Consider the following 72,089-nt stretch of genomic DNA (forward strand, 5'->3'; position numbering starts at 1 on the left):
GGATCAATTTACTTTACCAAGTTGGATCTTTGTTCAGGATATCATCAAATCAGAATGAAGATTGGAGACATTCCGAAAACAACATTTAGAACTCATGAGGGTCATTATGAATTTTTGGTCATGCCTTTTGGCCTTACCAATGCACCTTCAACATTTCAAGGTTTGATGAATTCCATTTTCAAACCATTCCTTAGAAAATTTGTGTTAGTATTTTTTGATGATATACTAATCTACAGCAAGTCTTGGAAGGATCATGTTGAACATGTTGATAGGGTGCTACAACTATTGGAGGAAAAACAATTATATGCAAAAAGATCCAAATGCTTCTTTGGAGTACAAGAGGTGGAATATCTGGGTCATATTGTATCTCATGAAGGAGTTAAGGTAGACCCTAGCAAAATTAAAGCCATTAAGGAATGGAAAATCCCCACATCCATAAAGCATCTACGAGGATTTCTCGGGTTGACAGGGTATTATCGCAAATTTGTTAAGAATTATGGGAGAATAGCAACACCTCTAACAACATTATTGAAGAAAGATGCATTTTCATGGACTTCAGAAGCAACAAAGGCCTTCGAACATCTTAAAGAGGCAATGTGCCAAGCATCGGTCTTAGCTACACCGGACTTCACAAAAACCTTTATTGTGGAATGTGATGCTTTAGGAAATGGAATTGGTGCTGTTTTAATGCAAGATGAAAGACCCATTGCTTTTGAAAGCCGTCCAATCAAGGGAAAGTTTTTACACAAAGCTATTTATGAGAAGGAAATGTTGGCAATACTCCATGCACTTAATAAATGGCAACCCTACCTAATGGGAAGACACTTCAAGGTAAAAAAGGATCATGATAGCCTTAAATACTTTTTAGAACAAATATTATCCTCTAAAGAGCAACAAAAGTGGGTCACAAAGATGTTGGGTTATGACTTTGAAATCATCTACAAAAAATGGAAGCAAAATGTGGTGGCAGATGCACTCTCAAGAAAAGATGAGGATGTGGAGGCATTGTTGTGCACTATTTATATTATCCAACCAGATTGGATAAACGAAGCAAGGGAGGAATGGAAGAATGACAAAGAAGTGTGGGCACTTATTCGAAAGTTACAACAAGATTCCAGTACGTCTGATACATTTAGCTGGAAAAATGATTCGTTATGGTACAAAGATCGCTTATACCTTTGTAAGAATTCGCAGCTAAAACAAAAAATTCTTATGGAATTGCACACTTCTCCCTTAGGCGGGCCCTCAGGATTTTTAAAAACTTACCACAGGGTTAAGAAGGAATTTTTTTGGGATAGCCTTAAATCAGATATTCAAAAGTTTGTGGCGGAATGTTTGGTTTTCCAACAAAATAAAGTTGAAACAATTAAGACACCGGGTCTATTACAACCTGTATCCATTCCAAGCCAACGTTGGGAGGAGGTTTCAATGGATTTTATCACAGGTTTACCCAAGTCTAAGGGAAAGAGTGTCATCATGGTGATAGTTGACAGACTTACAAAGTATGCACACTTTTGTGCATTATCACATCCATTTAAAGCCAGTACAGTTTCTACTGCATTTATGGAAACAATTCAAAAGCTACATGGAAACCCAAAGATTATTGTAAGTGACAGAGATCCCATTTTCACTGGAAATTTTTGGACAAAATTATTTTCTTGTCTTGGTACTCAGTTAGCTCATAGCTCATCTTATCATCCTCAATTTGATGGGCAAACTGAGATAGTAAACAAATGTTTGGAAGGGTATCTTTTTTGCTTTGTATCTGATAAACAGACACAATGGGTCAAATGGTTGTCTCTGGCTCAATGGTGGTATAACACTTCCTTCCATACAGCAACAAAAATGACCCCATTTATGGCACTTTATGGATATCAGCCACCATCCATCACATCATATTTAAGAGAAAATTCTAAGGTTCAAGCAGTGGAACATCACATCGAACATCAACAAGAAGTCCTCCAACTCTTAAAGGATAACCTCGTGTTGGCATAGAATAGAATGAAACAACAGGCAAATCAACATCGCAAGGAAAGAGGTTTTGATGTAGGTGATTGGGTATTCCTACGGCTACAACCATATAAGCAAATGTCCCTCAAGCAAGCTAAGAAGGATAATAAATTATCACCAAAGTATTATGGTTTGTACAAGGTGTTGCAAAAGATTGGTACTATGGCATACAAATTGGAGCTTCCTGCAGCTTCTCGATTGCACCCAGTTTTCCATGTTTTATGTTTAAAGAAGGTTATTGGCGACAAGCTTCCAGTTCAAACAATATTGCCAGAACTTGACGAAGAAGGAAAAATTATATTGGAACCAGAAGCAGTCACAGAAACAAGAACTCGACAGCTACGAAATCGATCAATTTCGGAGTATCTTATCAAGTGGAAGAACTTATCCGTTGAAGATTCCACATGGGAGGATAAGAATTTTATACAAAAGCATCCAAAACTACTCAAGTGTTGAGGACAACACTTTTTTGAAGGAGAGGGGCATGTTGGATCCCTATAATACTAGTGATTACCCCATTACTATTGTAGTTGTATCCTTTATTAATATTTTGTGCCCCTATTATCCCCATATTGTTATTACTGTGCCCCATAGAATCCCTCTATTGTTATTTTTGTAGCTTTATATTATTATTGTTAGGTCAACTGGGTTATATTGTGACTCCTTAGACTCCTATATATAGAAAGGAGGTTTTGTCATTTGAATCATCCAAGAATTGTTCATTTATGTAAAGGAGGTTTCCCCCTAGAAGAGGCTGAATTCTAAGGCGTTGATCTATCTTTTCTATCTTTTTCTTGAGCTGGTTTCATAACAAAATTATAATTAATTTTTTTAAATATGAAAAATAGTAAATTTATTAATAATATAATTTTTTTTATAATGAAAGAAAAGTACGTTGAATAACAAATTGACTATGAAAAGTTCTAAGTCTTATTATTATTATTATTAAATGAGTGTACAATGATCATCCAACGATGAGAAATTTGGATAAAATTTTGATGGCTTTTTATCTTATTATTAGTCCCTGCCATCTGGTAATGGCATGGGACTATAGTAATCGGTTTGATGGCACTTAACATTAGTTGTTCATTAGTTTTCAAAGTTTTTTCTTTTCATATTTCTTATTTCCCTTCCTATTCAACTTCACCATTTTATTTGGCCTATTCCCAAGGCCGAAGAGGTTGGAAAATATGTTATTCTAGTTTAGACAATTCATTTTTTTTAATTTTTTGTACCAGGGAACTAATGTTAACATTAATTTATGGTTGTAGGCAATTGCATGAATTGGAATTGGCTATGTCACAGGTACCTGCATAGGATTATAGGTGTATGAATTGGCTATGTCGTAGGTACCTGCATAGGATTACGGGTGTATGTCTGCATGCAGAGGATTACATGTGTATGTTTGCATGCAAATCTAGGTGGATGGATGGATGCTCTGCAACTCTTCCTAGAACTGAATCGAAGAACTGACTTGTAGGTGTAGGTGAAACTATGCTACAGGATAGGAGATAGATTTCCTTTTCTGACTGGCTTTCCAATCAATAATGTCTTTTACTCCACCGCTGATCTACTGAAATTCTTGGTGATGCTACCCCTCGACAGAGAGTCAGGAGGATCCGTTACTACTTTCTTCCGATACCCGAAGTAGTGGTGTCTAGAGGTGAAGATTATGTCGATTAAGCCCCTTGAAATGGTTAAGTCTTTGATGAAGCAACATACCTTCTAGCTAGAGCATAGCCAGTTTCAAATCCTCCTGTCGATTCAGTAGTTTATTCTGAATGAGCATCCCTTCCATCCCTAGATCTAGTTACATTTACAGATAAAGGCCCAAACACATGACAAGCATAGATAGAAGCACTTGAGCTATAAGCACCACCTATACCGCCAGTGGCTAAGATAGAAGCATCATTAGCAGTAGCGAAGAAGGCAAATCCATTTCTGGATACTACAACATATCAATAGCCCCCAACTATGAAGCAATTTGACTAGGGTAAACTCTCAAACTCCCATCCCCTACTGCTTGGAAGGTCGTGGATGTTTAACAGGATGGACAACGTTAATGACTGGAGCCAATGGCTGAGGAAATGGTAGTAGTGACCGACAATAGTGGTAGTGGAAATAGTGACATTAGTAGCAACCGAATTTATTATTAGAACTGAATAGAGAGAAAATATGACATATGTTTGAGAACCTATGACATTTGTGCTGGTTAACCTGGTTAGCCTGAGTTAGGTGCTTAGCTATTGCATGGTAAATTCAACACTCGTTATTCGCATTTTAGAAGATGAACACCTTTTGGGTAGGTTTCAATCAGCTTGGAACAATTTTCTTAAACAGAAATGCCTTTTTAGGGGGGAGGAATAAAGGCATGAAACTAGATTCCCTCTCGACTTAAAAGAAATAGGAATGATGCGACACTTCAATAGTAATCTTAGAAACCCCTTACTACTCAAATGTTTCCCATGTACATGTGTAGATTGACAATGTCAATGGGGAAGTTCGATGTGGGAATTCCTTGTCTGCACTTCTGTGGATCATCATCTTTTGTGTGTATGATGTCTTCCTTAGGGCCAGGAGTGTTCATCACTGTGTGTTGTTCCTCATATGCTGCTTCAAAAAACTGCTAAGTGTCGATGGTGTTGGTGGATGGGGCATTAGAATCTTCTGTTGAGTGTCGATGGCGCCATTGGATGGGGCATTAGAGTCTTGTAGAATGATGTAGTCACCTTCTGTAGGGAATCAAACTCTATCTAGGTCTAGAACAGGGTTAACATTGACTGATCAGTGCACTATAGAATGCTTAGGATTTCTTTAGATGATGATATCCCTCAACTTGTTCTAAAGGTCCCATACTTATCTTACTATCTCGGGAATGATCTGCATAATCTTGTGAAGCATGTTTCTGGTAATCCTGCTCTCAAGCAGTGTCTCGATAAATTGAGTCGCCATTTCTTTAGAACTACCTGCTTTAATTGCCAAAGGAGTGACATTCAATGGCAATGAGGATTGGGCACTACTGAAAAGATCTAGCCAACCCTTCTCTGATCTAGCATGAAAGCTGGAAGCACAATGGATACAAGATACCCTTATACTACTAGTAATATACGGGGTAATTACTCATAACGAGTACTTGTAATACAAGATGCTTACATTATTTCAATACCGTTGATTACTAGTATAAGCATGGTTTAAATTGATACATGGTTGTTACTATCTAGCTTTTGTATATGGAATTAAGACCATACCCTATAAGCTGAATAGTATGAGCACACTAATGGTTGTATCTTTCATCATATTAAGCCATAATCAAGCTTAGTTACCTTAATATGGTTACCTTATATGACCAGATTTGAACACTAGCTTATTTCCCCTTTATTTTAAGTATCAGCGTAGCTCTATATGTTATAAAACATATAAGTGCAATACTTTTATATGTATCAAACACAGGAAAGCTTACTAGTTCAAGTTGGTAACACAAGCACTTCTATAAATAGCTTACACCCATTGATGAGGTTGAATTACTAGCATGCCTCGTGAGCAAGCAACACTGTAACCATATATGATGTTTCTATCATGAATACGATGTCATATCTATTAGTACTTGTTCAATAAGTAATGCTTAGTAGAGTCACAATAGGTAAGTATACTACATTACATCTTAGTATAGATGTTGTATGTAAGCAACTAGAATACTAGCACTAACTTAGTGTAATCAAGTAACCAAAGCTATTGAGATTATAATATATTGTTCAAAGATGAGTCTCTAGTCTACTATGGAACTCATACTTTGATTACGGTATCCTGTTTATAAAGTACTACTATATAAGATGGATTCGATCTCTATGTTAGTTGATTGACACTGCTATAATATGGATATCTCTTATATAAAGTACATCTCTATGAACACCATGGTTACTCATACCAATATAAGTTGTGGTTATAAGCTTTATCCCTAAGATAGTACAGTTCTATGTTCATGCTTTACTCCTTATGATTTCATAACCTGTTAAATATGGAGAAGCAATGAGTTATAGTTAGCCTTGATTACGAGCATACTTGTAGTGACAGATTAGCTTATCTCTTCTTACTTCCATTTCATTGGGTTCTATATGAATAAGGTGTTTTATTCCAATACTTTTTGACTTTTTATACATAACATCATAGCTATTGGTTCATGTGTAATCGTAATATAATAATTTTCATCAGTTATGCTGAGCTTTACTGTAACAAATAGGTTACATGTTGTACTCATTATGATAAGGATTGACTCATCTTTATCCATAAGTCACATTGCTCTATTCCATTCTGTTTACTTGAGCATGTTATCATATCCTACACACTCTATAGTATTGCTCATCCATGGGTATACTTCTAAGGTATCATGTTTATCCAGCTACAAAGGTGACAAAATCTTATATCATGTACAAAGAGATAAGGTTCAATAGTTGTATGTTCACTATAGCAATAACTATGAGAACACTAAGCTTGATTCCAATACTTCTAATTATTACATTTATTTGTTATGGAAACACAATACAGAGTAATGAACAGTGTAATTGAAAGATATTTCTTTAATGATAGCTAATAAAGCAGTGTCTTCCTAAGGTTGAGTGGGTTGAAATTTTTATTGGATGAGTTTTTAAAGACCCAGTGGTTGAAGTTGAACCCGCTCCTGGCATTCATGGAGTGATTAAATCAAACCCAACTCTTTTTCGTACCGCATGCCTCTAAATCATAACTGCACATCTGCTAATGCCTTCAATTCCTCATCTTCCTATGGATTTCTACAGAGTAGTTTCCCTCCGTCCACGTCCACCTACTCCTGCACCTTGCAATCAGTTCTCATTGTATGAGTAGAAGTAAGGAATCACTTGCAACAGTCATGGCCAAATTCATCTTTATCCCCTGTACTAGAAAATAAACAATCGGTATAAGATGAACATAGGGGCCTTCTGCATGGTGACTTTGGTAACATGAGATTAGAAGAGTGACATACCATCCAAGGTAGAAATGAAAGCATGGAAACCTTGCACTCAGGTTCGGCAACTTTATCATTTTTCTATATAGGTTGAGTTATATCATGCATAGAACTTTTAAGACTTGAAGCCTTTATTACTTGTCCATCTAGTTTTTGGAATGAAACTGCATTAAGTCTTGGAGCATTCCAAAAGCTGAATGGACAACACGAGTAGACTATAGTAATCAGTTTGATGACATTTAACATTAGTTGCTCATTGGTTTTTGAAGTTTTTTCTTTTCATATTTCTTATTTCCCTTCTTATTCAACTTTACTATCTTATTTGGCCTCCTCCCAAGGCCAAAGAGGTTGGACTATATGTTATTCTGGTTTAGACAGTTCATTTTATTTTAATTTTTTGTACTAGGGAACTAATGTTAACATTAAATTATGGTTGCAGGCAGTTGCATGAATTGGCATTGGCTATGTCGTAGGTACGTGCATAGGATTACAAGAGTATGTATGCATGCAGATCCAGGTGTATGGATGGATACTCTGCACTCTTCCTAGAACTAAATCAAAGGACTAACTTGTAGGCATAGGTTAAACTATGCTACAGGATAGTAGATAGATTTCCTTTTCTGACTAGCTTTCCAATCGACAATGTCTTTTACTCCACCGCTAATCTACCGAAATTCTTGGTGCTGCTACCCCCTTGACAGAGAGTCAGGAGGATCCCTCACTACTTTCTTCGAATACCTAGAATAGAGGTGTCTAGAGGAGAATATTATGTCGACGAAGCCCCTTGAAATGGTTAAGTCTTTGATGAAGCAACATACCTTCCAGCTAAAGCATAGCTAGTTTCAGATCCTTCTGTCGATTTAGTAGTTTATTCTGAACGAGCATCCTTTCCTTCCCTAGATCCAGTTATAGTTACAGATAAAGGCCCAAACACATGAGAAGCATAGATAGAAGCACTTTAGCTATAAGCACCACCTATACCTCTAGTGGCTAAGATAGAAACATCATTAGCAGTAGAGAAGAAGGAAGATCCATTTTCGGGTACTACAACATATCAATAGCCTCCAACTATGAAGTAGTTTGACTAGGGTAAACTCTCAAACTCCCATCCCCTACTGCTTGGAAGGTCATGGATGTTTGACAAGATGGGCAACGTTACAGACTAGAGCCAGTAGCTAAGGAAATGGTCATAGCGACAGACAACTGTGACAGCAGAAACAGTGACATCAGTAGCAACCAACTTTATTATCAGAATTGAACAGTGAGGAAATGTGACATCTGTTTGGGAACTTATGACATCTGTGATGGTTAGCCTGGTTAGCTTGAGTTAGGTTCTTAGCAATTGCATGGTAAATTCAACACCCGTTACTCACATTTGAGAACATGAACACCTTTTTGGGTAGGTGTCAATCAGCTTGGAACAATTTTCTTAAATAGAAATGCCCTTTTAGGGGGGAGGAATAAAGGCATGAAACTAGATGCCCTCTCAACTTAAAAAAATAGGAACGATGGGGCACTTCAATAGTAATCTTAGAAACCCCTTACTGTTCAAAAGTTTCCCATGTACATGTGCAGATTGACAGTGTCAATGGAGAATTTTGATGCGGGAATTCCCTATCTGCACTTCTATGGATCATCATCTTTTATGTGTATGATGTCTTACTTAGGCCAGGAATGTGCTTCACTATGTGTTGTTCCTCATATGATGCTTCAAAAAACCACTGAGTGTCGATGGCACCAGTGGATGGGGCATTAGAATCTTCTAATAAGTGTCGATGGCGCCGGTGGATTGGGCATTAGAGTCTTGTAGAATGATGCAATCACCTTCTGTAGGGAATCAAACTCTATCTGGGTCTAGAACAGGCTTAACATTGATTGATCAGTGCACTATAGAATGCTTAGGATTTCTTTAGATGATGATATCCCTGAGCTTGCTTTAAAGATCCCATACTTATCCTACTATCTCAGGAATGACCCGCATAATCTTCTGAAGCGTTTTTCTGGTAATCCTGCTCTCGAGCAGTGTCTCTGTAAATTGAGATGCCATTTCTTTAGAACTACCTACTTTCATTGCCAAAGGAGTGACATTCAATGGAGATGAGGAATGGGCACTGTTGAAAAGATCTAGCCAAGCCTTCTCTGATCTAGCATGAAAGCTGCAACCACAATGGATACAAGATACCCTTATACTACTAGTTGTAATATGCGGGGTAATTACTCATAACGAGTACATGTAATACAAGTTGCTTACATTATTTCAATATCGTTGATTACTAGTATAAGCATGGTTTAAGTTGATACATGGTTGTTACTATCTAGCTATTGTATATGGAATTAATACTATACCCTATAAGTTGAATAGTATGAGCACACTAATGGTCGAAGCTTTCATCATATTAAGCTATAATCAATCTTAGTTACCTTAATATCGTTACCTTATATGACCATATTTTAACACTAGATTATTTAACCGTTATTCTAAGTATCATCATAGCTCTATACGTTATAAAACATATAAGTGCAATACTTTAATATGTATCAAATACAGGAAAGCTTACTGGTTCAAGCTGGTAACACAAGCACTTCTATAAACAGCTTACACCCATTGATGAGATTGAATTACTAGCATGCCTCGTGAACAAGCAACACCATAACCATATATGATGTTTATATCATGAATACGATGTTGTATCTATTAGTACTTGTTCAATAAGTAATTCTTAGTAGAGTCACAATAGGTAAGTATACTACATTACATCTTAGTATAGATGTCGTATGTAAGCAGCTAGAATACTAGTACTAACTTAGTAATCAAGTAATCAAAGCTATTGAGATTATAATATACTGTTCAGAGTTGAGTCTCTAGTTTGCTATCGAACTCATACTTTGATTAGGGTATCCTATTTATAAAGTACTACAATATAATATGGATTGGGTCTCTATGTTAGTTGATTGACACTACTATAATATGGATATCTCTTATACAAAGTACATCTCTATGAACACCATGATTACTTATACCAATATAAGTTGTGGTTATAAGCTTTATCCCTAATATAGTACAGTTCTATGTTCATGCTTTAATCCTTATGATTTCATAACTTGTTAAATATGGAGAACCAACGAGTTATAGTTAGCCTTGCTTATGAGCGTACTTGTAGTGACAGATTAGCTTATCTATTCTTACTTCCATTTCATTGGGTTTTATATGAATATGGTGTTTTATTCCAATACTTTTTGATTTTTTATACATAACATGATAACTATTGGTTCATGTGTAATCGTAATATAATAATTTTCATCAGTTATGTTGAGCTTTACCTATAAAAAACAAGTTACATATCGTACTCATTATGATAAGTATTGACTCATCTTTATCCATAAGTCACACTTCTTTATTCCATTATGTTTACTTGAGCTTGTTATCATATCCTACACACTCTATAGTATTTCTCATCCATGGGTATACTTCTAAGGTATCATGTTTATCCAGCTACAAGGGTGACAAAAGCTTATATCATGTAGAAAGAGCTAAGGTTCAACAGTTGTATGTTCACTATAGAAATAACTATGAGAACACTAAGCCTGATTCCAATACTTCTAATTATTACTTTTATTAGTTATGGAAACACAATACAGAGTAATGAACAGTGTAATTGAAAGATATTTCTTTAATGACAGCTAATAAAATAGTTTCTTCCTATGGTTGAGTGGGTTGAAACTGTTATTGGATGAGTTGCTAAAGACCCAGTGGTAGAAGTTGAACCTGCTCCTGGCATTCATGGAGTGATTAAATCAAACCCAACTCTTTTTCGTACCACATGCCTCTAAATCATAACTACACATCTACTAATGCCTTCAATTCTTCATCTTCCTATGGATTTCTACAGAGTAGTTTCCCTCCATCCACATCCACCTACTCCTGCACCTTGCAATCAATTCTCATTGTACGAGTAGAAGTAAGGAATCACTTGCAACAGTCATGGCCAGATTCATCTTTATCCCCTGTACTAGAAAATAAACAACCGGTACAAGATGAACATAGGGGCCTTCTACATGGTGACTTTGGTAACATGAGATTAGAAGAGCGACATACCATCCAAGGTAGAAATGAAAGCATGGAAATATTGCACTCAGGTTCGACAACTTTATCATTTTTCTATATAGGTTGAGTTATGTCATGCATAGAACTTTTAAGACTTGAAGCCTTTATTACTTGTCTATCTAGTTTTTGGAATGAAACTGCATTAAGTCTTGGAGCATTCCAAAAACTGAATGGACAACACGAGTAGCTATGAAAGTCCACACAACACAATCTTTATCATTTTCTCAGTGGTTGTATTTCCACCCCAATATTTACTTTCCATGACTCCCATAGTTAACTACATGAAATGCTCCTTCTCATTTGGGCCTAGGCTCTGTGTACGAAAACTAAGCATCTGATGTTCATATTTCTCATTATGTATCTTCAAATCCTATGGTGTGGCAGAACCAAGGGATGCTCTTGTCTCCAACAGGAACAAATAATCCTTGTGGTATCAAACCCATCCCTCATAGAAGTAACCCAAAGTAGCAAAACTGGCCTTTCCATAAACAAATGATGAAATCCCACTACTACCAAATGCAATTGATTACTTAGGCTATATTCTTTAGATCCACGTTGAGCAATCACATTCGTAATTTGCAGTGCTATAAGGATAAACCTGCAACATCCATTATTGGTCCCTCTGGCCTAAACTCTGATTCCTAATAGACGCCTAGCAACCATAGATCCTCTGGCCTAGCCTAGCAACAAATCTATGCCCCCTACTCCATGTGGTAAACCTTCCATTGGTCCACTTTCTTGTTAAGGAGATAGTACCTTCGATAGTCAATGTTCCTTGAAAAGTGCAATTTGATTAGGCAATAATGGTGAATTAGACTGTTTTCTAGAACCACTAGGCTTACCAAGCATTTAATCTCGAGTAACAAAACCTAGAAACCCATATACAATTAATAGTGTTTATAGTCCATTAATTACATCTTTAAAGCAATTCAATATTTCATTAATCTAGCACACTAATCATCAATACCTTTTTTCTTGAAAGTCCTTTACTGAACCTGTTCACTAGATGTCCACACTGGTGGTCTGAACAAGCTAGTACACATTTCGACTTCCAAAGGTACACAACAATCACTTACTGTTCTCAGCATGTTAGTAACTATCTATCCTATGGACCAACTAATTTACCTTCTTGACCAACTAATCTTTGTAGATGTTGTATCATTGATCACTAGATCCTGCAAATAATAAATATTCATTTATTGTCTTAGCTTAATGCTTTGGGACATACTGATGATAATTTCATATTGGCCTTTATACTTGGAAATTCAATTTGTAGGACAATAATCATGCTCAACTATGCCTCTATGTTAGCAATGTGCTATCTGTAGTTATGATCTTTGATTTCCAATATTCAGGAGAGGATTGTTCAGTGTCAAATCTATAGCAATAATAGATTGTTGATAGCCTCAATAGACACTATGTATAAGCTATAAAAAATTGTTGCTATATATAGATAGATAGCCACACGTCTAACAAAAATAAATAAATAGAGAGGTGTATTCCTAGTTTTCACTTGGGATATCATATATCTACTCTATTTGGTCTACTTGCTATGCTAGGGGCTGCTCTCCACAGAGCTCCTCCAAACCAATCCACTATGTATGGGCTACTACTTGACTAGGACTAATACATAACTGGGCTCCTGGTATCAGCTTGGATCATTGTGATCCTCTATATACATGACATTAATTACATTTGACATTTCATCTGCCGAATCAAAAAACAAGCTAAACCCTTGATACTTGTCTCTAAATCCATACATAAATGCCCAATCAAAAAAAATCTAAACCCCTGATACTTGTCTATAAATACCTAAATAAATTCCCAATCTAAAAGCAATATAAACCCTGATACTTGTCTCTAAATCCTCAAATATTTACATAGGGAAGAAAAACAATTTTTTTTCCTCGACGAGAAAAAGTTAGTCTTCAATTTACTTGCCTACGTGGTCAATATATGATGTTGGCATAGATAAGTTTACCTTGTAGTTGCAGTTGATGCACTTGGATCTACTAAACAACAATTCAACAGAAAACAACAATTCAAAGAGGCATTTTCTATCTGTTGCTTGTGCATTAAGTTTGTCCTAATAACTTTAAGACCATGCTAGTGCAATAAGATTGTTGGTACCCTCAAGCCAATTGATCTCTATGATTGAATAGAACTATCAGTTACAACACATTGTCGATTTGAATTTTTGTCCCTCTGAATTCATCAAGTTATTTTTGTTCATCATGCATCATGAATAGACCCAAGCAAAATAGTATGCACTGGTGCAGATATTCACTAAACACCATCTATGTTATATGGACTCAGTTTGTCATTGGCTCTACCTTCACCTCTGTGCCTTTACCTAAATCTACAATGAAAGAACCTGGAGCTGATTGCTCAAATGTTTCCTTTACTACGGGTGCTTGAGGGTCTCTAGAAGTCCATAGCATGGAACCTCATATCGATAAACCAAATAAAGTGTACGGCACAACATCCATTGACCTTTAATCCATTAACCTTGTTTTAGTGAATTATGCTAGTAACTCATTAGTTTCACTAGTACCTTAGCACCAACCTGTGTAGGTGCAATCAATTTTGTTACCTCTGAGAATCCAAAACTGTGAATTAACTAGATGAGCCTTACCTTGCCTCACTCTTCACTATTACCAAACTAACTGTTAACTATTTATTTTGACATTATGAAATTCACCAATAAACCTTTCATCTTTTGAGGATGCATCGTGAAATAAGATTGCTATACTTTTTCTCTCTGTGAAGTTAGGGATCTGTAGCAATGTAATCATATGGTGCTTGCTTTTGTCATCTTAGCTCAGAATCATGGTTTAGTTAAGTTGAGTTTTCATGTGTTAACACCCTAGCAAGGAGGAATACAAGTATTTTTGTACTTGCTGCTCTTTACTACAAGACTGAAAAACCATCTTATGGTTGCTAGTGTTTTGAATTAAACCATTACTTGCTAAACCAATAGCTGCTACTTCACATGGCCTCTTGTTCATAGCAATGCAACCCTTTACTATGGGTGTAAACACCCCATAGAAAAAACACATAGAAATCTCAAAACCTAGGCTTTGCCCTCATGTTTTTGAAATGTCTATAAATTTTACTTAAAAAGTGAAAGCATAAACACTACAAGAAGCCACCGTAGGTCACTAAACATCAAACCGGGTTGGCTATTTGAAAGGCAAGATAAAATCCATGACGTTCATTGGATGAGCGTCTTAAGCCCTAAACAACTATGAACTAATTGCATACATGTTCCACTAGTGCTCAAGTAGCTTAAACCCTGTATGGAAATGGGGTTTAATAGGTTCTTTTGTCTGCTAGATAAGAGTGCATCATCACCGTATTGCAGAGGAGGAAGCATATCACCATTGCTTTCCCATAAGACATCCTTCTACTCCTACAGCGCCATAATACCTCGCACTGTTTTTTCTAGCAACACAGATATAGAGACTGCAACAGCCATCGATCCCAAGTTGGGTTTTGTTGGAAATCACATCCAGAACCTCTAGTCTGACAAGATGAAACACATAGCTTCCAAGCATCTTGAGGAGGAGGAGAGTGCTCTGGAATGGGTCTTGCAATAGGTACTACAACCCTCGTCTCTTACTCTGTTGTTAGTTGTGATTCCATTGGTTCAATTGGCACATATGTTGACTTTGTTTCTTACTCAGATGCTTATAGATTAACAGATGCAATTCCAACTATTGAGTAAACTCAATCAATTGGTTCAATAAGTGCACTTGGGTCAATTAGGTAGGTCTACTTCTTGATCTTGATATGATGGAACTAGATCTGTAGGGTGGGTGGATGGAATAGGATATAGTTCAAGCTATCGAATTTTCTTTGACTCTAAATATGGTTCTTGGCCTGGAGGAAGCAATGCTGGTAGGCAAAGTGATGCCTGTCATGGTTCATAAATGAAAAATTACTTGGTCATCAATGTCATAAACTATTTCAATATAAGTTGGTAGTGCTTGCTTTTCTTTTTACTCGTATGCTTTTTCTATTGAAATTGGTTCTGAAACTACAATTTTCCGAAAACAGACATCAGAACAACCTGCAATGGAACAGACATCACGAACCTGCAAGTATGCCTAAAACATACATCAGAACGACCTCCAGTGGAACATACATCACAAACCTGCAAGTATAAAAGCTATCTAGCTATCAAATATTTGCATGATCTGATAAACATTTGCACGTTGTGATTAGTCTCAACAGGTTTTCACCCTGCACTGGAACAGACCTTAGAACGAGACCTCCATATGCTTATTACTATCTACAAATTCTACATTTGTACAATCTTATCTTCATATTCATGTTTTGTTTTTGCCTTCTATGCTACTTGTGCTATCATGCTACTAGTTCAATAAGTGCATCTTGAACCAACAACATCTTACGGCAAGGACTTCACCGTCTCATTTGGCCTCTTCCTGAGGCTGAAGAGGTTGGACTATATGTTATTTTGGTTTAGATAGTTCATTTTTTTTTTAATTTTTTGTACTAGGGAACTAATGTTAGCATTAATTTATGGTTGCAGGTAGTTGCATGAATTGGCATTGGCTATGTCGCAGGTAATTATATGAATTGCTATGTCACAGGTACCTGCATAGGATTACAGGTGTATGAATTGGATATGTCGTAGGTACCTGCATAGGATTGCAGGTGTATGAATTGGATATGTCATAGGTACCTACATAGGATTACATGTCTACATGCAGAGGATTATAGGTGTATGTTTACATGCAGATCCATCTGCGACTCTTCCTAGAACTAAATCGAATGACTGACTTGTAGGCGTAGGTGAAACTATGCTACAGGATAGGAGATAGATTTCATTTTCTGACTGGCTTTCCAATCGGCAATGTCTTTTACTCCACCACTGATCTACTAAAATTCTTGGTGCTGCTACCCCCTCGACAGAGAGTCAGGACAATCCCTCACTACTTTCTTCCAATACCCAGAGCAGAGGTGTCTAGAGGTGAAGATTATGTCGATGAAGCCCATTGAAATGGTTAAGTTGTTGATGAAGCAACATACCTTCTAGATAGAGCATAGCTAGTTTTAGATCCTCCTATCGATTCAGTAGTTTAGTATGAATGAGCATCCATTCCATCCCTAGATCCAGTTACAGTTACAGATAAACACCCAAACACATGAGAAGCATAGATATAAGCACCTGATCTATAATCACCACCTATACCACCAGTGGCTAAGATAGAAGCATCATTAGCAGCAACAAAGAAGACAAATCCATTTCCAGGTACTACAACATATCAATAGCCCCCAGCTACGAAGCAATTTGACTAGGGTAAACTCTCAAACTCCCATCACCTACTTCTTGGAAGGTCGTGGATATTTGGCAGGATGGCCAACATTACAGACTGGAGCCGATGGTTGAGGAAGAGGTAGTAATGACCAATAGTAGTGGCAGCAGAAAAAATGACATCAATAGCAACCGACTTTATTTTCAAAACTGAACAGTGAGGAAATATGACATCTGTTTGGGAACCTATGACATTTGTGCTGGTTAACCTGATTAGCCTGAGTTAGGTGCTTAGAAATTGCATGGTAAATTCAACACCCATTACTTGCATTTTAGAACATGAACACCTTTTTGGGTAGGTTTCAACTAGCTTGGAACAATTTTCTTAAATAGAAATTCCTTTTTAGGGGGGAGGAATAAAGGCATGAAACTAGATGCCCTCTCGACTTAAAAAAAATAGGAACGATGGGACACTTCAATAATAATCTTAGAAACCCCTTACTGCTCAAATGTTTCCCATGTACATGTGTAGATTGACAGTGTCAATGGGGAAGTTCAATGCAGGAATTCCTTGTATGCACTTCACTGGATCATCATCTTTTGTGTGTATGATGTATTACTTAAGGCCAAGAGTGTGCTTCATTGTGTGTTGTTCCTCATATGCTGCTTCAAAAAACTGCTAAGTGTCAATGGCACCATTGGATGGGGCATTAGAATCTTCTACTGAGTATCGATGGCGCCAGTGGATGGGGCATTAGAATCTTTTAGAATGATGCAATCACTTTCTATAGGGAATCAACCTCTATCTGGGTCTAGAATAGGGTTAACATTGACTGATCAGTGTACTATAGAATGCTTAGGATTGCTTTAGATGACAATATCCCTAAGCTTGTTCTAAAGATCCCATACTTATCCTGCTATCTCAGGAATGACCTACATAATCTTGTGAAGCATGTTTCTGGTAATCCTGTTCTCGAGTAGTGTTTGGGTAAATTGAGTCGCCATTTCTTTAGAACTACCTGCTTTCATTGCCAAAGGAGTGACATTCAATGGAGATGAGGATTGGGCACTATTGAAAAGATCTAGCCAAGCCTTCTCTAATCTAGCATGAAAGCTAGAAACACAATGGATACAAGATACCCTTATACTACTAGTTGTAATATGTAGGGTAATTACTCATAACAAGTACCTGTAATACAAGTTGTTTACATTATTTCAGTATCGTTGATTACTAGTATAGGCATAGTTTAAGTTGATACATTGGTTGTTACTATCTAGCTTCTGTATATGGAATTAAGACTATACCATATAAGCTGAATAGTATGAGCACACTAATGGTTGAATCTTTCATCATATTAAGCCGTAATCAATCTTAGTTACATTAGTATCGTTACCTTATATGACCAGATTTGAACACTAGCTTATTTTCCCATTATTCTAAGTATCATCATAGCTCTATACGTTATAAAACATATAAGTGCAATACTTTTGTATGTATCAAATACAGGAAAGCTTACTGGTTCAAGCTAGTAACACAAGCACTTCTATAAATAGCTTACACCCATTGATGAGGTTGAATTACTAGCATGCCTCATGAGCAAGCAACACTGTAACCATGAATGATTTTTCTATCATGAATACATTATTGTATCTATTAGTACTTGTTCAATAAGTAATGCTTAGTAGAGTCACAATAGGTAAGTATACTACATTACATCTTAGTATAGATTTCGTATGTAAGCAGCTAGAATACTAGTACTAACTTAGTGTAATCAAGTAATCAAAGCTATTGAGATTATAGTATACTATTCAGAGTTGAGTCTCTAGTATGATATGGAACTCATACTTTGATTAGGGTATCCTGTTTATAAAGTACTTCTATATAAGATGGATTGGGTCTCTATGTTAGTTGATTAACACTGCCATAATATGGATATCTCTTATATAAAGTGCATCTCTATGAACACCATTGTTACTTATACCAATATAAGTTGCGGTTATAAGCTTTATCCCTAAGATAGTATAGTTCTATGTTCATGCTTTACTCATGATTTCATAACCTGTTAGATATCGGGAAGCAATGAGTTATAGCTAGCCTTGATTGCGAGCATACTTGTAGTGACAAATTAGCTTATCTCTTCTTACTTCCATTTCATTAGGTTTTATATGAATAAGGTGTTTTATTCCAATACTTTTTGATTTTTTATACATAACATCATAGCTATTGGTTCATGTGTAATCGTAATTTTATAATAATTTTCATTAGTTATGCTAAGATTTACCTATAAAAAACAGGTTACATATCGTACTCATTATGATAAGTATTGACTCATCTTTATCCATAAGTCACACTGCTCTATTCCATTCTGTTTACTTGAGCTTGTTATCATATCCTACACACTCTATAGTATTGCTCATCCATGGGTATACTTCTAAGGTATCATGTTTATCCAGCTACAAGGGTGACAAAAGCTTATATCATGTAGAAAGAGCTAAGGTTCAACAGTTGTATGTTCACTATAGCAATAACTATGAGAACACTAAGCTTGATTCCAATACTTCTAATTATTACTTTTATTTGTTATTGAAACACAATACAAAATAATGAACAATGTAATTGAAAGATATTTCTTTAATGACAGCTAATAAAACAGTTTCTTCCTAAGGTTGAGTGGGCTGAAACTGTTATTGGATGAGTTGCTAAATATCCAGTGGTTGAAGTTGAACTCGCTCCTGGAATTCATGGAGTGATTAAATCAAACCCAACTCTTTTGTATACCAGATGCCTCTAAATCATAACTGCACATCTGCTAATGCCTTCAATTCTTCATCTTCCTATGGATTTCTATAGAGTAGTTTCCCTCCGTCCACTTCCACCTGCTCCTGCACCTTGCAATGAGTTCTCATTTGTACGAGTAGAAGTAAGGAATCACTTGCAACAGTCATGTCCAGATTCATCTTTATCCCATGTACTGGAAAATAAACAACTGGTACAAGATGAACATAGAGGCCTTCTACATGGTGACTTTGGTAGCATAAGATTAGAAGAGCGACATACCATCCAAGGTAGAAATGAAAGCATGGAAACCTTGCACTCAGGTTCGAAAACTTTATCATTTTTCTATATAGGTTGAGTTATATCATGCATAGAACTTTTAAGACTTGAAGCCTTTATTACTTGTCCATCTAGTTTTTGGAATGAAACTGCATTAAGTCTTTGAGCATTCCAAAAACTGAATGGACAAAATGAGTGGCTATGAAAGTCTACACAACACAATCTTTATTATTTTCTCAGTGGTTGTATTTCCACCCCAAGATTTACTTTCCATGGTTCCCATAGTTAACTACATGAAATGCTCCTTCTCATTTGGGCCCAGGCTCTATATACGAAAAGTAAGCATATGATGTTCATATTTCTCATTATGTATCTTCAGATCCTATGGTGTGGCAGAACCAAAGGATGCTCTTGTCCCCAACAAGAACATATAGTCCTTGTGGTATCAAGCCCATCCCTCATAGAAGTAACCCGGAGTGGCAAAACTAGCCTTTCCAGAAACAAATGATGAAATCCCACTACTGACAAATGCAATCGATTACTTAGGCTATATTCTTTAGATCCCCTTCGAGCAATCACATTCGTAATTTGCAGTGCTGTAAGGATAAACCCACTACATCTATTACTGGCCCCTCTGGCCTAAACTCAGATTCCTAATAGATGCCTAGCAACTATAGATCCTCTGCCCCAGCCTAGCAACAAATCTCTGCCCTCTACTCCATGTGGTAAACCTTCCATTGGTCCACCTTCTTGTTAAGTAGATAGTACCTCCGATGAGCAATATTCCTTGAAAAGTGCAATTTTATTAGGAAATAATGGTGAATTAGACTGTTTTCTAGAACCACTAGGCTCACCAAGCATTTAATCTCGAGTAACAAAACCTAGAAACCCATCTACAACTAATAGTATTTGTAGTCCATTAATTACATCTTTAAAGCAATTCAATATTTCATTAATCTAGCACACTAATCATCAATACCTTTTTTCTTGAAGGTCATTTACTGAACCTGTTCACTAGATGTCCACACTGGCGGTCTGAACAAGCTAGTGCACATTTCAACTTCCAAAGGTACACAACAATCACTTCCTATTCTCAACATGTTAGTAACTATTTATCTTATGGACCAACTAATTTACCTTCTCGACCAACTAAGCTCTGTAGATGTTGTATCATTTATCACTAGATCCTGTAATAATAAATATTCATTTATTGTATTAGCTTAATGCTTTGGGACATATTGATGATCATTTCATATTGGCCTTTCTACTTGGAAATTACATTTGTAGGACAATAATCACGATCAACTGTGCCTTCATGTTAGTCATGTGCTATCTATAGTTATGATCTTTGATTTCCAATATTCAGGAGAGGATTGTTCAGTCTCAAAACTATAGCAAGAATAAATTGTTGACAGCCTCAATAGACACTATGTCTGAGCTATAAAAAATTGTTACTATATATAGATAGATAGCCACACGTCTAACAAAGTTAAATAAAGAGAGAGTTGTATTCCTAGTTTTCACTTGGGATATCACATATCTACTCTATTTGGTCTACCTGCTATGCCAGAGGCTGCTCTCCATAGAGCTGCTCCAAACCAATCCATTATGTATGGGCTACTACTCGACTGGGACTAATACTTAACTGGGCTCCTGGTATCACCTTGGATCATTGTGATCCTCTATATACATGACATTACTTACATTTGACATTTCATCTGCCCAATCAAAAAACAAGCTAAACCCTTGATACTTGTCTCTAAATCCCTACATAAATGCCCAATCAAAAAACAAGCTAAACCCCTGATACTTGTCTATAAATACCTAAATAAATGCCCAATCTAAAAACAAGCTAAACCCCAATACTTGTCTCTAAATCCTCAAATATTTACAATAGGGAAGCAAACAATTTTTTTTTTCCTCGATGAGGAAAAGTTAATCTTCAATTTACTTGCTTACGTGGTTAATATATGATGTTGGCATAAATAAGTTTACCTTGTAGTTGCAGGTGTTGATGCACTTGGATCTACTAAACAACAATTCAACAACAAACAACAATTCAAAGAGGCATGTGTTATCTGTTGCTTGTCGCATTAAGTTTGTCCTAATAACTTTAAGACCATGATACTGCAATAAGATTGTTGGTACCCTCAAGCCAGTTGATCTCTGTGATTGAATAGAACTATCAGTTACAACACATTGTCCCTCTGAATTGTTATCCCTCTGAATTCATCAAGTTATTTTTGTTCATCATGCATCATGAATAGACCCAAGAAAAATAGTGTGCACTGGTGCAAATAGCTACTAAACACCATCTGTGTTATATGTATTCAGTTTGTCATTGGCTCTGCCTTCACCTTTGTGCCTTTACCTAAATCTACAATGAAAGAACCTGGAGATACTTGCTCGAATGTTTCCTTTACTGTGGGTGCTTGAGGGTCTCTAGAAGTCCATAGCATGGAACCTCATATCGATAAACCAAATTCACCATCCATTGACCTTTAATCCATTAACCTAGTTTTAGTGAATTATGCTAGTAACTCATTAGTTTCACTAGTACCTTAGCACCAACCTGTGTAGGTGCAATCAATTTTGTTATCCCTGAGAATCCAAAACTGTGAATTAACTAGATGGGCCTTAACTTGCCTCACTCTTCACTATTACCAAACTAACTGTTAACTATTTCTTTTGACATTATGAACTTCACCAATAAACCTTTCATCTTTTGAGGATGCATTGTGAAATAAGATTGCTATACTTTTTCTCTCTGTGAAGTTAGGGATCTGTAGCGATGTAATCATACGATGCATGCTTCTATCATCTTAGCTCAGAATCATGGTTTTGTTAAGTTGAGTTTTCATGTGTTAACACCCTAGCAAGGAGGAATACAAGTATTGTTGTACTTGCTGCTCTTTACTACAAGACTGAAAAACAATCTTATGGTTGCTAGTGTTTCGAACTGAACCGTTACTTGCTAAACCAATAGCTACTACTTCACATGGCCTCTTGTTCATAGCAATGCAACCCTTTACTACGGGTGTAAACACCCCATAGAAAAAACACATAGCAATCTCAAAGCCTAGGCATTGCCCTCATGTTTTTGAAATGTCTATAAATTTTACTTAAAAAGTGAAAGCATAAACACTACAAGAAGCCACCCTAGGTCACTAAACATCAAACTGGGTTGGCGATTTGAAAGGCAAGATAAAATCCATGAAGTTCATTGGATGAGCGTCTTAAGCCCTAAACAACTATGAATTGATTACATACATGTTCCACTAGTGCTCAAGTAGCTTAAACCCTGTATGGAAATGGGGTTTAACAGGTTCTTCTGTCTGCTACAGAAGAGTGCATCATCACCGTATTGCAGAGGAGGAAGCATATCACCATTGCTTTCCCATAAGACATCCTTCTACCCCTGCAGAGCCATAATACCTCGCACTGTTTTTTCTGCCAACACAGATATAGAGACTACAGCGGCCATCGATCCCAAGTTGGGTTTTGTTGTAAATCACATCCAGAACCTCCAGTCCGACAAGATGGAACACATAGCTTCCAAGCATCTTGAGGAGGAGGAGAGTGCTCTAGAATGGGTTTTGCAATAGGTACTACAACCCTCGTTGCTTTCTCTGTTGTTAGCCATGCTTCCATTGGTTTAACTGGCACATATGCTGACTTTGTTGCTTACTCAGATGATTATAGATCAACAGATGCAATTCCAACTATTGGGTAAACTCAATTAATTAGTCCAACACCTGCACTTGGGGCAATTAAGTAGGTCTACTTCTCGATCTTGATATGATGGAACTAGATCTATAAGGTGGGTGGATGGAATAGGATATAGGACAAGCTATCGAATTTTCTTTGTCTCTAAATATGGTTCTTGGCCTGGAGGAAGCAATGCTGGTAGCCAAAGTGATGCCTGTCACGGCTCATAAATGAAAATTTACTTGGTCATCAATGTCATAAACTGGTTCAATATAATTTGGTAGTGCTTGCTTTTCTTTTTACGCATATGCTTTTGTTACTGAAATTGGTTCTGAAACTACAATTTGCCTAAAACAGACATCAGAACGACCTACAATGGAACAGACATCACAAACCTGCAAGTATGCCTGAAACATACATCAGAACTACCTGCAGTGGAACATACATCACGAACCTGCAACTATAAAAACTAACTAGCTATCAAATATTTGCACGATATGATAAACATTTGCACACTTTGATTAGTCTCAACGAGTTTTCACGTTACACTGGAACAAACCTCAGAACGAGACCTCCATATGCTTATTACTATCTACAATTTCTAGATTTCTACAATCTATCTCCATATTCATGTTTTGTTTTTGCCTTCTATGCTACTTGTGCCATCATGCTACTAGTTCAATAGGTGCATTCTGAACCAACATGGCAGGGACTAGGTGTTGCGCAGTGCATTTTTTAATAAATTTATTATTATCTAAGGATGAGCTAGTTTGGATAACAAATTGACGGACAAAACTTTAAAAAATGATTTTGCATCTATTTATTGTGACCAGAGAATTTAAATAATAAATGGATGGACACAAAATTTAGGAAACGTTTTTTTTTAATTAATTAATTAATTGTGTCTATCAGAGAATTTGGATAATAAATGGATTTACATAAAACTTAGGAAAGTTTTTTTTAATTAATTAATTAATTAATTGTGTCGATCGAACAATCCAACGTGAACCGCAAGTTTTGTCGTATATACGCAATAACGAACCTCAATTTCTACTCAGCGATCCACTGTAACACCAAGCTGCGTATCTGTTTATGAGGATAAGATGCCGCAAGTGAAAGAAGGCGGAGAGGAGGAGACAATGGAAGTGAAGTTGCTGTTGATAAGGGTTGGCCCCTTTGCGATGAGCTGCGCCCTTGCTCTCAGGCAGAAGGGCGTCAAATTTGAGGAAGTGCTGGAAGACCTGAGTGCTAGGAGCGACCTCCTCCTGCGATCGAATCCTGTGTACAAGCAGGTCCCCGTGCTCATCCACAATGGAAAACCCGTCTCCCAGTCGCTGGTCATACTCGAGTACATCGAGGAAGCATGGCCGCCCTCCGACACCACGCCCTCACTTCTGCTGGGCAGCGCTTACGACAGGTCGCTTTCTCGATTCTGGGCAAACTTCATCAACAAGAAGGTTCCTCTCTTCCCCATATTTTACTTTCTTTTCTCTCCGCTTGCCATTCTGACGCCTCCCTTGTTTTCTGCTTGCTCATGTTTGTACCGGGGCAATTCATAGAGACAGGGCTGAAGCTCATGAAGCGATTTGGGGAAGAGCATTCGACCGCATGGAAGAAATCGTGGAGCAGTTTATAATGATGGAGGAGGGGATGAGGGCTATCGGATCGGTGGGGCCTTATTTCTTGGGCGACAAGATGAGCTTAGCGGACTTGTGCCCCTGGTTCCATAGTTGCCCTCATTTGAGGCCCTAGGGGAGCTGAAGTTCCCTGAGCCAGAGCAATGCGGACGGATGCACAAATGGCTGGACGCCATGAGAGGGCTTCCGAACGTGGTGGCCTCCGTTCCACCCGCCAACTGGCTATTGCAATACACTGCAAGACTACGCCAATTTATTGCAGAGAATTCTCCTGGTGGGATTTAGTGCATAATAGGATACCCTATGTTATATATATATATATGCGGTCAGTATTTCCAGCGTGTTTACTTCATCGTTATTATGTTCTATTAATTGTAATTTGATAGAAAGTTCATTAATGTGAAAATTGATTAAAATTGTAATTACCCACCATTGCATTCGACTAACCTTAACATTATCGCATTTTCCACTATGATCATTTAGTATTACCAGTGGTTTTTTGTGTGGTTTTTTGGAAGTTTTTATTGTGCGTTTTTCTAGTTTAATTCCTCTAAAATCTGATTGGAATTTATTGAAATCCTAAGTTTGATGGGTAACCCCTACCCAATCAAAGTGCCTTAGGGATTTTTGAGGGTGTTGAATCTATATATACAATTAAAAAACCAAGTTAAATAACACAAATGAAAATTTCACCTCAAAATTCGGACACCAAAAAACCTAAAAAATCACACAAAAAATAACTCCTTTAATATTTTGTGTGTTTTATTCCTGCGATTATCACTAAAATCATGCAAAATGTAAATTTAGAGGGCAACCCACAAAATTTATGAAGGGAAATTTGTAGATATGGTCATTTCGTGCTCCTAATGGTTTATCGACATGTAATTCTACATTTTCCAACAAAATTTGGAGGGTTTCTTTTGTTTTTTGCTAGTTTTTCACAAGTTTAACCCACGACAAGTCACTTATCTATCTTGCAGGTCACTATGTGCGAGATGGAGTTGCAGTTAAGGGTATTCGAGCTCCTGGGGTTCCTGTGGCGTGCGTGCATGTAGGAAGCACAACAAATGACTCGAAGATAGGATTTTAATCCTACTAGCTTCTTTTGTCTATGTTTTTGAACACATTCAATTGGATGGATTTTGGTTCCCTTGAAATTTTTTGCTATTTATGCCTCTGTGTTTATGCACATATCAACTTCTTCTACCTATGTTTTTAAACACAGATGGACTGCGGCTGCCTTTGAATCTTTTGCTGCTTATGCCTTTGTGTTTATGCACTGATTCAGGAATTATTGGTGGATTATTGTGGGTTTCGAATTTGTAATGGTGGTTTAGGGTTTTGTTGGTTTAGGGTTTTTCTAGTTTAGGGTTTCAATTTTGTAATGGAAGTTTAGGATTTTGCTAGTTTATTTTCAAATTTGTAATGGTGGTTTAGGGTTTTGCAATTTTACGGTTTCAAATTTGTAATGGTGGTTTAGTGTTTTGCTAGTTTAGCATTTCAAATTTGTAATGGTGTTTTAGGGTTTTGCAGATGGTGGCTATTTTCCAAGACAAATGGTGGCTATAATTTTTGTATTTTTCAATAAATTTTTGTGACAAATGGTGGCTATATTTCTATGACCGAGTTTTCTAAATAAAATAATTTTAGTATGTGCTATGATTTTAGTCAAATTACTACAATATATTTGTTGTAGTTGTCGGTTTCTTGTGTTGATATAGTAAATCAATTTTGTTTAGATTGGAAAATTAATCATGGCATTGTAAGGTTGAGTGCAATTTCACATTTTCAAGTCTTAATTGTGCAAATATATATATATATATATATATATATTTATATATATATATATAAAATTTTATAAAATGTATATAATTCATTTATGTGAGAAATTTTATTGAAATGTCTAACATTTTTGTGGAAATCATAGTGAATATTGTCATAGTAATAATATTACACGGGAATATTGTATGCAATTTGTTCTATTAGTAATATTATTAGTAAGAATATACTTTTGTTAGTATGCAGATATATTAGATTAATAGTCTATGTACTATTAATGGGATTCACAACCCTGGAATAGTATTGTGTTATGTGAGGTTTTGAAGATGCATGTTGTGATTAGAAGTAGTGTTGAAGCACTAGTTGTCATTTTAATTGTTTTGTTTGGGAGCATAATCATCAAACTCTTTAGGGGCTTGATATGGAGGCCTTATGCATTCCTTGTTATGGAAATAATATATCATCTTTACAAGAAGGTAAGAAATTAATATGAATTCTTCATTTTATTTCTATCCTTAATGGAAACTGGCACATGCTAAGAAGGTAAGAAATCCTTTCATTATCAAGCCATTATAGTAATATGTTATGGTAAGAAATCATTAATGAGATGATATGGTACTGCTTTCATGGAATTGCAAAGCTAGTATAATAACAGAGCAAGGACCTTTAAAAACTGACACATGCTAAGAAGTTAGTCCCTTAATGGAAACTACCTTTGTTTAAATAGTAAATTAATTGTGTTTAGATTGGAAAATTAATTGTGCAACTATAAGGTTGAGTGCAGTTTCATAACATTTTCAAGTCTTAAATATTCTTATAAATATGAAGCATTTTCGCACATGTCTGTGAAAATTTTATGAAGTGCCTTAATTCATTTCTACAAAAATTTCATTGAAACATAAAACTATTCTTGTTGAAAAATGCAGCAAGAAATTCTCAATTTGATTTTGCCTTGATTAAATTGAGAAAAAATGAATTTCCACATCAGTAGACAACTTGGATGTAGTTAACTTGTGTGACATGGATTGTCTCACCTAGTTTACTCAGTAAATTCGAGTTGGAGAAGTTAGAGTTTAGTTAATCATGTGTAATTGCTAATTTGTAGCAATCAAAGTAAGTTATCTCAAGTTGTTTTTAGTTAAACTAGTTCCAACTGTTGGAGAAACTAGTGGAAGGTTAGTTGTGTAGTGGGACTTTAGTCAAACTCAATGATCATCCAATTAATTGATCTATCAGCCCAAAATAACTAGTTCATGTAGAGAATTCGAGTTCCCTAACTATGGTGGAGATTCTAAGGTAGTGTAAGATCAGTTGTAGACTAGCCTTGAGTATACAAGTGTTGTATGTAGTCAAATGATCAACCTTGTGAATTGTGTAATCTATTAATAATAGGGGCCTAATTTCTCAGGAATTGCGTAAGGAAATAGCGCCTCAAGTAGAGGCAGCAATTAATTGTGTATGGGTCAAAGCTTCTCAGTGAGTAGGAGATTGGTTACTCATTTGTAGATTGTGCTTAGTTGAGAAAAGTAGTTGTAATAAATATATATTCATCAGATTAATGCAAACAAGTATTAGCTTTTTTAGCAAATTGCTTTCCCCAGAAAAAATATTGTGTGCATGTGTTTTATTTCTTATTGCATGTCTGAAATTTTTGTTTTAAATTGTAAATTAACTTCTGTAGAGCAATAGAGTAGGTTTGCGTCTTGTGATTTTGATTAAAACTTCATGAGCAATTGCAAATCTACACCATAAATTCTACATGGTATCAAGCAAAATCCACATTAGAGAAGGAATTTCGAAATTGTTTCTCAGGAGGATCGAATTTAAAGTTTAGTGTCACGAGATCTCTTCAGAGCTAGGAAGATGACCTTCAATTAACTGAGGCTAGAGTATGCCTTGGAAGGCAGCTCTAATTTTATCGCATGGAGACAGTATTGGATGACACTGGATTACTAGAATACATCAAGACAGATGTTGCAAAACCACTAGAATCTGATGCCTAGAACCTTTCTCAGTGGAATAAAGATGTAGCCAAGGTGAGGAGAATGATCTTGGAAGGAGTACATGATCACATTGTCACAAATCTCCATGGAAAAGAAACTCTTTTCGTAATGTGGAAAGCACTGAAAGAATTGTTCGAGAATAGTAGTGACCACAGGAAGTTGGAACTCAAGGATAAACTTCAAAGTATCAAGGTGCAGAAGAATGACACTATTTTGCAATATCTAAGCATGTTCACACAATATCGTGATGAACTTGGTGGGGTTGGTGTTAATTTCTAGAAGATGAATCGGTGAGCCTAGCTCCTCTTGGCCTTCCTAAGATCTAACATAGCTACCAAAATTTGGTGAACGAGAAGGAGAAACTACCAAATTTGGAACGCTTATGGTCTGATTTGGTACAGGAGGAAATAAGGCGGAATACCAGAGATGGGACTTCATCGAAGGGTGAGGAGGAAGAAAAATTTGCTTGGATGGAAAGGGAAAAGGAATAAATCTCAATCTAAACCACAATCCAGCTAAGGGGGAAAGAAGAAATATTTGTCCGAAATTAAATTCTTCCATTGTCATGAATTCAGGCACTATGCCATGAAGTATCCACACAAAAAAGCAAGAAATAAGACCTCAAGAGGAGCAGCAGGTGAAGTCTTGGCTTCACAGTTCAAGCTTGAATTTTCCCTTATCACATGCATGACCAACATAGTGATGGGGAGCATGTGGTAATTGGAGTCAGTGCATCATTCCACATGACAAGGTGTAGAGAGCTTTTCAGTGACCTGGATAAGAATGACTTGCAGATGCACATTGAGCTAGGAGATGACGGAAGGTACAACATGACCGGGGTTCATACAATCACTTTTCAGAGGGATTTGGGCTTCCCTCTCAAGCTCAAGGATGTCATGTTCGTTATGGGCATAAAGAAAAATCTCATCTATGTTTCAGTGTTGGAAGACCGTGGTTATGATGTGATCTTCAACAAAGGAAAAGCATTCCTGAGACACATAGCCATGGGAAGTGTGAAGTAGATCGGGGTTCGGGTGAAGAAATTGTATAAGCTAGATGTGGAAGACTATGTTTCATTAAGCACAAAGGCAAAGAAGGTGCAAAGTCACAATGTCAGTGAAATTTGGCACATAAAACTTAGCCATTTGCATCATGGCACCCTGGATATTATGTAGCAAATAAGCACAGGCCTCCCCAAAGGACCAATTGAAAAGCAAGATGTATGCAAAGGATGTACTTTGGGGAAGTACACAAAATCCACATTCCATTATCAAGACAACAAAGCACACACAGTCTTAGAAAGGATCCACTCTGATGTTTGTGGACCTTTCTTAATGGCCTCCACTTCCAAGAACAAATATTTTTTCATTTTTATTGATGAATTCTCATGGAAGTTTAGATCTTCTTCATTCAGAAAAAAGATGAGACATTCTCTATGTTTGTAGAATTAAAGCATCAGTTGAGAAATAAACTGGCAAGAATGTGAAGGCTCTCAAGAGCGATAATGGAGGTGAATACATGGCAAATGAATTTAAAAATTTATGTGCAAAAGAAGGCATTCGAAGAGATTCGAAAACACCCCACAACCCGCAACAAAATGGGGTGGATAAGAGAAAGAACTGTAACATTGTGGGAGAAATGAGGGAAATGTTGCATGACCAAGGCCTACCACTCCGTTTGTGGGCATAGGCATGCAACATAGTAGTCTATTTGGAGAACCAGAGTCCTCATCAGATTCTTGGTATGATTACATTGGAGGAGTCTTTCTTGGGAAGGTACTCATATGTGTCACACTTCAGGATTTTTGGAGACTATGTTTACTAGCATGTCTCCAAAGAATCAAGGAAGAAGCTTGAGACGACAAAAAGGTTGGGGGTATTTGTGGGTTACACAGAAACTCTTCACAACTATAATGTCTACTTTCCATCCCTCAAAATGAAATTTATGTGAAGGGATGTAAAATTTGAAGAGGAGAAGGTCACCTGATTGGTACACTGGATGCATGGCTCTAATGACTAAGCTTGTAGAGACTGATCCATCCTCTTTCAAGGAATTAGTAGAGAAACCTGTATGGTTTGATGCAATAGTGGAGGAATACAAATCTAATCTAAAGAATATTGTTTGGGAAGTGGTAAATCAAGTAGCAAACAAAAGCATAGAGAAATATAAGGCCATATTCTAAAGAAGGGGTACTCTCAAGTTGAGGGAATTGACTATGAGAAGACCTTTGATCGTGTAGCAAGGTACTCATCCATTAAATCAATTCTTTCTCTAGTTGTACAGATGGAGTGCAAGATCCACCAGATGGATGTAAAAACAACATTTCTCAATGGGGTTATTGAGGAGGAGGTGTACATTGAGCAACCAGAAGACTTTGAGATATTTGATCGGGAGTCTGATGTGGGTAGACTCAAGTGAGATTTGTAAGGTATCAAATAAGCACCCCATTCTTGGTACACCAGGATTGATAGCTATCTCACCAATTTGAGCTTCACCAAAAGCAAAGCAAATGAAAACCTCTATCACATCTTGGTAGAAGGTAAATTTCTTATTATTATCTTATATGTTAATGATTTTATTTTAACTGGTGGTGAGAATCTATTCAAATATTTCAAGGAGGACCTTGCAAGGGAATTTTAAATGAAGGACATGGGTCTCATGTACTACTCCCTCAGTTTGGAGGTCTGGCAAGGTGATGGGGAACTAATTTCCTCTCAAGGAAAGTATGCAATTGAGATACTATAGAATTTGTGCATGAAGAGTTTCAAACCCACAGAGACATGTCTAGCAACCAACTAAAAATGACTAACATAAATAACTAATTTAGTTCAGGATTAAAATATATGACTAGCTAATAAGTAATACAATTAAAAATGACTAATGTGAATGACTAATTTAGTTTAGGAACAAAAATACAAATACCTAACAAGTACTACGATAATACGAACTAGTCATTAATTTATGTTAGTCATTGTAATTGTGTCACTTCAACAATCTTAGTTTACAAGTGATAGGGGATTCAAACGTTGTTATAGATTGGATAAAAGGTTATACTTAAACGATTATTTATGGGATCAATGGATGATTAGAGTTATGGAGCTGATTAGAATCTTCAAGGTTATATCCTTTGATCATATTCACAGGGAATTAAATTCAAAGACTAACAAATTATCCAAAATGGGAGTGGGCTTACAATTGGGTCAAATACATTATGAAGAATACCTGTAAGAAGTGTTGTGTAATATACCTCATTTTCACACTAAAAAAAAGTTCCCCACTAGAATAAAGATATTTTAACAACAATTCCTCTTCATCTTGACATATCTCTACATGATGTAATTGGAATACTAATTAGATTTTTGCTTTAAATTTATGACTATTATGTTGACACTTAACACCTTTACAATGAATTCGCCTAGTTTCATATACATTATTAGAGTTCCATTATTTATTCATTGTATATCCATGTCTATGATCTAATTAGATGTGCAGGTAATAGATAATTTTCTAAAGTCCACTTTGTCCCATTTTGTTCACCCAACTCCTACCTCCATATACTACACAGAAATAATATTATACCACTTAAAAAAAATAAAAATAAAATTAAATGTCCATTCAAACATATAAAAATAACTATATAAACAACCACAATAAAATTATGGCACTTTAAAAAAAATGTCCACTTCAACATATAACCATATAAACAACACAAAATCAACTAGAAAAAATTAGCACACAAACTTGAATTTTTTTTAGAAAAACTTGGTTGTTGTTTAGAAAAACTTGGTAGAAATCTTGACAGAATAGTTCAATTCGGTAGAAATAGACTCGGCTATTATGGATCTCAATCCAGTAGATAACAATTATCAAGTTCATGGACTCATAATTGTTGCACTGCCACACACGGATGCTAGCTACAGGTATGCCTTCAAATCTCGATTTCAATTTTATGGTGAAATTCTTTGATCAGTCATAAACCTACACAGAGTAATGCAGGGTTTTTGTGCAATAAATGTATTACTTCCTTGAAAATACCATTTTAAGGTTACGATTCATTTGGAAAATCCTACCATCGTACTTCTAGTTGCAGAAGTGCCCACATGTGCACACATATTCACGTTAGCTAATCATTCCAAAAGACTTGTCTTTCAAATGTTATATATTTATCTGTTCTTGTCCACTTGTAAAATTCTTCCTTTTTTGTTCATATTAACTCTTTACTTTCCATAGGAAACAATTCTAAGACATCTGAATCCTGATTGAAGTTCTCTAAACTTATATCACATTGATATATGTGAATATGCATTATGTTCATAAACATGTTGATTAGTAAATGAAGGTATGCAATTCCACTGTATTTTATAGGTGGTTGTCAAGAATCATTCTCATGGAAGGATGATTGGTTACACTCATAAATTTCACACACACACACACACATAAAATGTTTGGGATAACATAATATGGTTATCCAATGAGATTCCATGTTGTGTGAGGAATCCATTGAGCAAGTGGGAGTACTTGCTATTAATTATTTTATTATCATATGAATATGACTTTTATGTGCCCATGGTGTATTATGTCTTTGGCAAGGTAATACTAACCAAAATCATTAGTCGTAGGATTATACATGTACACCACTAAGCATCGTGTTGTGGCAAGATGAGAGTTTAGTGGAGTAGGGATGTTTTGATGATAGCCAGGCTGAGAAAACCTAGAGGGCTTGCTAGTCGAGAATAATAGAGTTTTGTCTACATTCTTGGGGCTAATAAAACCACTAGAGATTATGTTTGTTGAGAAATTTTGAGAGGTCGAGACACCCCAGGGCTAGTGGGTTGATAACACCTTATGTAGCCTAGGAGGACTGAGAACATAGGTGTGAGAACCACTAAGTTGTTGGCAAGTGAGTTCTTATCCTATAGGACTAACGCAACTAAAAAACATCCTTGTTGCTTAACTCTCTCTCCAAAAAATGAACTAAGACTCTTTGTGGTCCACATGAACAATTGCGTTATTTTTTTGTTAAACCATCATGGTGTGACGATGAGGAGATTTTGAGACACATGAGAAATGAAACTTTTTAATTATATGTGCATGAATGGCTAAGAAACCACCTAGATGGTTGGATTTGAAGACAAAATTGACTAAAAAGCGCGTGGAGTGGAACCACAACATTGAGTGGTTAATTTGGAGCTATGTTGAATGTTTTGCCTTGGGGGCCAAGAAAACATTTAGATGAGTTGATTTGAAATATAAAGTTAAAAATTGTAGGGAATTATCCTAAGTGCTTTCCCTGGGGCTAAAAAACACTCAAATAATTCAACTTAAAATTAGGATTTATAGTAGCTTGAATTTATGATCTAATATGATTTTTTTGTGATATGAAGTGAATTACAACTGCAGAGTTCACCTCATGAACAAAATTGTTGATAGAAGTATGATTTAAAATTGTTGAGAATTTCCTTATGATGAATCTCATGAAAAATTCATGTGCTTATGATGAAGGAAAATCATGGAACTGCTAACACGAGCATATGAGGTTGATTGTAGGACAAATAGAAACAACTTGAATGTATAAGAGTGCACAATAGTGTGCTAGAGATGAAGAATTCAGGAACAAGGATCACAAAGGAGAACAACACTATATATTGGAGGCAGACAACACTCCAGGGAAAAGTAAGTCATAAAGCTAGATAAGGCAGGTCAAGTGGCATAAACATCCACTGAAAAGTGGTTGATCTAATAAATTTTGATATCCATTGAGTTTTTGGGTAATAAATTGTGTGTAAATTTGATTGTAACTAAGTTTTAATTATAAATCTCACTATGATGTATGCTTGGGTCAAGCATGTTTTGTATTTGTGTTTGGGAATCAAAAAAATGAGGGCAATGTTCCTCCAAGAGTGTGGGGTTTTTAATAGCCCCTTTGGGCTAATCCTATCATGCTAATATTGTAACAATTGATGTATTTAAAATATAAATGGTTGAGATATGGGACACAAATTTTAGAGCTTTGAGAGGAGGTTACTTGGGAAGTTGGAGGATGTGGTTATTAAAGCTAGTCATGGGTTGACTGGTGGGCCTTAAATGGGATGACTATATATTAAATTAAGATGGAGGAAAAGAGAATGAGAGCCATACCTCTCTTGGAAAAATATGTAAGGAGGGATGTCCCAAATTAAACTACAGTGGATTGTGCTACCAAGGTGGTTGCAATGGTCAGGTGTATGTCCATGCAACTGGTATATGGTTCCAATAGAATTTGTGGAAGGTAGAAAAAGGAATATTCTAGAGGAAGCGGGGGTCATTAAGGAATTCATTCAAGAATTTATCATTCATCAATTCATTCATTCACGAAGGGAATTTGAGTTAATCGTGGAAGGGATGAAAATTCCACACGAAAGGAGGAACAAGAAAATAAGATGCAAAGAGAGTTCAAAAAGAGGAGTTGCTATGGTTATAACCCAACTAAAGAAAGCCAAGAGGGCTTGCTAGGTGAGAATCATATAGCAGTGGCTTTCTTAAGGACTAATTAACCCACTAGAAGTGGCTTGACTTAGGAATGATGAACCCACTAGAAGTGGCTTTCCTTAGAACTCATGAACTGAATGGGAATATTGTGGATTGTTGAACCTACTGTCCAAGAGAGAAACACCCAGGTACTTATGGGGTTGATGAACCACCAAGTGTAGCCTTGGGGCTGACAACCATGGTGCTTTCTCTCATTGATGAACTACTTGGAAAAGTGTTTTCTATGCTCCTACAATAGCTTATCCAACTGATGAACCTTCCCATCCTAGAATGAAACTCCTTACCTATAATCGAGATAAGATTCTTCGTGCTAGGAATAACTCTTGCACGGATGCTAACCAAGTTAAAGGTCATCTGGTGTAACAACAAAGAATTGTTCATGACATCTGAGATAAATGGGTCCTCATTGCTATATCTGGTAACATTTGTTGTATTCTCTTGATCACTTCTCCTCAAGCTCATGGATGATTGGATGCAAGAAATACTATAGTTTAAGCCAATCTAAGGTTGGGTGGAGAGTTGAAGTTCCAATCTATGTTTCCAATTATTTATTTAATACAAGATAAATGTTTACTTATGCTCCTATATATTTGAATGTTATGTACATGTTCATTGTACTATTTAAATGTCTAAGTCGATGCTAAGGAATGTGATTTATTGTGGGAATATGGAATGTTGGTTCCTTGTGTAAAGTTTCTAAATAAAGAATGATTACTTTATTTGCTTCATAAGCCTGAATCTTATTAATTTCTAGTCTTAAGAGATATGTGAATCTATGTGTTGGTATGAGTCTCAAATCAAACTATGTTGTTTCATTGAATTGGATTGACATAGTATTTCAAATGTATGGTTGTTAAATATGATTTGTGCTCTCCATTATTAAGGTGTTATGAACGAGTGAAATTTATATTTTCTCATGTGTTTGGGAGCATGCTTAGCTTCCCTATATGATGTTGTTTATGTGAATGTATGTGATATATGCACTTTAATGGTCTAAGTTATATCTTAGTCCAAGGAAAACATGTTGATTAAATGTTATTGTGTGCTTCATCACATTTCTTGAAAGTGTGGGTGTATCAGTTAATGGCCTTCATGGCCAAGGTATGCTTGGAGGGATCTAGAATATCATGTATGTCAATATTTAATTTTAGAGGAAGTAAAATTGCTCCTGAGGAAGTAGACAAAACATAAAGGAATTCTAGTATTTGTGGCTTGAGAAAATTCTAAGTTAAATAGGGTTGAAAAGTTTTAAATGTGATAACTCTGTGGCCCACTAGTTAGAAGTCAGGAAAGTCGTCTCGAAGACAGCATTCAAGAGAATTTTGAGTTTGATTTGGTTGGGGCTTAGGCAAGTTAGATTCATCTAGGTCAAGTGTCGGTAGTCAAGACCTGGTAAGGTGGTTTGCCAATTGTGGCAATGGGGTCTGACCCCAACTACAATAAATTTTGTGTGTGTGTGTTTTCGCCCTTCCACATGGAGTTATCTAGGAGTGGTGGAGTGATCTATGTCATTCTTAAAAAATAGATGATGAAAGAGAAATGATGATGACTAAAACACAGTATTTTTTAATTTTAGTTGCCACATGTATCACATGTAGCTTTTGCATGGTCATAGTGTAGTAAACATATCCCTTTCTTGTCTAAACCTATATGAATGTATCAAATTATCTTTTCCAAGAACAAATATATGTGATGTCCATTTATATTTATTTAGAACACATGGTAAGAGAGCCATAATTGTGTATCATATCAACCAATTACGCCGTAAGACGTTCCCCTTTGAAATGAACTCCCCTCCATGCCATCATGTCTTGACATGGCCCGTTAGATGGATTGTTAGACGATGAAATAATATTCGGCCATTAGATCATCCATGAAGAATGTTCTAAGCAGTTGAGAATATTGCGCTCGGAAGGTACCAGGCACTCAGACAATCATCCGTGAAGAATGTTCTAGGCAGTTGAGAATATTGGTCTTGGAAGGATCCCGGTGAGTGCATTCATGATGTTTTCCGAACTTAATATGGTTGTACCTCCCCGAATTTGAGACAGTTGTGCCATTAGTCCCTGATTTTGAGCACATAATAAGCCTGTGCATGATGGAAAATGGTGAGTGTTTGTCTGCATAATTCGGTCTGTTATGAGTAGCTTAATTTGTTATGAGTAGCATCATCTGTCTCACCTCATTCAAACTTGCGCTTGCCCAAGAAACACTCTGCAATAGAGTCACTCGCCATGAGATCTAAGGCAACATAGGAAAATTTTATGGGTATATCGAAGTGGGTGGCAGTATTCATACCATTTTTGGTTTGGATTCTCGTATTTTTGGACCCTAATGCCCTTTTCATATTTGAGTTCGTAAACTTTTTTATTTGTTTCCTATTTTATGATTCGGGTTCGCAAATTTTCATATCTTTGTTTTCTTATCTGATTTGGGTTAGCAACGATTTTTGGTATCTCTATCTTCTTTTCAGATTTGGGTCCTTAATTTTTTTTCCCTTGTGGATTTGGTTTTGGGTGTTTTTTAAGACATGGAACCCAAAAAGCTCGAGGAAGGGGGTGATCTCGCATCAATGGAATCCAGGAAGTAGGCTCAAGTAGCAATATCAGTGAAAAAAGGAAAAAACTCCCAGATTTTCTCCAATCTGTGAAACTGAAGTATGTGAAATTGGGCTATCACTATGTGATTAGCTATGCAATGTATCTGTTTTTATCTCCCATTATAGTCATTGTCGCAGCAGAACTGGGCACCCTTGAGCCTCAAGATCTGTTTGATTTATGGCACCATCTTTGTTATAATCTAGTGACTGTAATTGTATGTTCCACATTGTTGGTCTTTGTGATAACATTGTACTTTATGACTAGGCTGAGGCCAGTTTACCTTGTAGATTTTGCATGCTATAAGCCGGATGATGAGAGAAAATGCACTAGAGAAGTTTTTATGCGTTGCTCAAGTTTGACTGGTACGTTCTCTGAATCAAGCTTGGATTTTCAGAGGAAAATCCTTGAGCGTTCAGGGTTGGGAGAGGAGACATACTTTCCTGAGGCAGTGCTGAGAGTGCCCCCAAATCCATGCATGGCAGAGGCTAGAAAAGAGGCAAAGATTGTCATGTTTGGAGCCCTTGATGAGCTTTTTGAGAAGACTGGTGTTAAGCCTAAGGATATTGGCATACTTGTTGTGAATTGTAGCCTTTTCAAACCCACACCTTCATTGTCTGCGATGATTGTAAATCATTACAAATTAAGGGGGAATATAGTCAGTTTCAATCTAGGTGGAATGGGTTGTAGTGCAGGGATGATATCTATTGATCTAGCCAAGGATTTGCTCCAAGTTCATAGAAATTCCTATGGAATTGTTGTTAGCATGGAGAACATAACATTGAATTGGTATTTTGGTAACAACATATCCAAGCTGGTATCAAATTGTATTTTTAGGATGGGAGGTGTTGCAATATTGTTATCTAACAAGAGATCAGAGAAGAGGAGGGAAAAATATGAGCTCGTGCACACCGTGAGGACTCACAAGGGAGCAGATGACAAGTGTTTCCAGTGTGTTTTTCAAGAGGAGGATGAAGCGGGGAAGATGGGAGTTTCCCTTTCTAAATAACTCATGGCTATTGCAGGTGATGCTTTGAAGACTAACATAACAACTTTAGGTCCTCTGGTTCTTCCGATGTCTGAGCAACTTCTCTTCTTCGTAAATTTGGTGGGAAGAAAATTCTGAAGATGAAGATCAAGCCATACATTCCTGATTTCAAGATTGAATTTGAAAATTTTTGTATACATGTTGGAGGGAAGGCAGTCTTCGATGAGTTGGAGAAGAATTTGTAGCTTTTGTAATGGCACATGGAGCCATTGAGGATGACACTTTATCGGTTTGGGAATACTTCCAACAGCTCTTTGTGGTACGAGCTTGCTTATAGCAAGGCAAAGGGGAGGATCATAAAGGGAGATATGACCTAGAAAATTGCATTTGGGTCCGGATTCATGTGCAACAGTTCTGTTTGGAGGGCCTTGAGGACTATCAATCCGAGTTGTGAGAAGAACCCATGGATCCAAACAATAGGGTTTTTCATTTATGGGCTGAATTTCAAAACATCTTAGATCTTTCTATCATGTACTCTGTTACCTTAGAGATATTGTACTGGAAAGTAATGATGTTGAGAAGGAAATGATGACTTATGTGATTTATCTTTGTTTAGCTATCTAGTTAATTGATTTTGCAGAAGATCCCAAATTGACTAGACCAGCTGTGGCTTTATTATTTCATTTTCTCCCTTGTTTGGGCACTGGCTAGTCAATGTTGAGCCACGATTAGCAGTTGTTCTTGTGTCTTTGATGAAGTTTCATTATGCAATGTTAATTTCAAGTACAAGGGATTGTATCACACAGTCAATCTAAGTTTATGTATGACTCGAATGATGTCAATTGTTGATGAAACTTGTTTATGTAAAATATTTGTGGAACATCTCTTAATCAATCTCTTAATCAATGTCAAAGATCAGTTTTCCTTGAAAAAGGTATCTCCTCGCGACTAGCTCTTGGAAATTACCTGAAGGTAAGTACTACGATGATTAGCAACAATTCTTGGCACCGACATATTGGTTATCCTAGAGAAACATTCTCAATGGATATAGTTTAGTAAGAAGAAAAATCCATTTCACCCTGATTAATTCCCCATAAAAATGACACTTCATGAAAGTAAAATAGCGAATTAGAAGGTTTTCTAGGACAAGTTATACCAAAATAGTAATTTCTCATAGACACGCATTGTAACTGCACACAATTTTTTTTCCTTTCCAACAATCATGGGTGATCCATCTTAGATCAAAGAGATTTTAAATAGTGTTGAAGGTCAACTATGTTAGCTTGGGAACCCTATATATCTGAAAGACATCGTATGCCTGTCGAGATGGGAAATAGGCTTAGGTGGTTCTTTTCAACAGAAAGAAAGTACCATTGGTATTGGTTTATTATTGAAAAGCTAATGTTTCTTATATTTTTTATAGAATGCATCTTCATCAGGTTATTGACAACAAATTTGTCATGAAATATGATTTCCTTTAATGTAAGCCAACATGTTTGTTTTTTTCCGTGGTCAATAAATGAAAAAAATTATCTAATTTCACCCCATTTCATGATGGGCAATTCCATTTCTCTTATGATTTTCAATTATTTTTGAAGAAATATTAGATGAAATCTCAAATTGGCTCCTCAATAGTACTGGTAGTACCTTCATACCTTTAATGTTGAAGTTTCATAATCTTGTTTAGCATATCTATATTCTCACACTGGATCACTTCACACTTGCTTGATTCTCAAGATGAAATGGTTTATGTTGTTGAATGACCTCTACATTATTTTCAACTGCATGGCATGGGTTAGATTTTCTTGAGCAGAATATCTTGGATTAAAACAAGAACAGACAGACACAAAGGAGATTAGTGGTAAAAGAGCAATGTCATCTTTTGAATAGTTTCAACAATTATGAAGGAATTAATACAAAGGTGAGTCAAGAATCAAAAGAGAAATACATGAAATTTTCTCAATAACACGTGTAGTTGATGAGAAACAGATGCAATTTTCTCAAAAGAGAAATACATGCAATTTTCTCAATAACAAGCGTAGTTGATGAGAAACACATACAATTTTCTCAATAACACGTGTAGTTGATGAGAAACACATGCAATTTTCTCAATAACACATGTAGTTGATGTTATTCTTACGTTCAATTTTCAGATTGGAGATATGTGTATTTTTATTCAAGGGTAGATCTTAATTCACATAGAAATTCAAAATTTATTTACAAAATTGTTATGGTCCTTTGTAGACACATATTTCAAACTATAAAAAAATTGCTTTGTACTCATTAAGGTTATCTATAGCAAGAGAAAGTGATCAAGAAGAAATATGGAGAAATTTTACCAACACAACCTCGGATTTCAAAGGTAGCAAATCACAATCTATTTTATTATTTATGAGGCATTCAAGTTGGCATAATCAGACAAGGTCTTTAACTTGAACATAGGCCTCGTGATTTGCAAGGCTCAAGGAAGCAATATTGCATTAACATTTCATTGTAGCATGGTCCTTTCCTTTTGTTGATATTTTTCTATCTTTCAACAATTATAAAAGAAGAATTAATTAGTACTATATGCTTGCTATCACCTTACGTCGTTCCTTTGCAACATCTAGTGCAATTGCTAGTTTAATGATTGTGTGTCATACATTATGACTATCTTGTACTTGTTGTAACAAACATAGTGTCGATGGATTTACTATGAAGAAGGACATAGAGTTAAAGTTGTCTTTATTTTTCTTATTCATTTTGTCTTCTTTGTTTGACCTTGAGACATTTTCATCTTTAGTGTAAACATGTAAATTTTGTTATAGTGATAGTTGTAAGTCTCTAATTATTTTCTTTTGCATATGAGAACAAAACCTTGGCTAGTTGTTAGGTATATTTATGATAAAAACTATGTCTATTTCTATGGATATTCCACATGATAGCTCATCACAACAAATGTATTAAAATAAGTTGAAATCTACGAAGTGTTAATTTATTTACATTCTAGGTTGTTATTACTAATTTTATTTTCGATGTGTGTAATAGATAAAATATGGAAAATAGAGAAAAGTGAAATAAAAACACACACCAATCACAATGGACATCAATATATGCTTTGGGGATCACTTTTAGGAGAAAACCCAATTGGAAGGTGAGGTGTTCCTACTCTCTTTTGTCTAGAATGGAAATGATGCAAATACAAAGGAGAAGACACTCTATATGAAGTTACCTGAGGCTTGTGGCTTGTGAGACTATAACAACATGATGTGAACTTAGTGAATTACATTTTTTGTACATTGCATAGTCGTGGAAACATATTTCTACAATGAAACTATATGGGAAGACAATGTTGGAGGTAAATTATTTATTAATTCATAAGGGGTGAGAGCTTGGAATCCATCGAAAACCTTAAATAGAGAATGGTTTGTGGATGAGTGAATTGCTTATTTATAGTTTTGGTGGCTAATATAAAGATTAGTGTCTTGATGCTTATTGAAATTGAAATGATTTATATAACATGGACTAACGTGTAATTGATGACTTCAACTTGCTTCTCTATTTCAAGATGGAATGCTTTTTCATAAAACATTTTCGAACCAAGTAGTTTCTAGAGAATTCTCCAAAATAGACTCGGTGAAGAAAGGTTCTTTGAATGATATGTGATGGAATCTGCCTTGTGATAGGGTAACCTTCAATCTAAAAGGTTGAGAACAAGTTAGACACACAACTTTTCCTTTGGTACCTCAAACTTTTGTTGATTTATAGACCACTAACTAAAATATTTTATCTTAAAGCATTAGTGCCTGAAGCCAAGCAAAGTGAGAGAATCACTTGAATGGTTGGTTTTAATTAGGGCACCAAAGAAATTTTTAAGTACATATTTAGAAATAAGAGTTTACCTTTAAGTGAGAGCACCAACTCATTTCTGATCTACAATAAGATAAAATTGATCAACAAAAAATGCAAGTATGAAATAAAAGTTTAACCAAAATATAAATTATAAGACTCTACTTACAATTAATTAGTGAAAAAAAATCAATAATAATTTGTACATATGGAATTTAATCATTCTTTATCCACTAAAAAAGATCAATAATAATTTGTACATATGGAATTTAATCATTCTTTATCCACTAAAAAATAAAACACAATTGAGATATATCACAATAAAGAAACCCATATACGATTTGAAAATGTCATTTATAAATTACATAAATATTAGTAGCAACAATGAGAATTAAATAAATATTATTAGCAATAGTGAGACAAATTCACATCACAAGCTAGGCCAATTTAATTTTGTAAGTCGTTTAGTATCATATAAATTCATATGAAACTAATGATAACTAAGGATGACATCCATTTTGTCAAAATAATTGGTGCCCTTAAGTTTATCAAATAGATCCTCGTTATAGAGGGGGCATTGCCTTTCTAATGTAATTTTTTTTAACAACGTGGCAATTTGTAAACCAAAAAAACTATTCGCCATTTTTTCCCTTTCAAACAAATGCTTATGAGCCATAAGAAGATATAGTTAGTTTAATGTGATTTTTATTGATAATACGTCATTATTTTTTTATTTTAATATTTCATATTATTAATCGTTTTCCTTTTTAATAATTTAAAATATTGATACTTCATACTATCCCTATCAATATTAATAATTAATAATATTCAACAATATAATATCAATGAATAATCTGAAATATGTCCTTATTTCTTTATTTTAATATTTCATATTATTAATGATTTTCCCTTTTTAATAATTTAAAATATTGATATTTTGTACTATCTCTATCAATATTAATAATTAATAATATTCAACAATATAATACCAATGAATAAATTGAAATATAGTACATGCATTTTTTTAAAACTATCTTTATATTTATTTTGAATAATTATGAAGAAATAAACTATGTAAAAAAATATCTAAATGCCTACCTTGTTAAGGTAGTCTCTTTTACTTATGAAAGCATCTTCACTCATTGTCTAGTCCACAACATTTTATGTTATGAGAAGGTGAGAAGGTATGAGGAGATAAAGATATGATATTGTTTTCTACACACAAAGGTGATTTAATTTATAGATGAAATAGTTTTTTAGTACATTTTTTTTTGTTAATTTTAACTAAATTTGTCTAGAGTTTTTTAAAAACTTGAATAGAATTCTAGTACTTTATGAGTTTTTCAAGATGTTGAATCTATTTATCCATTCAAAAAAATATTTTAAACAACAAAAATCTATTAATCCATTTAAAAAAAATATTTTAAACAACAAAAATCATAATCTTACTTGAAATTGTATCACTGAACTATTTCATCTATAAATTAGATTATGCCAATAAAAAAATATAGTAAAATTTAATTAAATCTATAGAAATATTTTTTTAAAATATTATTTATAAAAATATTTAATAATGTATTTAATAATTTATTTGTTATTTATTTAATAAAAAAAATTATAATTTAATTTTTGAAATATGAAAAATAGTAAATTGATTAATAATATTTTTTTTATAATAAAATAGAAGTATTTTAAATAACAAATTGACTCCGAAAAACTGTTTTTTGTTTTTTTTTTTTTAATTATTAAATGAGTGTACAATGATCATCCAACGATGAGGGATTCGATAAAATAGTGATGGCTTTTTATCTTAATTTTAAATAAATTTATTTTATCCGAGGATGAGCTAGTTTGGATAACAAATTGATGGACAGAACTTTAAAAAATGATTTTGCATCTATTTATGGTGACGGTAGAATTTGGATAATAAATGGATGAACATTAAATTTAGGAAATGTTTTTTTTTTTTTTTAATAATTAATTAATTGTGTGGATCAATCCATGCAACGTGAACCGAAAGTTCTCCTATATAAGCAATAGCGTACCTTAATTTCATGTTGAAAATCTAAAAAATTCCTTATTTTCTAGTCAGCCATCCACTGCAACACAAGGCTGCGTATCGGTTTGTGAGGATAAGATGCCGGAAATAAAAGGCGGCGGAGAGGAGGAGACAGTGGAAGTGAAGCTGCTGTTGATCAGGTCCAGTCCCTTTGCAATGAGTTGCGCGCTCGCTCTCAGGGAGAAGGGCATCAAATTTGAGGCGGTGGAGGAAAGGTTGAATGCTAAAAGCGACCTCCTCCTGGGATCGAATCCTGTGTACAAGCAGGTCCCCGTGCTCATCCACAATGGAAAATCCGTCTCGCAGTCGCTGGTCATACTCGAGTACATCGAGGAAGCCTGGCCCCCTTCCGACACCACGCCCTCACTTCTGCCGGGCAGCGCTTACGACAGGTCGTGCGTTCGATTCTGGGCAGACTTCGCCAACAAGAAGGTTGCCCTCTGACCCCTCTTTTACTTTGTTTTCTCTCCGCTCACCATTCTGACGCCTCCCTGGTTTTGTGCTTGATTGTGATTGCACCGGGGCAGTTCATAGAGACAGGGCTCAAGCTCATAAAACGGTTCGGGGAAGAGCATGCGACCGCGCGGAAAGAAATCGTGGAGCAGTTTATAACGCTGGAGGAGGGGATGAGGGCTATCGGATCGGTGGGGCCTTATTTCTTGGGCGACAAGATGAGCTTGGCGGATGTGGCTCTTGTGCCCCTGGTTCCATGGTTGCCCTCATTTGAAGTCCTAGGGGATCTGAAGTTCCCTGGGCCGGAGCAGTGCGGACGGATGCACAAATGGCTGGAGGCCATGAGAGAACTTCCGAACGTGGTGGCCTCTGTTCCACCCGCCGACTGGCTATTGCAGTACACTGCAACTCTCCGCCGATATATTGCAGAGAAATTTCCTGGTGGAGTTTAGTGTATTATAGTATACCCTATGTTATATTATTGAGGTCAGTATTTCCAGCATGTTTACGTCCATTGTTATCATGTTTGATCAGGTTCATTTTTATTTATTGTAAGTTCATTAATGTGAAAATTTATTAGTCTTTGGACTATTAGTAATCTAATTTTAACATTGAAATTATAGTTTTAAGTCGTATTTCATAAAAGAGTGTCGTTCAACCAATTAAATATATATAATGATTTTCTTAACCGATAAGATTTTTGCTCATTTTATTTAGCCTCTTCTTGATTCATATGATTTCTTAGTTCGGAGGATCTAAATCATTGTTTTGGGTTATTGAAAGTATTGTTAATGAAGTAATGCTAGTATTACTTCATTAGTATTAAATGTAGATTTGGTTTGTTTGGTTTCATAATATATATCTTCACTTGTCACTTATGCCACATGGTTATCTACATGTTCTCTATAGCACTTCACCACCGGTCACTACTTCTGCCTTTGCGTCACTACTATCGCATAAAAATACAATGTCTTTTACCTGTGAACGCTTCATTCAACCAAACATGAATTTTACTTGTCCTTGTAGTCCTCTGTGCCATGCAGTGGCTCCAGAGTTCTCTCTGTGATTCTCTTTTCTCATGTGGAACAAAGTTCTCACACGAAACAAAGCTTTGTAGTAGGGGTTTTGTCACCTTCTAGAACACAGTCAAAGAACATGCATCAATGGAAGCCTCGTCTTGAATTAAACTTTTTAGCTCAAGTATGGAAAGAACATGTATCAATCAAACATGCATCAATCGATGCCTCAAATTAAGCTCTCGAAGTAAGCTCTTTAGCTTAAGTATGGCTCTGTTGCTAGATAGCAAACAAACCCCTGCCAATGGAGAGAGAACACGATACGTTAAATTATTGTTTAAGAAATGGATCTTATTCTGTACATAATAGGAATAATGATATTTAGAATTTGATTTTTTTATTTTTTTGAAGAGAAAACCCCGTAGAAACATAACAATTGCACTTGTTCTTCTAGCGATTTAGAAACCCTAAAATCTATAGCCTTTGTCTATTCACTACATTTGCAGAGAGGACCCTGTCAATATAAGACCGTTAAACCTATTCCCCTATATATGGATTGCAATTCTTGCAGCATATCATGAACAAATATGTGAAGGACTAGACTAGAGCTTAATGTACCTAACTATAAATACTAAAAATTCAAGAGCCAAAATTGACTTTAATATTTCAGTTTTATACTCTAATTGAAATTTTCATTAACATAACCAGCTATTGAATCCTTGAATGTCCCCTTCTTGGCACCTACTTACCAGAGGCACATGTTCAGATTCAAAGCCATCCTCTTGAATATGCTTCACTGACTTCTCACATTCACATATATAGAACTGACTGCGTGGAACAAACAGGGAAACATGCTCATCCATTCCATGGATGCTCAACTCCGGGCACATGGTGCGGTGGATCTCAAAATCCAACTACAACCTTAAACTCCAACTACGTTAACTTTTTGTCTTCTGTTTTTGTTGTTGAATTCATGGTGGGTATAGGTGCCTTGATTCTAGCATCGACTGATGATTCGTCATCTGCCACAACACATCTTCAGTCTTATAGTTCAGCAATGACCCGTGAAATGTGATTTTCCCGCTTTCAAAGGCTACTCTAACCAAATTTGCTTGTTTCGTGTTGTCCTCACCATTTCCTTACTTCTAAATTATCTTCTTTGCAACAACTTAAATCTGGCTAGTTGGATTGGTGTTCCTAGAAGTGTGCTCGTGGTAAAGGTTCATGATAGAAAGCTGCTTAAAGTGCCATGGGGTTGTACCTGCAAAACCACTCGAGGATTTGGGAATATATCTGGTGAATGGGATGTTAGTACAATTATAAATCTTCAATAAATTTAGTTAGTCAAATCCTGAAGCACAAACAAAAACAGGGGGAAATAGTCCTTCTCACCATCAAAAGCTTCCTCACTATGCAAAGCTCACATTTGTGCTTGCTCAAGAAAGAAGAATTAGTGCAATAGTAGCAAAGAGAAACACTTCTATACCCTGTGTAAGTTACGTCTGTAATCTAATCTTGGCAATCATATGTCTAAGTTTATGAGAAAACAAAGATGTATAAGTTCAGTTCCCAGAGGGCACAAACATCCTAATGGGCTTGGCGTCGGGAGGGCACAACTGTAATGTCTCGTTCAAAATCCTATCTAAGAAGACATAATCTCCTTTGCTCAAGGTGCAGCCTCCAGAGGACACGAGTAAATGAGCCAATTAAATGAGCTTGAAATATGGTTTACGTGAGCTTACATCTTAGAGAGCATGTAAGGTGACACTTGGTATTCATGTGGCTGCATGAGGTCCAACTGCAAGAACTTTATATATATATATAGATATATATATATATATAATTTTATTTAATATTTTTTATATAGCTTCTAATTATTCGCTCTTTCTTTTTATTACCATCCTCTAGTCTTGTCTGGATCCTCTCCTTCACTCACCTATCACTCATTATTCCTCTTGTGTGGGAAGCCTTGATTCATTTATGGTGGATGGTGCAAGATTGCTTAATTCTGGTGGTTCGAAAGTTACAGGTATGTCTACACTTTTGAACGAATCAGCTTGGCTTGGTAGCTACTGACTTTGTTAGATCCTGGTTATCTTAACCTTGAATTTCATGTAGAACGATAAACAACCAAATAGATTTTATAGAAAACCACTGAGCGTAGGGTTATTTTGAAAAGTCATATAGAATGACACAATACTATCTAACTGCACCAAGAAGACCAGGAAAGCTCAAACAGAGACCAAAAAATGTACATTACTGGATTTTGTATCTTAAATTTTATAATTAGTCCTAGAAACCATGTATTTTGTGTTGTTGGTTCTAATATTATACACTTAGCAATGATTTGCTAACGTAGGTTGAAATAAAATTATGTAGGTTTTGCTATATTTTCTTTTTCCTTGCTTGGTAGATTGATAAAGCTCGATTGCTTTTGGAAGACAAAGGCTTTGTCGACTTTGATTTGCAAAAAAAAATGCCTCGGTCGACATCCATACTTATGTAGCTTCTTTCCTCTTTTTCTCAGAGAATTTCAGAGCATTTTTAGGGTTTGGCTTCTGCAGCTATATTTTTTTGTTTTGAAGTTTTAATTACAGTTTTTCTGGAAAGAATAAAATCAACGTAATGTAGCTTAATTTATGTTTTAGTATTTTCACACATTGTAAGAACCTTTTGCAAACTTATATTTGAAATAGATTCGATTGCACTTTTGTGTTGTCTATCCAGCAGATCAAATGCACTTCTATATACCAACCATCGCCGAAAGCTGGCTCATTAATCATTAATAATTGTCCATAGAAATAGCTCCATAACAAAGTTTCTGAGGTCAAATTTGGTGGTTCTGGGGGAGTTTATTGTAATAATCTTCACAGGGTTTGGTCATTTCCTTGATCGATTAGGTCAATTTTAGAAATAAAATATGGGCAAGAGGAAGGAATGATGGCATAATTTTAATAGTTATCATTCCAGTTGTTTGTATTGACAACATCTGTTAAATTCATTTTAGTCTTGAATCCAATAATTATCATTCTAGTTGTTCGCATTGACACCATCTCGTAAATTCATTTAAGTCCTTCATGGATTTAGGCACAATTTATACGGTTTTCTTCATATTTGAAATGTTTCTCGGAAAATTGTGAGGGTGTTTATAGATTTAAATAATTTGGCTCTATATCTAATTTTTCAGGTAAAATTCGATCATTCCAGGGGAGTTTATCTTAATAATCCTTGCACGATTTGGTCATTTCCTTGATGCTCAATTAAATTTTACAATAATATTTTAATTTAAGTTTCAGGGTTTTTGTTATTTTAGTGTCATTTGTAAATTTCATTTAACAATATTTTGTTATTTGTGTATTACTTTCTAATTGAATGAATTCACCCACTATGAAAACTCTTCAATTGCTTGTTTACCTTGTGATCTATCTCATGTTACAACTTCTCTTTCTCCAAGCCAGAGTGTTATATAGCTATAGGAACTTATTTATCGGTTACTTCTTTGCAATTGTGAATGTAATTTCTCTCTTTTTATTGTTGTATGAACATTGGGAAAATGTGTGAAGAGTACTTACAACCTGTATGCCCATTCCTTTGCATATTGGTAGATTTCTCACAGCCTAATGTTGGAATAAATGCAATGGATTTATTAACCAAATTGTTGGGATTGAATGGATGTAACGACGACTTGAAAATATATTATCAATGAGTCTTTGTGACTGTGAAAAGATCTTAACTATTATTTGGCTGACCCTACTGCCATGATATTTCCAATATGCATTTATTAATTACTACAACTTTCCCATGCTACATAGTGTTTCCATATATTTCCAAACTTGTGTGTTCCATTGATACATATAGTCAGCCATATGTGAATGGGAAAAGTTATAAATCTTTGCATACAATAGGCATAATTGGAATCCAGTGGGAAGAGTTAGAGTGCTATGCTTCTTAATTGTTGCAGGTTCTGTGAATGAACAAAGATTCCATCCCGGATAGATGAAAGTTAAGTTCAGTGAGTGTTGTGCATATTTCTCTCAATTAACGTCCTAAATGACCAATGGGTTTGTTTCCTTTATCACCCTTTCTATTCTCTGCATCTCTATGTGTAATCATTTTCCCCAGAGCCTTTAGTTATTCCATTTCCTTTTTCCACCTGTCATCCTTCTAATGACCAGTCTTGCTTTGATTTCTAATGCTTCCTTCACTGTAATAGTCCATTTTGTCTATCTAGTTTGGGCATTTTGTTTAACATCTTGTCGCTGGAACCTAATTGTATACCTTGAATACAAATATCTAGTGGTAAATTCAAATTGTAGAGTGTACGTCACCTAGTAGTGTATCCAGGGTTTGTTATTTCTATGCACTCTTTTTTTATTAGACCACTAGCATTCACTATAGCTTAGATCCGTGTACAATTTTCCATAGATGGAATCTAACCAAAACATGGAATAATGTGATCCAATGGAGTGTTTGGGGAGTCCCCCCCAAAGTTTTGCAAAATGGATATTTGCGTAACTACTAAACTCAGAATGGAAGCTACAACTATTGCATCACCTTCTCAATAGTTCCTTAAGATCGTTATCAATAAACAGTTGGAATGATATATGATTACCCCCTTTGTCTTTTCATTGGTGTGTCTAGCCTCTGCATCTAGATGAATCACCTTGTGTTGCAATATGTCCTGTACATTTGACCAATCATAATATGGGTTGATCTGTCTAGACTCATTTATGGTCTTACAATGTTTTCTGAATTTTTAACAGGGTAAAAACACACAAGTTATAGTCAATTACTGCCCCACTCAATGCAGGGACTTGTTGCCTCGCAACCCCCTTGTTAAAATTGTAATGACCCACATTGCATTAGATTAATCTCAACATTATCACATTTTCTACTATATGATCATTTAGTGTTTTGTGTGTTTTATTCCCAAGGAGCATTTGGCGATTATAAAACTTTTCCAAGCTCATCTTTTTATGCCTCGCCGAGGATGGCCAAGGATCCACGCATGGGCAGTGTAAAAGGTAAGACTGAAAATGTGTGACATTTGCATTCTTATGTTTTCATGAGTCATACATTTGATGCATGTAAAATTTTATAAACTAAGACTTAACTAAAACACTATGATTTATTTTGGAGCACTTTAAACGAGCATAGGTCCATTTTAAATACGGATCTAACATGAGCCGAGAGGGATCCAATTTCTTCACTTGCAATTGTTTTTTTATGAGCAGACATTATTTAAATGTTTTGTATATTATTTATTTTTATTTTTTATATTTAGATTTCAAAAAAAAAAAATTGGCGCAAAATTTCAACTTTGATGACGAACATACAGGCTTACACATCATACTGGGTTGTAGAATGAGCCTCTCAGCTCAATCAAACTTTTGGTTCGATGATGAAGTTAATTTTATTTAGTTTATTGTGGTGGTTTTAGGTATTGCTATTGGTGATTCATGATATTGAGTTTATGTTATTACATGTATTGAATTTTTGGCAAATTTTCATGATAATGTTTCAAAATTGAATAAGTTGAAAACTTACTAACCAAGAATAAGAAGTAATCTAAAAATAATAAATTTATTATTAAATTAATTTTTCCTCATTTAAAATTTTTCAATATAAATATTATTATTATACATAAATTTTTATAATTTATTTTTAAAATATTAGAAGAAAATAACATAAGTAAACTTCTAACCATTTTGACAAACATTTTAATAAACATAATAATTTAGTGATATACTTTCTATAAATATAGATACGTGATAGTGACAACTCAACATTTGGTAATTAATATCAAACAAGTTTTAGTTATGAACTTTTTTGAGCAATAGGGGAGGGACACTAGTAGTTGGACACCCCCCCTTGGATCCCTCCAAACGCGATGTAGATAAATGCATTTCTGGTACAATAATTGTCCCCTGCATGTGGCCACATGTTGGGAATTTATGTGATAAACCTCACTCAAATTTGGGCAGGTAAGGGTTTTTGTTTATCGTGGGTTTTGGAGGGTTATCAAACCGTCGTGTTATTCTGCTCAACTTTGGCAGTTGAACATTTGGTCCACCCGGTACTTGCGCAACCCTGCTGCAATGATGGTTGCAACCATCACCATTCTTTGTGTTGCAGGGAGTGGGTTATGGGGCGTGATCATTCTTGGTTCGTCATGTTGTTCAATTATTATTTTTTGTTTTGCTTGGTTTACTAGGATGGTTGTTCTTCCTCATCGCACATCGATAACTAGGGTATTCATCTGTGTTTGATCCCATGTGTGATTTTCCTTGAATTGGTGCTAGATATCATCATTTCATGCTCCAAAGGGTTTATCTGCAAGTAACTTGACATTTTTCAACAAAATTTGGAGGATTTCTTCTATTTTTTTCTAGTTTTTCACAAGTTTAACCCCATGACAGTTCACTTGTTTGTCTTGCAGGTCACTATGTGCGAGCTGGACTTGCACTTAAGGGTATTTGAGCCCCTGGGGTTCATGTGGCTTGAAGGCATGTAGGAAGCACAATAAATGACTCGAAGATAGGATTTTAATCCTACTAGCTTCTTCTGCCTATGTTTTTTAACGCATTAATCTGGATATATTTTGGTTGCCTTTGACTTTTTCGCTACTTCTACCTCTGTGTTTATGTATATGTAAAATTCTTCTACCTATGTTTTCAAACACATTCAACATGATGGATTTTGGTTGCCTTTGAATTTTTTGCTACATATGCCTCTATGTTTATGCACCGATTTAGCAATTATAGATGGATTCTTTGGGTTTCAAATTTATAATGGTGGTTTAGGGTTTTTCTAGTTTAGGGTTTCAATTTTGTAATAATGGTTTAGGCTTTTTCAACTTTATGGTTTCAAATTTGTAATGTTGGTTTAGGGTTTTGTTGGTTTACGGTTTCAATTTTGTAATGGTGGTTTAGGGTTTTTTTAGTTTAGCGTTTCAAATTTGTAATGGTGTTTTAGGGTTTTGTTGGTTTAGGGTTTTGTTGGTTTAGAGTTTTGTGGATGGTGGTTATTTTTCCGTAACAAATGGTGGCTACTTTTCCGTAATTTTTTTTGATAGATGGTGGTTATTTTTCTATGACCCAATTTGCTAAATAAAATAATTTTAGTGTGTGCTATGATTTTAGTCTAATTGCTACAATATATTTGTTGTAGTTGTTGGTTTCTTATGTTTATATAGGAAATCAATTTTGTTTGGATTGGAAAATTAATCATGGCATTGCAAGGTTGAGTGCAATTTCATAACATTTTCATGTCTTAATTGTGCCTATATATATCAAGCATTTTCACACATTTTTGAGAAATTTTTATGAAATGTCTTAATTCATTTTTGTGAAAATTTCATTGAAACATCTAACTATTGGGCAATCATAGTGAGTATTGTCATAGTAATAATATTACATGGGAATATTGTATGCAGTTTGTGTCCTATTAGCAATATTATTTGTAAGAACATATTTTTCTTAGTATGTCAATATATTAGATTAATAGTCTATGTACTATTAAGGTGATTCACAACCTTGTAATAGTATTGTGCTATATGAGGTTTTGAAGATGGATGTTGTGATTAGAAGCAGCGTTGAAGCACTAGTTGTCATTTTAATTGTTTTGTTTGGGAGCATAATCAAAAAAATATTTAGGGCCTTGATATTGAGGCCTTATTCCTTCCTTGTTATGGAAATAATATATCATCTTTGCAAGAAGGTAATAAATTAATAGGAATTCTTCATTTTATTTCTATCCTTAATGGAAACTGGCACATGCTAAGAAGGTAAGAAATCCTTTCATTATCAAGGCCCTTATAATAATATGGTAAGGTAAGAAATCCTTAATGAGATGATAGGGTATTGCTTTCATGGAATTGAAAGGCTAGTATAATAGCATTCGCACATGCTAAGAAGGTAAGAAATCCTTTCATTATCAAGGCCCTTATAGTAATATGCTAAGGTAAGAAATCCTTAATGAGATGATATCGTACTGCTTTCATGGAATTGCAAGGCTAGTATAATAACGTAGCGAGGACCTTTAAAAACTGACACATGCTAAGAAGTTAGTTCCTTAATGGAAACTACCTTCTTGTGTTTAGATAGGAAATTAATTGTGTTTAGATTGGAAAATTAATTGTGCAACTGTAAGGTTGAGTGCAGTTTCATAACATTTTCAGGTCTTAAATATGCCTATAAATATGAAGCATTTTCGCACATTTCTGTGAAAATTTTATGAAGTGTATTAATTCATTTTTGTGAAAATTTCATTGAAACATAAAACTATTCTTATTGAAAAATGCAACAAGAAATTCTCAATTTGATTTTGCCCTGATTAAGTTGAGAAAATTTGAATTTCCACATCAACAGAAAATTTGGACACAGTAAACTTGTGTGACATGGCTTCTGTCACCTAGTTTACTTAGTAAATTTGAATTGGAGGAGTTAGATTTTAGTTAAGCATGTGTGGTTTCTAATTTGTAGCAAGAAAAGTTATCTCAAGTTGTTTTCATCTAAACTAGTTCCAGCTGTTGGAGGAACTAGTGGAAGGTTAGTTGTGAAGTGGGACTTTAGTCAAACTCAGTGATCATCTAGTTAACTGATCAATCAACCCAAAATAGCTAGTGCATGTATAGAATTCAAGTTCCCAAACTGTGGTGGGGATTCTAAGGCAGTGTAACATCAATTGTAGACTACTCTTGAGCGTACAGGTGTTGTATGCAGTCAGATGTTCAACCTTGGGAATTGTGTAATCCATTTTGGAGAAATTCCTAAATAATAGGAGGCCGAATTTCTCAGTAATTGTTCAAGGAAATAGGGGCTCAAGAAGAGGCATAAATTGACTAAGTTTGGGTCAAAGCTTCTCAGTGAGTAGAGAGATGGGTTGTTCACTTGCAGATTGTGCTCAGTTGAGAAAAACAATTGTAATACATCTATATTAATAAGATTAATGCAAGTTATTTTTAAGCCCACGGGGCTTTGGATTGACGATGAATGGATGCGCTGTTAAGGCACTCCTTGCGATAGGTCATCGGTTCAAATCCCCCGTGGGTACTTAGGTAGTCTTAACTAGAAAAAACAAAAAAAAAAAAGAAAAGATTAATGCAAGTAGACATTGGAGTTTTTAGTAGATCGATTTCCCCAAAAAAAATATTGTGTGCATGTGTATTATTTTTTATGACATGTCTAAAATTTTTGTTCTAAATTATGAATTAACTTTAACAGAGAAGTGGAGTAGGTTTGTGTCTTGTAATTTTGATTAAAACTTCATGAGAAGTTGCAAATCTACACCATAATTTCTACATGGTATCAGAGCAGGATCCACATTAGAGAAGGAATTTTGAAGTTGTTTCTCAGGAGGATCAAATTTTAAGTTTAATGCAATAGGATCTCTTTAGAGTTGGGAAGATGGCCTCCAACACACTGAGGCTAGAGTATGCCTTAGAAGGCAACTCTAATTTCTTCGCATGGAGGTAGTATTGGATGACAATGGATCACTAGAATAAATCAAGACATATGTTGCAAAAAAACTGGAATATGATGCCTAGAACCTTCTTCAGTGGAACAAATATGTAGCTAATATGAGGATAATAATCTTGGAGGGAGCACGGGATCACATTGTCACAAATATCCATGGAAAATAAACTCCATTAACAATCTGGAAAGCACTAACAGAATTGATTAAGAATAGTAGTGACCATAGGAAATTGACACTTAAGGATAGACTTCAAAGTATCAAGATGTAGAAGGATGACACTATTCCACAATATCTAAGAAGATTCACACAATTTCGTGATGAAATTCGCAGGGTTGGTGTTAATGTTCCAGAGGATGACTTGGTAAGCCTAGCCCTTCTAGACCTTCCCAAGAGGTAGCATAGCTACCAAGATTTGGTGAATGAGAGGGAGAAACTACCAAATTTGGAACTCTTATGGTCTGATTTGGTACAGGAGGAAATAAGGAGGAATACGAGAGATGGGACTTCATCCAAGGGTGAGGATGAAGAAAAATTTTCCTGGTTGGAAAGGGAAAGAAGGGAAACGGAATAAATCTCAATACAAACTAGAATCCAGCCAAGGGGGAAAGAATAAATATTTTTCCAAAATTAAATGCTTCCATTTTCATGAATTTAGGCACCATGTCATGAAGTTCCCACACAAAAATGCAATCAAGAAGAACTCGGGAGGAGGAGCAAGTGAAGCCTTGGCTTCAAAGTTCAAGCTTGAATTTACACTTATCACATGCATGACCATCATAGTGATGTAGAGCGTGTTGTACTTGGAATCAGGTGCATCGTTCCACATGACAGGGTCTAGAGAGTTTTTTAGTGACCTAGATAAGAAAGACTTGTAGATGCAGATTGAGATGGGAGATTACGGAAGGTACAATGCGACCAGGGTTGGTATTGTCACCTTTCAGAGGGAGTCGAGCTCCCTTCTCAGGCTCAAGGATGTCACGTTTGTTTCAAGCCTAAAGAAAAATCTCATCTCTCTTGAAGTTTTGGAAGACTGTGGTTATGATGTGATCTTTAGCAAAGGAAAAGCATTCCTAAGACACGTAGCCATAGGCCAAGTGAAGCAAATAGAGGTTCTTGTGAAGAACTTGTATAAGAAATATGTAGAAGACTATGTTGCAATAAGAACAAAGGCAGAGAATTTGCAGAGATGTAATGTCAGTGAACTTTGACACATAATACTTGGTCATTTTCATCATGGAACCCTGAAGATTATGCATCAAATCACCACATGCCTCCCCAAAGGAGCACTTGAGCAACATGATGTATGAAAAAGATGTACTTTGGGGAAGTACACCAATTCCACATTCCATGATTGGGGCAGCAAAGAACACACAGTCCTAGAAAGGATCTACTCTAATGTTTGTGGACCTTTCTCAATAGCCTCCACTTCCAAGCATAAATATTTTTTCATTTTTATTGATGACTTCTCAAGGAAGTGTTGGATCTTCTTCACGCGGAAGAAAGATGAGACATTCTCCAAGTTCATAGAATTCAAGGCACTGGTTGAGAAAGAAAACAAAAAGAAGATGAAGGCTCTCCACAACGATAATGGAGGTGAGTACATTTCAAATGAATTTAAAAATTTGTGTGAAAAATAAGGCATTCTACAATAGTTGACAACACCCCACAACCCACAAAAAAATGGGTGGCTAAGAGAAAGAACTGTAACATTGTGGGAGCAGTAAGGGCAATGTTGCATGACCAAGACCTACCACTGCATTTGTGGGAAGAGGCATGAAACATAGCAATCTATTTGCAGAACTAGAGTTGTCATCAGATTCTTGGTATGTTTACGCTCAAGGAGGATTTCTTGGGGAGGAGGTCAGATGTGTCGCACTTCAAAATTTTTGGAGCCTCTGTTCACTATCATGTCTCCAAAGGATCAAGGAAGAAGCTTGAGCCAACAACATAGTTGGGGGTATTTGTGTGTTACACTAAAACGCCTCACAACTACTGTGTGTACTTTCCATCCCTTGAAAAAATGATAGTTGTGCGAGGGGATGTAAAGTTTGATGAGGAGAAAGCGATGTCTTTCTCTCTTGAGAGGGAGATTCAGGTCCCACTAGAAGAGGATATTTTTGCTCCAAAGGATGAACCTCAGGAAGTTATGGAGAAACCCCAAATTAAGGAGAAGAGAGTGGAGACAACCACTTAAGAAAAACCATCCAGAGAAGGAAAAAAATTAACCAGGGAAGTCGAAATAATTGTGTAGGATGTGAGGGAGGATGTGGGTGCTCCTTCAAATTAGCACAGGCAGAGAAGGTCACTTGATTGGTACACTGGATGCATGGCTCTAATGACTAAACTTGTAGAGACTAATCCATCCTCTTTCAAGGAAGTAGTAGAGAAACCTATATGGGTTAATGCAATGGTGGAGGAATACAAATCCATTGTAAAGAATAATGTTTGGGAAGTGGTCCCAAGACCAGTAGATAAATAAATAGTGGGTTCTAGATGGATCTTTAAGGTAAAGCAGGTAGAAGAAGAAAGCATAGAGAAGTATAAGGCCATATTTTTGGCCAAGGGGTACTCTCAAGTTGAGGGAATTGACTATGACGAGACCTTTGCTCTTGTAGCAAGGTACTCATCCATTAGATAAATTATTTCTCTCGTTGCGCAAATGGAGTGAAAGGTACACCAGATAGATGTAAAAACAACATTTATCAATGGGGTTATTGAGGAGGAGATATACATCAAGCAATCATAAGGATTTGAGACATTTGATCGGGAGTTTCATGTGTGTAGACTCAAGCGAGCATTGTAAGGTCTCAAATAAGCACCCCATGCTTGGTATGCCAGGATCGATAACTATCTCACCGCTTTGGGCTTCATTAAAAGATAAGTGGATGAAAACCTCTATCACATATTCGTAGAAGGTAAATTTCCTATTATTGTCTTATATGTTGATGATTTAACTTTAACTGGTGATTAGGAGTTGATCAGATCTTGTAAGGAGGACCTTGCAAGGGAATTTTAAATGAATGACATGGGTCTCATGCACTACTTCCTCGGTTTGGAGGTATGGAAAGGCGGTGGGGAACTATTTGTCTCTTAAGTAAATTATGCATATGAGATACTACAAAAGTTCTGCATGAAGAGTTGTAAACCCATGGATACACCACTAGCGACCAACTTGAGGAAGGAGGATGCCACTTCAACTGAAGAAGTGGATGCTACTATTTACCGACAACTAGTGGGTTCACTAATGTAGCTTGTGAACACATGACCAAATATGTGCTATGTTGTCAACCAACTAAGCTGAGTTATGGTTAGGCCAACTAATTATTTTGGACGGTACATAACCATGTTTTACGATACTTCAAAGGCACTACCCAGTTTGGACTATGGTACAGATGAACAGAGGTAGTGAAGTTGTGTCGTGTCATAGATGCAGATTGGGGGAGGAGTCCATCAGAATGAAAGAGTATGTCAGGTGGAATTTTTAGCGTTGGGTTCGCAGTTTTTTCCTGGTAGAGTAGGAAGAAAATATCTATGGCACTCAGCTTGGCAGAAGCATAATACATGGATACAAGTCAAGCAACATGTGAGGCGATCTAGATGAGAAAGATACTTGCTAGATTTTTTGGTCAAATGACGGATCTAATTGTAATCTACTGTGATAATGAGAGTTGCATCAAGATACTTGAGAATCCTATTTTTCACAATCGATCCAAGCATATAGATATGTAGTATCATCATTTATAGGATTGTGTGCAGAGGTGGATAATGTTACTTCAGTACATTCCGACAGAGGAACAAGATGCTGACATTATGAAAACTTGGATGCAAACAACTTGGATGCAGTTAACTTGTGTGACATGGCTTGTGTCACCTATTTTACTCAATAAATTTGAGTTGGAGGAGTTAGAGTTTAGTTAAGCATGTGTGATTCCTAATTTTTAGCAATCAAATTTATTTATCTCAGGTTATTTTTAGTTAAACTAGTTTTGGAGGAACTAGTGGAAGGTCAATTGTGTAGTGGGACTTCAATCAAACTTAGTGGTCATCCATTTAACTTATCAATCAACCCAAAATAACTATGGTGGAGATTCTAAGCCAATGTAAAATCAATTGTAGATTACTCTCGAGTGTACTAGTGTTGCATGCTGTCAAATGATCAACCTTGGGAATTGTGCACTCGATTTTGGAGAACATCCTAAATAATAGGGGCCTAATTTATCAGGAAATTCACAAGGAAATAGGGGCTCAAAAAAAGGCATAAATTGAGTAAGTTTGGATCATAGCTTCTCAATGAGAAGAGAGATAGGTTATTCAGTTGCAAGTTGTGCTTAGTTGAGAAAATCAATTGTAATACATCTCTATTCATCAAACTAATGCAAGAAGGCATTGGGGTTTTTAGCATATTGATTTCCTCATTAAAAATTATTGTGTGCATTTGTGTTAATTCTTATTGCATGACTCAAATTTTTGTTCTAAATTTTGAATTAACTTCCGTAGAGCAATAGAGTAGGTTTGTGTCTTGTGATTTTTATTAAAACTTCATGAGTAGTTGCAAATCTACATCATAATTTCTACAATTCTTGAGTCATAGTGAAGAAGACCTGTAATAGTATTGTGTTATGTGAGGTTTTGAAGATGGATGATGTGATTAGAACCACTGTTGAAGAACTGGTTTTCATTTTAATATTTTTTTTGGGAGAATAATAGTCAAACTCTTTAGGGAATTGATATGGAGTCCTTATGCATTCCATAATGTTGTTAAGGTTGAAATCAATATTTGATTACATTTGGTAATTGTTTTTTCTTAGGAGAGACATTTTTCTATTGGTATGGAATACATCCAAGGTTGTATATTTCATAATTTGATCTAATCAAGGATGATTTATCGAATAAAGTCAGTTACTATGGAAAGGAGACTCCCAAGAACTTTATGTTGTCTTTGTTAGGATGGAGATTGATTTTTTAAAATCGATTGGTATGGGTGAAGAATAGAAGAATTATGTGCCCTGTAATAAGACTTGGTAATATACTTGATAAGACTTGATAATAGATGAAGAACTATAACAATTTCTTGACTAAGTATTTGAATGTTTTGGTACTTCATAAACTATTGTCACCTTACAATGTATCTAGGACTATTGAATATAGGTATGCTACAGACCAACAAAAGAACTATATCGTAAAGTAAACCACAATTGCACAAAGTGTGTTGTGAACTATTACATTAAATTGTATGTTCAACCATATGTGAACTATTATATTAACCATGCAACATATTGCATCCTTACAAAATCCACATTGTTATGTGGTTACAAAAATTAAGTCATGCCACCCCTATGCTTGATGGCCTCCATTTCCTACATTGGCCAAATTTGTTGAGTTGTCTTCCCAAGCAAAGTATGGTTGCCTACCCAATATTGGTTGATTAGGATGTGCCGGAATGTTGTCGTATGCTTGTGTCTAATTTTATCCTTCTAGCCATGGAGGGACTGAGTAGCCCCAGTGTCCACTTGTGCTACTAACCCCAACACTGAGTGGAGGTGGCCTATAATCACACAGGATTTAAACCTACACTGGTAGGGGTATAAGATGTTGGGCATAACCCTTGGATGATAGCAAGGGACTTGGATGTTAATTAAATCTTGATATGATGGTGTATACTCTGCAATGTGGTTAAGAGTGTTGGACATCATCCTGTTTTCCTCAAACTAGCATGGACCATAGTCCTCCATGTCTGTCACGCCTACTCCTTTTTCCAACACTTGTTGAACCTTTCTTTCCTCCCTCTCTTTCCTTGCCAACTGTTCTCTATGTTCCTTTTCCCTTGATTTTTTTCTTTCCAACCTTTTCTTTACCCGAGCTTCTGCTACTCCAATCCTTGCAACTCTTTTTTCCTCAACCAACTCCTTCTTTCTCTGTTTAGATTCCCGAATTTCAATATTTTTACGTTCATATTCAAATAATAACATCATATAATCTTCATAGGTGAGAAACTATGAAATCCTCTATAAATGAAGACAAGCTAATATTGAGTGCCTTGATGTGGCCTTCACTCTCTCTATTGGTAGCTTTAGGAATGTACCAAGTCTTTGTTGCTTTGTTGTCACATGCTCCTCAGGGCCTAACTGTTATAGACATTTTTGGGCACTAAAACCCCAAGCATGAAATGTCCATAAACCAAGGGCTCCTAAGTCCCTAAAAGGTGTTGTTCTAACCCCTAAAGGAACAAGGTCAACTGATTACAGCTTCTCCCAGAAGTTCTCCATGAAAAACTGCTCAGAACTGGTCAAAACAGGATCATTTCAGCTGCTCCATAGGCAAAGTGCGTTGCATCTCACCTAAACACACTGTGTGGGTGTGTTTTATTTCAAAAATCCCTTCTATGGGGTGCGATGGGCGAGAAATGACAAATGGAAGTGTCATTCCGTGAGGTGGAGAGGCATGGAAACTTCCAGAAACTTCTCCTGTGACACTTGCCTCTCTGAATTCGACCAAGGATGAGTAAGAGATCATCAATCTCCAAGTGGAAGCAAGAACTATCAGAGGGAAGACACTAGTCAAATCACAAGCTGAGTCATCTCCCTTACAGATATCTATATATGGATCCCTCATCCCAGAGATCCAGAGGCTGGAATTTTTCATATTGTAAGGAATCGATGTTGGTTTCTTGAGACAACAATAGATTGTTGGGTGATCTAAGCTTTGTATGAGGTGAAGAGGGGCTTCCTTGCTGAGGGGATGATGTTGGGTCAGAACAACTGGTTGTATCTCCCTTGGCTCTTTCTTGTTTATCAATAAAAGCTATTCAAGTTATTCCTCCATACTCTTGTGTCATTTATGTTTGCTGCATTTGTATGGTCAATTTACATCTGATCCTAGATTGTTTATGATTATAGATCCATGTTCTTGTATAGTGCTATGCTACTATGATCTTACAGGTACTCTGTGAAGCTGGGTGTGCAAGGGAACAAGTAGCGAAAGACTATCAAGAGAGAGAGGAATCGAACCAGGAGATTAGTGCAAGACAGAGGTTGGTCTTCTTTGTTCTTCTCTCATCTATACTTCATAAAGGAAAAAATGAAAGTAGCTTTACTTTGTTTGTTTCTAAGGTAGCTATCACACCTTAGTGGGATAAGCAGTTCTGTGTAGACACTTTTCCCTGTAACAAAATGGCGACTCCACTGGGGATGAATTAGTTTGTTTGTTTTTCTTCCTTGTTGTCTATTTTATAAACTTACAGACGGAGCCTGAAGTCGAGCCAGGTAGCTTTCGAACCGCATTTGCTATGCAAATGCAAAGTAGATAAATGCTGCTTTAGTCAATCTCCAGGATTCGTTTATAAATTAAACAACTGATTTACAAACTCTCTGATTGCCCTTTATGATAGCTCTTAGATCCTCCTCAGATCTACCCCTGGTTGTTGCATTACTGATTACCATTTGCTCGGCCAAAGCCCATGAACTGAACTGCAAACTGTGACCCGGAACCCAAGCAAAGTCTCGTCTCTGGCCCAGCGCAGGTACTGTTTTGTGAATCTGAAATTCAGCGCACTTCCCGAGTGTAGTAGGTGTGCTGATCAGACTAGGCATTGTTCAGTTTTGGTTTCTGTAATTCATTCTTTCCAGTTCTATTCTTGAATTTTGCTGCCTGTGATCAGTATATCTTTGTTTGAAACCCCTTTTCCTTGCTGTTATTCCGCCTCCTTTGTACAAAAGAACTGTAAATGTTTTTGTGTGTTTGTTGAGTCATTTTCAGTTCTCCTTTGCAAAAGTAACGTAATCGTACTGTCGTCCTTTGATTTGAAAGCATCGCAAGTGTCGTTTTCAGGCATAGGAAAGAGTTTGATTGTTGTAGATAGTCGATTATCCTGTTACTATTGTATTTGGTCTGAATTTGTAATTTTTCTAGTGTCGAAAGCAAGTATTCATTTCCAAATCGTAAAGAGTTGTGATTGCCTCCATTTTTTGATTTCGAAAAGAAACTTGTTGATAATTGTCGCTTGAAAAGTAATTCAGATTTGTGCATTAGCTTTCTTTTCTCCATTCACATACTAAGAAAGCCGAAAACAAATACATGCATGTGCATTTGCATTTAGACTGTTTGATTGGTTTGATTTAGGAAAGTGCATTTAAAGTGTGCTCTTTGCTCTTTGTGAAAGAATATTGTCTCTCTTTCCTTAGTAGCTAGGATTTTCATTGCACAAAGAAGATAAAAGACTGTTTATCATCTTAGATTTCATTTTAGGAATTACACATCTACATCTCGCGGTGAACCTGAAAGGAAAACTTCATAAACAAGATCAACTATAAAATAAATTCAATGAATCTAACAACGCTTTGGAACCTAACGCACAACATTTAGAAGTCTAGGCTAGAGACATATTCCGGAGTCGTAAAGCCTGGTAACTGTTGTTCTCACTGATGGTTGGGTGATTCCTCGACTTTGAGACGATAAGTGCCAGTACGGACTTGTGCTCCCACGTACCGTCGAGTATATTTTGGGAGACCACAATAGGCTTAATCCTTTATCCATAGGAAGCCGTGTCTGCTGCCCTATCTATCACAATGCACTGAACACAGCATTCGGGAAGATTGACTGCCGTACCGTAAAAAGTATTCTGCAGTTTTGCGATTGGTTTGGTAATCCCTCTACCTAGATTTCCAGAGCAGTCCCTTTCGTTCCTTTTCAGACTCCTTAATGGAAAAGGTCCATCTAAGCACTTGTCACTTTAGGCTCATTAAAAATCGAAGGCAACTAGAGTCATATTTTGTTTTTTCTCGACTCTTAAAAATTGAAAAAACAAGTTGTGTCAAAGCGTCTAAAATTTATTTTAAACGGAATAATCATCACCTTTCCCTACATTGATCTCAGGTCGAGAAAATGGAACCCACCAACCAAGGAATTCCCCTTGGAGGAAATCCTAGTCCCTTCTCCTCTTGGGGAGATGTTGGTGCACCCCATATGGCCACATTGTTGCTTCTAGGATTGACAATTGGCTTGCCCGTATGGCTCTTCTCAACCTCTGTCGTTTAGAACACTGCAATTCCTTAACAGTCGAGTGAGCAACTAGACGAATCTAGAGTTACCCACCAACCTTCTACTTCCTCCAATTCTTCCTCTCCTCCTTCTTCTTCGCTTGATGGGGTTGGTAAAGCCAAAAATCAAGTACCTGAGAAGAAGAAGGAAAAGAAGAAGAAAGAGAAGAAGAAGAAGGAGCCAAAAGCAAAAGGGGGCAACCAAGCGTCGTCTAGCGAAAATCCACACACTGCACCGACCAGGCCTAAATCACCATGTGTCATTTGCAAAGGAGACCACTATCATAGAGATTGTCCTTGCATCCCTCGGATCTTAAGGGACTGGTCTCCTCGTTTGCACAACCCAGTGTCATCAACCTCTGATGATCATGTTGAAAACACACCGTCGACTAGTGAAAGTGAAGCCCCAGGACAAAAAGGAAAATATAGATTTCCTTGTAAACTGTGCAAAGGCGATCATGCCGTCCACCATTGTCCCTTCTTAGACGAGGCTAAAAGAGTTTTGGACGACCGTCCGGTTTCACTGTTACGGCTTCCTCCTGGATATAAAAAGCTCTTGCCGAGTCCATCACTAGTTGAAAAACCAGCTGATCCGCCCAGATGGTCGGCTGAAACATCTATCATTGAAGACAAACCATCTGAACCCATACCAGATGAAAGTCAAAAGGTCGAGGCGGCAGTCGACCCGGTCTTGCCTTCAGAGGTTCCGTCTTTAGATGATACAATCACAGAAGAGAATAAGGATGACACCTCCAAATTCGTTTCGTAAGCATAGACTCCGATGAACACGGGGGCAATTTACCCATTCCTTTACCACAGGAGGGAAGTTCGTCAGAGTCGTACCCGGCCGTCTATTCGATCCCACCTCCAAGCAACCTAGTTGTCTCCTTCGACTGGAATCAACTAGGCAGACCTTGTTTGCCAACTAGTGTACCATTCCGAATTATTGCTCAAATATATAGAATGGTTATGGCTGGTACCATCATAGATGAAGGGGCTTCTGTGAGTATCCTTTCCTCGACTACTTGGAAAGCGCTTGGTTCACCATCGCTTTTGCCTGAGATGAGAAATCTAACAGGCTTTGACAAAGGAACCAGTTGACCGTTAGGGATCCTTCCCAATGTGCCCATAACACTGAGAGGGAAAACCGTTCGCATGAACTTAATGGTAGTTCAAGGACCCCTGGATTATAATCTACTCCTTGGATGAGACTATATTTATTGCATGGGAGCCATTGTCTCATCACTCTTTAGAGTGATGTGTTTTCTGCACGAAGGAAGAGTGGTCAAGCTCGTAGACCAGCTTTCATTTCCCGGATCACACAGAGCAAATAGTCATATGCCATCCCTGAATGGTCTTTTCACACAAGGAATGTCTCATCAATCTCCAGTCCGTCCACCTGATGAGCGCGAGTGATTCGGGAGACATGACTGAAACCCAGGGGGCATGCACCCTGGTCTGCTTCGGCAGGAAAACTTCGGGTATAGGGTAGGTTTCCACGAGAGATATATGACTAGACTATACTCCTGTCTGTGATTGGAAGAGGGGGTTAGACTGGAACAAGATTCTCTTGTCAAAGTTATGTGAGTGGATTGTCTCACCTTTGTCTATTTTGGTAGACATCACCGAAGAAAAGTTTTGTTTGCGCAGTGAATAGAACAATCTTTGGTAACCTGAAAGAGGATTACCTTTCCTGATAAAACAAATGTTTTGTCAGTAGAACAAAAGGTGGCCTTGAAACTTTATTTTATACCTGGGGGCATGCAAACCTTTTGGCATGCAAGCGAAGAGCGACTATTTATTTTTTAAATTTGTAGGTCCTCTAACCCTTTAAACTCGTAGGATTGGTCGTTTCCTAACTTGCATAAAGAAAGGATGTGGGGCAAAACTCTAAAAATTGCCGTTTTTAAATGGGACATTCTTATTATACGACTGGATTAATCGAGCAGTTTTAGCGCATAGTTCAAGCTCGTTAAAAAATAAACATAAGCCATGAGCAAATGTTTCCCCCCGCGTTTAAGCTCATTAAAAAATGAACTATTTCCCGGTAAATAACCATCGTGAATGTAGTACTTCAGCCTTTAAAAGCCTTGGTCATGTTCTCATCATCACCTCCACTCTGTATTGGCCGATCATTCACCTCCATTTGATTGTTTACCCCTTTTTAGGAATAGCTGCGAAGAGTGATCTCACTAGCCATCCTTGTAACACTGCCATGATTGGAACATTCCAAACCTTACCTGGAATCAGCTGCTACCCATTTTATCACTCGTTCCTCAAAAGACGAGTCTCCTTTAAGCACTTTTCAACTGACTTGTAAAATATGAAAAGATTGCCGAGCCATTGGCCTCTCCAGCTCATTAAAGGGACTGGAAGTGCTATCCCTCCTCTAAATTTTAATCTTTTTGGACCTGAGGGATTATTACACAAAAAGATTGAGCGCTTGTTTTGTTCGGCTCATTAAAAGTATCGAAAATTCATCCCTTCTGTATTGTTTTATACTTTTTCGGACTTAAGGGATTAGATGAAGAAAAAGGAATTTTGGAGTTTCCTTTACATTCCTTTTCAGACTCTCTAAAATTGAAAAGGACTGGGTTATCTTTGTCGTTAAACTCGTTAAAACTTAATAGCGACAAACTTTTCCATAGCAGACAAGAACGAGTTTCACTATCGCTAGGCTCGTTAAAACATAGCGATGGGTTTGCCCGAAGGGCAAATTATAGAACAAGCATATGTTATCCTCCTCAAGCTTGACAAAAATAAAGAGGTACTGGTCAGCAATGACTGGGGAAAATTGGGAAGAAAACTTGAAGAAACTTTGTTGGTAGCAAGTCGCTCTTGAACATGACACTTTCACTCCACATCCAAGTCGGGTTGGGTTGTTTCATTCACCGGTCACATCGCCATGGTCCCATCACACCATCCACATTTTGGGTAATGCTACCAATCCATCATGTCAGTGTCACCGATATGTTCAAGAGAAGTCATTCAGAGAATTCACCTGTGTCTCACCCGCTACAATACATTCATACTCCATTATTTCATGACTGCCACCTTGAACCGTATGTCATCAGATCGTTTTCACCTCCATTAAAATCATTTGCTCCGTTCCGTGTCATTGATGTGGGATTCATTAAGGCCCTCCTGTGACGGATCGCTTCTTGTCAACATCAGCTCATTATCCAAGAAGTCGATCTAGGAACACCCCGTTCAGTACTTTGAAGCTTGCATGCCTCAATGGCAAGTTTCTCACTTCCGGCGACAGGTTTACATCAATGGCCTTCGACCGAAAGATTTTGCGTGGTGTTCGATGCCAAGTCCTTTATTCACACCACATGAATTGTACTACAGTACCTTGAGGGTCATTATCATTATCGGTTATTCCTCTCGTGCCTGTTAACAGCTTACATCATTGGTTGGTAATCAGGCGATGTCTTTCCATGTTTGACTCCAGAACAACTCTCACATGGATAGACTTGTACTTCGAGTGAAGATCGAACGAGATTGAAGACCCCGTATCTAGTTTCATCCATCCAGGCTGCGATATATATTCAGGGAAATAAAGACATCAAATGTACATCATTGTTGCACAGATAATCATCCAATCAAAGGGATGATGGCTCTACCAGAATCAACAGTCTACACTCAAACGATTGTCTGTCCTATGTACATGAAAATGAATTTATAAAGCTGAGCATGGGAATGCCCACCCCAGCTAGATCATGAAAATATTATGAAGATAATGTATTGTATTGTATCTTATTACAGGTCTCCTCCCAGCTTGAAAGAACTTCGGATCCTCATAATAAAGCATTTCACCCGACATCAAAATATTAACGACCTCATGCTTTAGGGGGCAACTGTTATAGACATTTTTGGGCACTACAACCCCAAGCATGAAATGTCCATAAACCAAGGGCTCCTAAGTCCCTAAAAGGTGTTGTTCTAACCCCTAAAGGAACAAGGTCAACTGATTACAGCTTCTCCCAGAAGTTCTCCATGAAAAACTACTCAGAACTGGTCAAAACAGGATCATTTCAGCTACTCCATAGGCAAATTACATTGCATCTCAACTAAACACACTGTGTGGGTGTGTTTCATTTCAAAAATCCCTTCTATGGGGTGTGATGGGTGAGAAATGACAAATGGAAGTGTCATTCCGCGAGGTGGAGAGGCATGGAAACTTCCAGAAATTTCTCCTGTGACACTTGCATCTCTGAATTCGACCAAGGATGAGTAAGAGATCATCAATCTCCAAGTGGAAGCAAGAACTATCAGAGGGAAGACACTAGTCAAATCACAAGCTGACTCATCTCCCTTACAGATATCTATATATGGATCCCTCATCCCAAAGATCCAGAGGCTGGAATTTTGCATATTGTAAGGAATTGCTGTTGGTTTCTTGAGACAACATCAGATTGTTGGGTGATCTAAGCTTTGTATGAGGTGAAGAGGGGCTTCCTTGCTGAGGGGATGATGCTGGGTCAGAACAACTGGTTGTAACCCCCTTGGCTCTTTCTTGTTTATCAATAAAAGCTATTCAAGTTTTTCCTCCATACTCTTGTGTCATTTATGTTTGTTGCATTTGTATGGTCATTTTACATCTGATCCTAGATTGTTTATGATTATAGATCCATGTTCTTGTATAGTGCTATGCTACTGTGATCTTACAGGTACTCTGTGAAGCTGGGCGTGCAAGGGAACAAGTAGCGAAAGACTATCAAGAGAGAGAGGAATCGAACCAGGAGATTAGCGCAAGACAGAGGTTGGTCTTATTTGTTCTTCTCTCATCTATACTTCATAAAGGAAAAAACGAAAGTAGCTTTACTTTGTTTGTTTCTAAGGTAGCTATCACACCTTAGTGGGATAAGCAGTTCTGTGTAGACACTTTTCCCTGTAACACTAACACTTTCCTTTCAACCTTTGGGAAAACTATTTTCCCCACATTTCTATCTTCCATAGGTACTTCATGTTGAACATGCTCTTCTTCTAGTGGCCCTGCATTGTCCACAAAATAATGAACAAGACCAGTGTTTAACTCTACTGGTTGTGAAGCTATGCCCATGCTTTCCTCATTGGTGGATGAAACATTATGTGTGTTGATATTCATCATTTCCTTTTTCAACCATTATGGTGGGCTTACTTGGGTTGGCATGCTCAATTACTCATTGTTTAATCCTGTTGAATTATCATTTTAAATCAAGTTTGCATTGTCATTCACATGATCACTTGCCTCATATGGAATATCACATGCAGAATTGGTAGGTGGTTCAATGGGTGTGACAACCTCCATGTTATTGAGAATTGGTTCATGATTGAACTATGTCTCACTTACATGTTCATCACCATAGAAGTTCCCTTTAGAAAGGGACATCATACCTTCAACAACAACAACATATTCCTGCCCACCCACATCTTCTTGGGCATCAACATGGTCTTGTAAGTCCTCTGATTCTTGACCTTCCACATCAAATTCCTGGCTAAAACTAGTAATATGCATAAGAGGATCAACATTCAGTGACCATATACGAGTCCTCTTAAATCCAGCATTGATATTAGAAGGTGTGAGAGCCCTTTTAAATGCTTTACTTACAATCTCAGCTAGCTCAAAACCTTTTACCTCCACCTGTTGATTATTTTGCATCCATGAAGCTCGCTCGACCTTGAAATAGTTCTTGAAAGGTCCAAACACATTGACATCAAGTGGTTGTAATTTGTGAGTTGTATGAGTCGATAGTCTTAATAAGTCAATTCCAAAATTGTTCGCCTCCTCAATTGTTTGCACAACCACGTGGCTTCCATGGATATCTAAAACTAGTAGGTGTTTGTTTTCAGGTGAGACACCACCTGGTACAAATGTAGCAAAGTGACAAAGCCAATTCAAGAATAGTTCCTTTATTATCCATGCATCGAGAGGTGTAGCCATGTTGCACCTGGTTCAAAATTATCTACATAGTTTTTTAGTTGATTTTTACCTTTGAATAGATAAAAACCTAGGATTGAAGAATCAATTTCATTGACACAACAAATATTAGTGATCCACTCCCTACTCTTAGGAAAAATATTAGGAAAATTTCAACTTCTTCTCTTGGAAATTACCCACATACCGCAGTTCCTTCATGTCTGTAAGCTTGTTTTGTCATAGTTCCATATATGGTTTGGAGCATATGAGTGTTGCTCATATTCAATAGAAAGAGTGTCATAGAACTTGGACACAATTTCACGACATATATTTAAATAATTGTCTTTGTTAAGGCCCTCAACTATATGTAACACAAGGTCTAGATGCCTTTTTCTAAACCTACTCCACCATGATTTACCAAGAAACCCATCTTTGAAGGGGTTTGGCCTCCCCTAACAGATTTGAGAAACTGTGGATTTAAGTTGTATCAGCTCTAACCCATGTCCCAATTGGCCCATCTCCTTACACCACTCAACCACCTTATCCTGCTCTTATTTAGTCATAATTGTAACAGGCCCTCTATGCTTTCTATGAGTCAGCCCATTTATCCAATATTGTATGTTTGAGGTGGCCCTCTACTATTTGTAGAGACATAAATTGAATATCCCCTAAAATTTATGTCATCAATTGTAGCTAGCATGTATTCCTTTGTACAACCTCTTATGGCATGGATATTCTTTGTTAAACTTGCACCTTGAACTATGGTTGACGGTGGCTCTGTGGTTGATGGTGGGACAACACGATTTTCCACCACACTATCATTCTCAACGAAATTGTTGGGAGAATTGGGAGCATTCACATCATCCCCCCTATCCTCATCTGATGAACTAGATCGTAGTTGTCCCCCCCTGGTCCCTCGTCTCCTGTTGTTCCTTGTACGAGCTGTAGTAGAAACTCTTAGCATGGATAAAACAAGCAACAGATTTACCATGAAATTATTATTAAAAAAATGTTGATTTTCCCATTAGGTCACCAACCATTCATGCATTAGCAATTTATTAGTGAAAATAAGGCTTATTACAAGGATTTTTATGTATATTTTCAAGGTTTACAATTCTGATATGCGTGATCCAAAAATTGGAACATAAAAATTGTTGATCTCAACATTAACCCAATTGGACCTGTTAATTTAACCAAACAACAATCCGAGTTCACTACTCATCATACCCTAATTGATATAGGCCAAAATAACCAAAACCTACTAAGCCTCTAATCAATTATAGGTACACAACTCTTGCAAATAAGTATAAAAAGAATAATACCTTGTCAATGTAGTATTAGAAGAAAAGGTAATTTGTTGGGAAATGTAATCAATAGGTAACAAAAATTAGTGCTATAACTATGTATTGTAACTTCAATCTAACATTTCCTTTTTATTAATTATAGGACTATGTGCATTGTAGTCATGTGTCCCTAAACAATTCTGGGTTGCAAATAATTGAAAATTGTTTATCTTTATGGTTAGATGATTAGATGATCAGATAAAAAAAATCTTAGTTTGCAGATTGATCGCAATTATTTCTTTGATAGGTAAAATTATATGTGTGGCTTACAAATGAGATGTATAAACAATAACATATCTTGTAA

At 36.4% G+C, this 72,089-nt stretch overlaps 1 protein-coding gene and 2 pseudogenes across 2 annotated transcripts; all 3 read left to right on the forward strand.

Annotated features, from left to right (window-relative positions):
- The first annotated feature begins 24,184 nt into the window (after positions 1 to 24,184).
- LOC149201798 (putative glutathione S-transferase parC) lies at positions 24,185 to 25,132 on the forward strand (annotated as a pseudogene).
- Positions 25,133 to 37,844: 12,712 nt separating this feature from the next.
- LOC149201799 (3-ketoacyl-CoA synthase 11 pseudogene) lies at positions 37,845 to 39,190 on the forward strand (annotated as a pseudogene).
- A 5,363-nt stretch (positions 39,191 to 44,553) lies between these two features.
- Positions 44,554 to 52,647, forward strand: LOC149201800 (putative glutathione S-transferase parC). Of its 2 annotated transcripts, XM_089403019.1 has the most exons (3): positions 44,554 to 44,991; positions 45,087 to 45,498; positions 52,468 to 52,647. In XM_089403019.1, the coding sequence occupies exons 1-2, from the start codon at positions 44,638 to 44,640 to the stop codon at positions 45,462 to 45,464; spliced, it is 732 nt and encodes a 243-aa protein (XP_089259145.1). In that variant the 5' UTR covers positions 44,554 to 44,637; the 3' UTR covers positions 45,465 to 45,498; positions 52,468 to 52,647. The 2 variants fall into 2 exon arrangements, with proteins under 2 accessions (XP_089259145.1, XP_089259144.1); XM_089403018.1 differs by lacking the exon at positions 52,468 to 52,647 and having other exon boundaries at positions 45,087 to 45,598.
- The last annotated feature ends 19,442 nt before the right edge of the window (positions 52,648 to 72,089 follow it).

This window comes from Pinus tabuliformis, chromosome 2_1 (assembly GCF_031772625.1).
Source record: "Pinus tabuliformis cultivar Carrire ecotype Pingquan chromosome 2_1, CPIR1, whole genome shotgun sequence".
In the NCBI taxonomy this organism is placed as follows: domain Eukaryota; kingdom Viridiplantae; phylum Streptophyta; class Pinopsida; order Pinales; family Pinaceae; genus Pinus; species Pinus tabuliformis.

Excerpts from the sequence above, each read along its gene's own strand:
- LOC149201800 (XM_089403019.1), top strand. The coding sequence starts at position 44,638 with ATGCCGGAAATAAAAGGCGGCGGAGAGGAGGAGACAGTGGAAGTGAAG. Across the intron at positions 44,992-45,086 it reads CAGACTTCGCCAACAAGAAG|TTCATAGAGACAGGGCTCAA; the intron begins GTTGCCCTCTGA and ends GCACCGGGGCAG.